General features: G+C 41.4%; 1 protein-coding gene and 12 non-coding genes across 13 annotated transcripts; 10 read left to right on the top strand and 3 right to left on the bottom strand.

Moving 5' to 3' along the window:
* Window positions 1-2,733: 2,733 nt before the first annotated feature.
* LOC114628273 (vomeronasal type-1 receptor 4-like) lies at window positions 2,734-3,696 on the top strand. The gene has a single exon (XM_028776243.1). It carries the CDS (start codon window positions 2,758-2,760, stop codon window positions 3,694-3,696), a length of 939 nt encoding a protein of 312 aa, XP_028632076.1. The 5' UTR covers window positions 2,734-2,757.
* Window positions 3,697-19,118: 15,422 nt separating this feature from the next.
* Trnai-uau lies at window positions 19,119-19,216 on the bottom strand. The gene is made up of 2 exons: window positions 19,179-19,216; window positions 19,119-19,154 (listed from the first exon to the last, which is right to left on the bottom strand). It is a non-coding gene; the product is annotated as a tRNA-Ile (tRNA).
* A 14,844-nt stretch (window positions 19,217-34,060) lies between these two features.
* On the top strand, window positions 34,061-34,133 carry Trnav-aac. The gene has a single exon. It is a non-coding gene; the product is annotated as a tRNA-Val (tRNA).
* A 181-nt stretch (window positions 34,134-34,314) lies between these two features.
* Trnaa-agc lies at window positions 34,315-34,387 on the top strand. The gene has a single exon. It is a non-coding gene; the product is annotated as a tRNA-Ala (tRNA).
* An 877-nt stretch (window positions 34,388-35,264) lies between these two features.
* Trnav-cac lies at window positions 35,265-35,337 on the top strand. The gene has a single exon. It is a non-coding gene; the product is annotated as a tRNA-Val (tRNA).
* A 208-nt stretch (window positions 35,338-35,545) lies between these two features.
* Trnaa-agc lies at window positions 35,546-35,618 on the top strand. Its single transcript has one exon. It is a non-coding gene; the product is annotated as a tRNA-Ala (tRNA).
* A 9,898-nt stretch (window positions 35,619-45,516) lies between these two features.
* Trnav-aac lies at window positions 45,517-45,589 on the top strand. The gene has a single exon. It is a non-coding gene; the product is annotated as a tRNA-Val (tRNA).
* Window positions 45,590-45,801: 212 nt separating this feature from the next.
* Trnaa-agc lies at window positions 45,802-45,874 on the top strand. The gene has a single exon. It is a non-coding gene; the product is annotated as a tRNA-Ala (tRNA).
* Window positions 45,875-50,020: 4,146 nt separating this feature from the next.
* Window positions 50,021-50,093, top strand: Trnav-cac. Its single transcript has one exon. It is a non-coding gene; the product is annotated as a tRNA-Val (tRNA).
* A 231-nt stretch (window positions 50,094-50,324) lies between these two features.
* Window positions 50,325-50,397, top strand: Trnaa-agc. The gene has a single exon. It is a non-coding gene; the product is annotated as a tRNA-Ala (tRNA).
* A 2,348-nt stretch (window positions 50,398-52,745) lies between these two features.
* Trnai-aau lies at window positions 52,746-52,819 on the bottom strand. Its single transcript has one exon. It is a non-coding gene; the product is annotated as a tRNA-Ile (tRNA).
* A 2,230-nt stretch (window positions 52,820-55,049) lies between these two features.
* Window positions 55,050-55,123, bottom strand: Trnai-aau. The gene has a single exon. It is a non-coding gene; the product is annotated as a tRNA-Ile (tRNA).
* Window positions 55,124-60,473: 5,350 nt separating this feature from the next.
* Window positions 60,474-60,546, top strand: Trnam-cau. The gene has a single exon. It is a non-coding gene; the product is annotated as a tRNA-Met (tRNA).
* Window positions 60,547-71,603: the final 11,057 nt, after the last annotated feature.

Genomic DNA, 71,603 nt, shown 5'->3' with positions numbered 1-71,603 from the left:
TACAGTTTCTAGATTCTGTCACCTAATATTATACACACTTATCTCAACTTTAGTTTAGTCATTGTAGGTCTGCAGCATGTGGAGAACTGTAAACCACTAAGTGTAGCAGTCATCACCACCATCTTGAGAATTCCTGCTATAAGGATCCAGGCTGTGAAGTAGTACATCCTGAAACAGCTCGTCTTAACTTTAATCCCAGTGCTAAGAAGCAAAGAGCAACAATCTTTTTTGTTTTGTTTGATTGCTTGCTGGCTTGCTTTTAGAAATTCAGGATGAATGAGGTAAATTATATACCTCAGGCTCTTGGGAGTTAAACTCATGGGAACATCCATCTATCTAAACACAAATCCATCCTGTCTTTTAAATTAATTTCCTTTAACATTTCCCAAATAATATGGGAGATGAGCCACCTCACTCCTCTGGCAGTCCACTTCAGTAGGAATGAATCACTTACTAGAAGTACCAGAACCTGGTCTCAAGTGTGACTTAAAGTTTGGAAACAGGAATAGAGGATTTGAAATGGAGACTCTCCAGGAAAGCTAGCATTAAACAAACAGAAAAAAGTTGTCAATATTTTCCACCAGGACTTGGAGTTATTATTGATTGCAGCAATTTTTACAGACTCCAGTCTTTGAATAAACAGTTAACATTTATTCTAAAGACAATAACAAATGCTGATGAGCTTCTTATAAACATCCGGAGTATACATCATTATACGCAGATATTCAGAATGGTATTGTGATTTCTAAGATTCACTGATATTGGCAGCAATTATCCGTTTGTCAGAAGGGCAGTTGAAAGTCAATAACTGACATTTCTAGAGACATGAAACCACCTGGAATAAATCTGGCAATAAGGCTAGGTTCCTACAGATCACATATGCTATCAGAAGGACAAAGACATTTAAGGCAATCCTGTGAGTTTAGCAGGAAGGAGAACAGGGAACAGAGGCATTCCAAGTACTAAGAACACACAAACCCATGGAGCCACTGAAGCATCCAGATTCCTCTTACTCTAGAAAATATACCCAGAGATTACCATAAGTTCCAGAGAAATAAGAATGGAGCTCCTGAATGTACATAATAACATCCTACCGAGGTCTAAGTCCTCGAATCACCTCAGACTGATGTAGAACAAAGCAGCCTGCCTGACAAACAGGTTGCAAAAGAATCAGGCTGTATACAAACTGACATAACTGCTGCTCACAGGCCCCACAGAGGCAAATGCCACCAAGACCTCTTAGATGGGAGAGTCCCTGCTCATAACTGTATCCCCCAACCTACTGTATGCTTCTGCATGCAGCTATATTGAGAACACATAACTCAAAAACTTCACTCATCTCAGGGCAGCAGCTAACAAGTCGTTAATCCCTTTCTTCTGTCCCCCTCATCAGCAACAATTGGTCCATAGCTAAGTTGTTTCCATGGCTGTTCCATGCTCCCTTAGATGTGATGCTATTGGATGACTCAGAGCATCTATGACCCCTAAGCTACAGATGCTCTGAATCATCCAATAGGATCACAGCCCCCTGCTACCCAATCTCCTAGGAAGCATCCCAGGGTTCTACACAGCACTGTCCCTGGCTGCAACCTTGTGGATACACGAATTTTTCACACAAGAGTCTTTTTCAAAACATCTTTTGGTGATCCAGCTTTAAGTGTGGGACTTTATCTGGAAAGGTTACACAATTTGACTTGGCACTAAGGGCAATCTTAAAAAATATCTAGTAAATATTCATGCAGAGTGAAATCACATAATGATCACTATAAAAATTTAACATATTAACACTTAGGGGGGGATCCAGGGCTTCAGCTGAATATGTAAAAGTGGAGGGCCCTGCTGGGCATAGGTGGAAGAAGAGAACCTTGACCTCATGAAGGCTGGATGCCCCAGGGGGTGGGAATTTTGAGGGTGGGGAGGTGGGAGTGGGGGGGTGTAGATAGAGGTTACATCCACAGAGAAGAAGGAGGAGGGGCGAGGGGATTGGGGGTTCCGAGGGGGTGGTGGGGGATGGGGTAAGGGGACAACATAGGAAATGTAAATAAATCATCCAATTAAAAAAAAAAAGATATAGAAATTGAAGTTCCAACGCTTTGGTGTCAAATGCAATTCTAGAAATTATTGTACTATTCAAGATACAGATAAGAAAGAAACATCAAACAAAGGAGGAGAGATGTGGAGGTAAAGTAACTGAATCTGAGAGACGCTGCAGGTGTTGAGCAGCAGGGTTTCCCAGCGACTGTGTGTGATGTGGGGAAGGCAGACAGGCTCAGCATGAGCCTTGGGCTTTTCGAATTGGGTGGAGAAATATGAAGGAATAAAATAAAAAACAGAGGAAGAATTTTTGGTTATAGGAACTTGGGATTCAATCCAGCTATGGTGAAAGGTAACAAGGATAATGCATGTATGCAGACAGAAGGACAAACACACACATGTACACACACACATACACACAGGAACTTGAGCAACTCAATTCTGCTAGAGTAAAGCTCAAAAATAATTTCCTTTAAATTTTAGCTTTGAATACCAGTTACCAATCTCACCTGTCAGCGCACATAAAATATCCCAGAGGCTACAGGAAACAGAAGTTTCAGGGACCTAATCTCCCACATAACTTGTGTCTATGGCTGCTTCATGAAGTCCAGAAAATGCTATTATGCAAAATATGCTGTTCAGATCTATGTCTAGAATTACTGAGGCTTTCTTCAAAGAGTATTTGCATCCTGGATACATGCTTTTCTACCTAGGAAGGAAGAAATGGTTTTGAAGTATATTAATAAAATAATTTCTCTCTTTATGACTGTGGTTGGCACTCTGGGGAATGTGTCTGTTTCTGGGAATTATATGTTCAGTCAGTGGGGAAGCCCTGAGAGGAAACCCATACACCTTATTCTCATCCACTTGGCTTTTACAAACATCATAATCCTTCTTACAAAAGGATTACCTAAGACAATAGTAGCTTTTGGTTTGAGAAACTTCCTGGATGACATAGGCTGTAAGGTCATTGTTTACCTGGAGAGGGTGGCCCGGGGCCTCTCCATCTGCACCAGCAGTCTCCTCACTGTGTTCCAGGCCATCATCATCAGTCCCAGAGCATCTGGGTGGAGCAAGCTCAGGCCAAAGTCTGCATGGCACATCCTTCCATTCTTCCTATTCTTTTGGATATTTAATGCTTTAATAAGTGTGAACCTAATCCATTCCATCACAAGTACAAATCTAAATATATCACAGCTTAAGAATAGTGACAACTATTGCTATTTTATGCTAGAAAGTCAGGAAATAAAATGGATTGTTCTCCCTCTCATGGTCCTGAGAGATGCAGTGTTCCAGGGTGCCATGGGAGGGGCCAGTGGCTACATGGTATTTCTTCTCCACAAGCATCACCAGCATTTTCTCTACCTTCGGAACTCCAAGCTTCTCTACAGAACTCCCCCTGAGCTGAGAGCTGCTCAGAGTGTCCTCCTTCTGATGCTCTGTTTTGTTTTCTTCTACTGGACAGATTGTGCCTTTTCTCTCATTTTAAGTCTCTCTTCAAGAGACAATGCCTGGATGGTAAATACTCTAGAATTTCTGACCCTTGGTTATGCAACTTTTAGCCCTCTTGTGCTGATTCACAGGGATGGGCTTCTGGATGAATGTTGGCATGCTCAGATGGAGAAACTGAGAAAATGTCTCCCTCATTTATATGTCCAATAAATGTCAAAGAAATCTCAGTTCTGCAATAATCTGTGTAAGACAAAATCCCACAAAGCAGTTTAGGCATGTGGTTATCCTCAGTCACTTGTGACTCAAAGCCTTGAGCTGAGCTGAAAGAGGGAAGAAGACCTTAACAAATTACAGTGATATAGAAATCTCATTCTCCATTTGCTACTCTTGAAGGGACTTTTTTAACTTTTCTATGTTTGTATTAATATTGCATTATATTTGCTGTGTATATCTATTTTGCCTGCATTTATAACTGTGAGACATGTGCATGCCTTCTGTTTGTAGAGTCTGAAAGAGGTCATCAAACATCCAGTGACTGACTGAAGTTACAGGGATTGTTTTGACCCAATGTATGGTTAGTAAAAATTAAACCTGTCTTCTCTGGAAGACCGGACAATGCTCTTAAGCGTTGAGCCATCTCTCTGCCACTGAAAAAAATGTCTTTAATTAGGATTTACTTTAATTAGTTTTTACTACTATAGTGACTGGAAAGTATACAAATGGATTTTGTAAATATTATCAAAATTCATAGTGATTTTATCATATTAGTCCAAGAAATTCCATTTCCTCTACTTGACGATGTGATTTCTAAATATTAGTGCCACAAGAGTATCTTGGACAACTTCAACGTGTCTGTAAGTACTCATCCATAGAAAATATTTTATAGAATTATGAAAGAATGATATGTACTCTGAATTCAGTCAATATAATCCCCGTGCACCAGTCAAAGAATTTAAATCATGTCATGGGTGTTATATTCGTGAAAGTTCTCTGCAGTAATAAACACTGGATATATGGAATAAATTAGGTAAAGAATACACTGTAAAGTTTTATTTTATGCTCATCTGTAGTTCCTATGTTGATGTCTTTTTCGAAATGATACAATGAGTGTGACTGAAGCCGAGCAAGCCTGGTTTGCAGCTGCCCTTTGTTGCTGCCTGGGTGCGCTCCACAGCTCTGTGCAGCTATACCACCAAAATACATATCACCAAAGAGCAGTAAAATAATCTGATTCATTTAAATGAAGGATTCACTTCTTATGGAGTTAAATTGGATCCATACAATAAGATAATGATATGGGTCGAAGAATATGATGGGCACATTCTGAAAATATTACTGATAGAATCATTTTACATGAAATTTTTTGAGTTGTTAGAGGTATGCTTTTTATCTTTTTTTTTTAATTTCTTTGTCATATCTGACTAGAACCCCTGTAAAGACATGGGTGCCACATGGTTCTACTTTACAATGATGAATAAGAGTTTACATTTTCCTTAGTTCCACTGTATTCACAGAACATTTAAGTAACCGATGTCTATAGTATTGTGCTATAATTATTAAAGAGTTTCTTTTTCTAATATAGTTATCTTTACTTATGTGTATTATCTGTGTGAGTGTACACCACATTTGTACAGGTGCCAACACAGGTCTGAAGAGAGTGTTAGGTCCCAAGGAGCTAGAACTACAAGCTGTCATGTGTCCTATGATGTAGATACTGGGTAAGGAATAGGGTTCTCTGAAAGAGAAGCAGGTCTCTCCACCATCCCTTCACTTCCTAGTCTTTCTGCTGTAAATGTGACTTCTCTGTAGGTAACATTCATTGTTCATGTTATTCTCACTGCTCTTATGTTAAAGCCCTTTTCTAAGAGTCTGACATAAAGAACCAGACAAATCAACACCTTCTTAGTCTGTGGAATTTGACTCAAAAGAAAGTGAGTTAAGAGAGAGATGTGAAGACAGACGTGTTTAAGCTGAGTGATGGAGAGGTTATTCAACACTAAGAATAGACAGGGTGCTGGAGAGATGACTCAGTTAGTAAAAGCTCTTGCTGACACCCAGACAGGCTGATCTGAAGAAGAAAATTGAGTCCCACATGCTGTCTTCTGACCTCCCCATGCATGCTGAGATACACACATGGACACACACAGGAACGTACAAATAAACTTCAAAGTAATTTTCAAATGCTTTTTAAAAATAATAGACAGGAGAAATATAGTTGCTGACACAGCATGACAAGGATGACATGGACTCACACAGAGTTGCTCTATTCAATTTCTCCTTAAAAGTCAAACTATATTAGAGTGGCTGGAGAGACAGCTCAGAGGTTAAGAGCACTGACTGCTCTTCCAAAGGTCCTGAGTTCAATTTCCAGCAACACATGGTAGCTCACAATCATCTGTAATGGGATCTGATGCCCTCTTCTGGTGTGTCTGAAGATAGCTACAGTGTACTCACATACGTAAAACAAATCAATAAGAATAATTTTAAAAACTGACAAAATTATAAAAAAGGGAAAAAATAAAAGAGAGCTAGAAGAAAATAAAAAATAAGAAATACGATAGAAACAAAAGTATATTAGAAAAAAACTAAAATAAAATCTTGATCAGAACATGAATTAAAACCTAGAATACATGATGAAAATTCTAAGTAAGTAGAAGATAGTGAAGGTAACCTGGAAATGGGACTTGATTGTGCCATTCAGGAAACGCATAAGAGATTTTACAACTGACATTAGCAAAGACATCACTTCAAACCTTATCATTTTTTTATGCTGAACACACTGCATGTCACTAGGACAGACCTATGGGACATTATACTAAATGAAGTAAGTCAACTGCATGTAGACAAATACCACATGATTCCACTAATAAGTGGAGTTTAAATACAAAAAGAATAGATCCTTCAGTGTGTGGAATGCAGCCTACAGCCTTCAGAAATTACCTGAATGTTTTTTTGTTTTAATTTCTTTTTTGTTTGTTTGGTTTTTTGTTTTTTTGGTTTTCGAGACAGGGTTTCTCTGTGTAGCCCTGGCTGTCCTGGAACTCACTCTGTAGACCAGGCTGGCCTCAAACTCAGAAATCCGTCTGCCTCTGCCTCCCAAGTGCTGGGATTAAAGGCGTGCTCCACCACCACCTGGCAATTTCATTTTTTATTATTTAAAACAATTCTCAAGTTTAAATTTACTTTGATCATATTTTTCCACTCTCCCAAGTTCCTTCAGATCCTCTCCTCCTCCCTATGTTAATCTCCCAGATGTGAGAAGAAAGGCCATTGATCCAAATAATGACTAAATTAAAGCAAGCTTTATTCTTGTACACATCAGAACCAAATTGGCGGCTATCTCCTCCTAAGGTGGAGTTCATGAGTCCAGCCTTCAGCCAATTCTCCATACCTCTTCTTTATGGCAAAATCACAAAGTGGAGATCTTTTCAGGCAAGTGTGGTTGCAGAAGTGAAAACAAGCAGTAAGAATTTTACAAAGCAGTTAAGAAAATCTTCCCTGAACTCCATGGTTGTGGGGTGAGGCACAGTCCAGCTCTGAGAAACAGAAACTCAAGTTTTACAGTCAACAGAAACTGAACGTAGCTACAGTCTTAAAATGGTTCCCAGGAACAAAAAGGAATCAGGTTGGTTCAGCACCTACCCAACCAGCTTCAAGTTATTTCTCAAAAAACAAACTAAAAACCCAGGACAACATCCCCCACCCCCCCCCAAAAAAAACTAAGAAAACAAAGCACAACAATATCCAAAATAAATAAATGAACAAACAGTAGACAAACAAACGCACACAAAGAAACTGTGGAGTCTACCATGCCTTAGTCAATCAGTCATGAACACAAGAGCCACCTTGAAGTGGCTAACATACCCCATGTCACCCCAAAGAAGAAAACAGATCCTCCCTTTCCTGGCAGGTATGAATGATGGTTTCCCTGTTAGCCCTCACCCCTGTGACTAGACTCTCATTCATTCATTCATTCATTCATTCATTCATTCATTCATTCATTTTAAAACATAATAAAAATAAAAAGCAAAAAAACATCACATCAAAGTTGGACAAGACAAAGCAACAGATGAAATGGAGCCCAAGGGAAGACACAAGAGTCAGAGACCCTTGTTCATACACTCAAATCATAAACACACTAAACTGGAAGCTATAAAGTAAACTCAGAAGACCTGGTACAAAATTATGCAGACCCCATTTATCCTGTTTCAGTCTCTGTGAGCTCATGAGAGCTTTGCTCATGCAGATTTGGAAGGCCTTGTATTCTTGGGGTCTTCTGTTCCTCTGTCTCTTCTTTGAGGCTCCTTGAGCTTGGAGGGGAGGGATTTGATGGAGACATCTCATTTAGGGCTGACTGTTCCAGAGTCTTATGGTTCTCTGCATTATGTCTGGCAGTGGGTCTCTTTCCTTGTCCCCATCTATTGTAACTACCACTGTGTGTGAGCTCTGCCTGTGACTGGTTCCTCCATGCAATCAGAAATATGAAGCTGTGGCTACTCAGAGATTGTCAACTTTCACCTTCAAATTTTCCCTGACTTAAAAACATCTGTCCAGCCCAGATGGAATAAAACCTTCAATCAAGATTCTACCTCCTATGTATGTCCCAAAATAATATGCAGCTATGGAAGGAAGAAGTGAAGACTAGAATCTCTGGTGAAGCTATAAAAACAAACTGCCCATACCATGAGACTGTAACTATCTCATTACCAGTACCATAAGGCAAGCTACCACTCTGTGATCTCCTTACTTCATTGCTGTGACTGTAGCCTGTTGGAGAACCCTGCTACTAAGATCCCCTATCACCGAATGGCTCTCTGAGCTTTGTTCACAATGGAGGGCTTCCTTTCTCACTGGAGCTTCCCTTTCTCTGCCTGATTTTGTCTGCAGAGTGTCCCTGAACACAGGTAGTTATCCTTGTCTGAAAAATGAGCTTGTATAGAGTTCTCTGCAAGGCTGCATAACTCAGCACACACATCCTGCTCTGGCTTCCCACCTACATGATAAACAGATGCTGTATTATAACCAATCAGCCCTTCCTACCCACACGATGTTATGAGCAATTAGCATTTCCACATGTACCCCTTAAAAAAAACCTTATATACTCTATCCCTGGAGCAGTAAAGTAGATTTGTCTCTGCAGCAGTCTATGAAAGTTCTTCACATTTGAATACTGTCCCACCCCCAACCCCCAGCACAGAGGCCTCTGGTCCCTTTGTCCTCAAGGGCTAGTGGCCAACCACCCACAGGAAGAAGGGACATATAGTCACTGCTTTATGGTAGTCAATGGACATGTGCAGGCTAGTTCCACTTGACATGAGCTGTAGTTATCTGAAAGAAGGGGACCTGAATTGAGAAAATACCATACAGTCCAGCTGTAAAGCATTTTCTTAAATAGTGATTGATGAGGGAGGGTCCAGTCCATTGTGGTGCCATCATTGAGGAGATGGTCCTGGGTTCTATACAAAACAGGCTGAGCAGCTATGATGAGCAAGCCAATTAAGGAACCCCACTGTTGTCTCAGCTCTGCCTCAGGTTCTTGCTCTATTTGAGTTCCTGTTTTGACTTCCTTTGATGATGTGGAAGTGTAAGTCAAGTAAGCCCTTTCCTCCCCAAGTTGGTTTAGTCGTGGTGTTTCATCGCAGCAATGAAACCCTAACTGTGTAGTAACCCTAACTGAGTAGGCCATGCCACTCCTGAAGGAAATAGATCTATGACAAAACTCCACTACTCCTCTGGCTCATACATTCTCTCCACTCCTTCTTCCAAAATGGTCTCTTAATAACATTAGATGCTGAATCACAAGCCTGTCTCACATTCACTTGGAGGGTATGACAGTAGATTCTCAGAGTTTTTTCTTCTGTGTAAGGCACAAGAGTTTTTAGCTCCTTTTTTTTTTAATTGTAAAGTATATCCATTAGTTAGGAGATTGGTTCACATCTGAAACACAGGAATAAACAGTGAGCATCCACTAAGACCAGGATAGTGACCAGGAACCTCCACCAAGGAAACAACCAGTAACCAGAAACCACCTTTCAAGCCACCCCAGCGCAGCTCTCACTTCTGCATTAGGGGTGCTCCTCACACCTCTACTCTGAGCCCTGTGCCCACAGTTGTCTTTGTTACCTTGCATTAGGAACTAGAAAGGTCCTGCTGACTGGGATGCTGACATCCCTACAATACATGAATTGTACAGGTTTTCTTAATGCTTTATATGAAGCTATTGGCTTTTTGAAGTGGGAGTGGTAAGGCAGTCAAGATTTTGAGTCCCATTTGTAGTTTAGTATACAAGGAATAAACTTTTGTAGTTTAGTATACAAGGAATAAAACTACCAAATATACCAATGACCTTGAACTGCCTGTAGTGAAGAGACAGGGTGACTCTTGTCTGCCCAGATCCCTGAGGGAACTTACTCAGAAAACAGAATCTGGTATCTCCATCATTTTTTCTGTGCCTGTGTTTATAGAAAGACTTGAAAAGGAAAAGGCAGGGACCACCTACACTGAGACTCAGACGAGGGTCCCCAAGCTGATTCACAGCTGGGAATTGGGGCAGAGGACAGGACTGGAGAAACTGAAAACTAGTTACAGAAACTTGGTGGGTTATTTTTTGGGCAGAGGCAGGGGGATGGCTGGGAACTGGATTTGTTGGTTTGCTTTCTGAGTTCACATTTTTCTTCTGAACAGTTAAACCCTAATGGCTGCTAGGATAACTTCTGAGACAAACAAAGGTAATGATTTTGAGGAAGAAGGAAAGCTATGCTCCAGGAACCAAGATTGTGCAGACTTTTCTGACAGGGTAGCACTGACAACTGAAGTCTTTGCCATGCTTCCTTTGAGCTAAGAACCACATGAATCCTGAAGTACAAATACAAACTGGGAAGCCTTACCCTGGCAGGCCTGACCCAACACTCATCTTCACCACAGGCTCTACAGGAAGGAGAATTCACAGCACTTTAGTTCACTGGCCTATGTATACTAAGCAGTTTCTTTAAAATGAAACATTTAATTCTCTTTATTGAGCAATGGAGGATCAGAAGGAGTTTGAGCCTCAGAATCTCAACTCCTCTGATACCAAAAAGACTGGAACTAGTCTACCAGCTGTCCCTTCACAAATGCTGAAGCTTCTCTGTCCCCATGTTCAGCATCAGACAACCCTGGGGTGGGTTTCCTCTGAAGTTTTTGTATTGTGTCTCTAAAAAACTTAGACAGTTGAAAGCACTTTTCAAATTGTTAAGAAAAACTCTGAAAACTAGGCCTGGTATCCTGTGCCTTTAATTCTAGCACTCAGGAGATAGAAGCAGGCAGATTTCTGAGTCCAAAGCCAACCTGATCTACAGAAGGAATTTTCTGACAGCCAGAGATACATAGAAAACCACTGTCTCAAAAAAGTCAGAGGCAGAGAGAGAGAGAGAGAGAGAGAGAGAGAGAGAGAGAGAGAGAGAGGTCTGCATCACCATCAGGAAGATTACTTTCATAAATTTGTTCACAAAATGTCCTATGCCTATATTGTTCTGTATTTTTAATACAGCCATCATTTTCTTTGACTTATTCTGTTAACTCTCTAATAGTTTGCTTTGATAGTGAGGTGTTGTTTTCTACACCTGCCCCTAATGTTTTCCTGTTTCAACTTATAGTATCATGCACACATATAAGTCAACTTCCTTATTTAAGAGGCAATATTAATAATTAGGACAAAACACTTCCTTGAATTTCTCATGCTGGAATCTAATACAAAGTAGCTTTTAGTCTCACTGTAGAAGAATGTAACAAGAAGGAAGAGTCCTGCCATACCTATTGACAAATTAAGCCTAAGGTGACTGTTCCTACTTTACTTTGGCATGAGATTCAGACATTGCACATCAATCCAAATGCAAAGCCCATCTTTGAAAATAGTTTACTATGGTGTTTCTTGGGGAAATCAAGGAAAGTAGTCACCTCCACCCCAACACTCCTTATTTCATTCCATTTGAAAGAAAAAAAGTTAGTGTAGCGGGATATTTATTCTGCTACATTGTATTCTCAGTGGAGCTCAGTGATTAAGCAGTAGAAGAGGAGGAGGAGCTGGGAGAGAAAGAGAGGAAGGGGAGGAGAAGAAGAACGCTATCAGCCATGGAGAACCATGGATAGGTTGAAAACTGTCCTGGGTAGCAACCTCTATCAAAAGTTAGATATTGGGTAAGAACTCTAATTGTGTTAACAACTGATCCTGCCACAGACTTCTTTTTCTTCTTAAAAATCACTCCTAAAAAACCACCTGCTGCTGCTGTATTTGTCCTGTCCGGAGGCAGCCACCTCTAGGCCTACTTGTATCATCTGAGGTAATCTTATTTGTGCTGAAATTTTGGTGTCTAGATATGTTCTGTCCTGACACCAGGCCCCCTTTAATTTGATGGTGACTTCAATCACTACTCATTTGGGTCTACAGGACTTCCCAGCCCAGTTCTTAGACTTTTCTGACAATGGTGCTTGTTTCCTTCATCCAACAGCCAGATAACTGGTGAGTTTTCCCTTATTAGCCATTCTGAACATTCCCCAGGACATCGTGTGATGACATTTAAGAACTGGGCATCCCTGCTCTGTCCTGAAGTCTACGTACAGGTCCTTGGACTATTGTGTCCCTCTCTTGGGCATGTGCTTGGGTGATGACCCCTCCCTCCGAGAGACCTCCTGGAGGGACACCTTTGACTCTAACCTTGGCTCACAGCCACCACTAGCAAAAAGAATCTGTTCTCTCGATCCCTACTGATAAGCCTCTGGGATGTCTCCTAAGGACTCCAACTCATGTCCAACATTACTAGGGCATCTTGCCACTCAAGAATGGTCCTCATGCTCCCTAGATAGTCAAACAAAGTGACAAACTTTATAATTTTGTGGACACATGGAAAGAAGGAAGAAGATGGCCCTCTCCTTCCCTGCCTCCCTGTCAGGAGCCATTTAGGATAGGCTAAGGTGGCCTTCCTAGAGGTGGCCCACTGTTTTTGCATGGTCTGCGATGGGTGAGCTCAATGGCAAGGTTCCAAAGAAACTTCATCTTGGGATTGCTTCTTGCAGCTGATTGGCCTTTCCTGTCATTATTAAATTAATATAATAATCTCTGGCCATTAGCCTATCCTATTGATCAGATTTTCTGCAGATCAACATAAAGATGAACTTTCATGAATTAATGTTGTTTCGATGAATTGATGATTTTATAGAATTCCTGATTTGCTTCAGATAATTTTATGAAGAAAGTTTTTTAGAGATGGTATTAGTTGCTTTGCTAGAAAGTTGTAATAAAGTGAAAATCAAGAATAGAGTGTGGCTGGAGAGATGGCTCAGAGGTTAAGAGCACTGACTGCTCTTCCAGAAGTCCTGAGCTCAATTCCCAGCAACCACATGGTGACAAAACCATCTGTAATGGGATGCACTCTTCTAGTGTGTGTCTGAAGAAAGCTACACTGTACTCATACAAATAAAATAAATAAATGCTTTTAAAAAAAAGAATAGGATGTGCCCACTCCTCATATAGTAAGTAAAGGCTGCATAATAAGAAAATAGTTCATAATCACACTAAAAAGAGAAGTACACTTGGGACAAATTTATGTTCAAGGAAAAACATTTAGGTCCAAAGATAAAGCCACAGGTATGTACACTATAATAAGACAAGGCCATGAAAACTGTTGCTTTGAACTTTTAATGAACATTTTAGAATGAAACACTGCTCTGAATTTAATATCAGCATCCTTCTGTAACTCCCATTTTATGTAACATTTTATCTCTGAGGTAATGCTCTAAAGAACTTTTGGTTTAAGAAAGTATAAAAAGGCCAGAGAAAAGAAATAAAAGTTTTTAATTGGATGGTTCGGCTTGGAGGGCTCTGTGCCACCCTCCCACACACACACACACCCATACACCCATCCATCCATCCATCCATCCATCCATCCATCCAAATCCATATTTTGTCCACATGTGCATGTGTAGGTATATGTGTATGTATGTAAGCATGTATGAATACTTGCAAAGTTGATTGAGACAGTCAGGCTGTCCAGAATGTGGGTTATGAATGTACATAGGTCTGTGCATATTTGCCTGTATAAAACATTGTAATTATTTTCCTTTCCTTCCTCTCCAGTTCACAGTGTTAACCGGCCTAGCCAGAGAGACTTCTGGTTTCCTGGACAGAAAAAAAAAAAAAATGTAGCAATAAATCATTTACCTAATCACCTGCTGTTAGTACCGTGTCAATAAACCCAGAGGCCTGCAGCTTCTAAGCTTAGAGTAACTTAAAGTCAAGATAGGTTTACATTATTTATTATAGAAAGCAACTCTATTCTCTTGCAAAACCAACTCTTGTCCCTGCCTATGCTCCTCCCTCTTTGGCTGCTTCGGAAAGGACGCTGGGGCTAGGCCACCCGCACCTCTCCTCGGAAAATTTCGTGTCCCCATCTGCTTCTCCGCTTGCTTTTATCTCCACTCCAATCTTTCTTTCCCTTGTACTTTCTGTTCTCCACCTCATGCTCTAGTGGCCATCAAAACCTCTGCTGCCACGAACTGACTAGTGGCCCTTGGCTCTGGGCCCACACTCTCCTGACTCAGAGCTATCTACTCGGTCTTTATGCCTTCCACGATCTTGCGAGCTTCCTTGCCTCTTTCCCCTAAGAACTATAGCCCTGACTGCAGTCCCAGTATGCTCTCTTTCTCTCTCAGCCTGCAATCCTTCCTATTGCCTGAGCCTTTCCTTGCTCCTGCCGCTTCTCAACACTTTGTTGCCTTCGATGATACTGTGCAACCGAATTCCCTTATCTCAGCTCCTGCTGACATTCCCATAGCTTCTACTTCCAGCTCCCTCCTAAAGCTCCCTCCTCCGTAGCTGCCCCGTCTTTTCTTCTGTTTAAGCTCCTCCTACAGCTTACATAAACAATCTCAAAATCTCTTCTTTTTTTTTTAAGAATTATTTATTTATTTTATGTATATGAGTACACTGTAGCTGTCTTCAGACACACCAGAAGAGGGCATCAGATCCCATTACAGATGGTTGTGAGCCACCATGTGTTTGCTGGTAATTGAACTCAGGACCTCTGGAAGAGCAGTCATCTCTCCAGCCTTCAAAATCTCTTCTATCTTCATTTGTTCTACACTTCAAAAAATCTCTAATCTCCACTTTCAACTCTTAAAAATCTTTTAAAGGCTAACTTATAAACTTCTTTATAATTCATATATTGACAAGCTTTATTTAGCCTCCTGTATGTGTTTTCAATGGTAAATCTAAAATAAATATACTTAATAGATAAGCAGTCCTCACACTCTTCAGAGACCTGCTGAATATGACATTTAAAATGTTTAAGCTTTCCATTATAGAGACATGCCTCTTCCTAATGAAAATCTGATAGTCTCTAAAGAAGACAGGGTGTGACAACTCCACCTGGATTATAGTAATGCTAACCGCTGGGGAAAGCTGCCCCTTGCTTTGCCTACTACCGAGGCTCTTTTCAAACTGTAGACATTTTGGGTTGATTTCTCCACTCTGACTAGACAAAGTAAGGTCAATTTTCCCAAAGTTCCTCTGCAGGAAAAATCTCTTAGACCTGAATCTGGCAGCCATAAGCCAAAGCTGCTCTGTGTGACAACTGAAGATTAAATCCTGTCCTATATATATATGACAGCTGAAGACCTACCTTCACTGCCCAGCCACGGGGAGCAGGGAAACCTAGGGTAACCCTTGCACTGCATGGGAAAGTCTCTGTCACTTAACTGATGCACAAGCCATTTGGATTTTGCCTCCTGCTATAATTTAGCCTTGTCAGCCCTCTGATGATATTGGCAGGCCTGCCTAAACCCACACTAATCACTCTCTAGGCGCTTATAAGAGAATTCTGGGGTCCCACTCACCCCCTCACCCATTGTCAGAGTATGCAACCAGTCCAGACACCTTCAGGCCCCTTCATTCCCCTTCCTTAATTCGCTCCTTTAAAGGCTTTTTCTCCCCTCCCCTCTCCTTTTCCTCATTCCCCCAGACCCTATTCCCTTACCAAAACCAAACAAAACAATCCTTCCTAAAATTGACATAAAGCTGCCTTCTACCCTAGCAACAACTCCCAAGACCCCATTCTGCACCCTCTTCCTCTCTTTGACATCCATTTGTACACTCTCTCACTATCAAAATTCTCAAAACCTGGCTTGCCCTCTCGCTCTTCCTTAGTCAATCCCACTGTGAGATACTACCTCTCCTTCCTTTGCTCACATCATGAACACTTTTCTATTACACTCAAAGAAACTTTGGCTACATCTCCGAGCCCCAACACCCCCTTATCCTTAACCAGCCTCAGATTCCTCGAACCTGTCATTCACTCTCTTATATCCAACCAGTTTCTCTGCCTCACATGTTCACCATACAATCCCTCTCACCCAGGACAAAAATCACTACCTACATTATATATTTCACTCTAATACCAAATCCCCGCTATCCTTTCTCCAAATCCACCTGACTTTCACCCCAGCAGATAAAACCTACCCCAAATCTGCAATGTACGCCAATGGAATGGCCTCATCTCCACCATACAACCTCCTACTTTAGCCACTTATCAAGTTAAAAAAAGGTCTAAAACGATGAGAGTATAAGAAAGTGTTAATAAGGTGTGAAAATGCAAGTTACAAAGGTCTAAGAAATGTTTAAAGGTCTAAAGAAATAAGGTCTGAAGATATAAAAGCTTAGATAAGTTGTAAGGGTTTTAGAAAATGAAATGATTGAGGGTATATAAAAAGTTGTTTCAGATTCTCTCTCTCTCTCTCTCTCTCTCTCTCTCTCTCTCTCTCTCTCTCCCTCTCTGCTGTTGTTTGCCCCCCCCAAACTTTTGCTATAATTCAAAATATAAGTCTACTGCCCTTCCTACAATGTGGATTTCAGTACAGATTACAAACAGTGCTAAAACCTTTACCTTTGTAAACTTAAAAAATTCTCATACGTTTCAGGAAATCAGCTTAAATCAACCTCTCATAGGTCAAATGGACTCCACATATATATTGCTGCAAACCAACAGCCTACCTTTCTTTGCCTGTCTAACTTTCATGGTGGGATCCCTCCCTCCCACTTTCTTCAACTACTCCTTTTCCCCAACTACTAAGACCATGGACCTAAAAGTTTCAAATGTACACCTACTTTCTGTCTGTCCCTAGTCTATCTGTCCCAGTAGGTTTCATCAACTACATACTTCTCCAGCAGCCCAGCAGCCCAGGTGTTCCCTTGAAATCTATATCCTAGATGGTTCCAAGGCAACTAGCCCCAGATAGTCCAACCTCACAAACCTCCCCAAGGCTGCCTATACTTCCCTAGCCCCACATGGTCTGAAAGCACTGGAACATCAAACTACACAGCCTGATCTTCTAGGCCTTGACCAATATTCCAACTGCCTTGGGTCCCTAACAATGATGCCCCTGTATCAGCAGGAAGCAGCCAGAGGAAAAACAGCACCCACTTATTCAGCATGCAACGACCAAATAATAAAACACAAACAGTAATAATTAAAGTAATTATTACTTATGGGTAGTAGCTTCTAACCATAAGCACTTGGGAGGCTAAGTCAGGAGGATTGCCATGAGTTTAAGGCTAGCCTGGCTTACATAGACAGTTCAAGGACAGCCTGAACTTCAGGGCTGAACTGAAGACCTGAACTAAGACCCTGAACTGAAGTGGGAGAGGGAGCAGAAAAAATACACACATATGGGTGGGAAGGGGAGAGAGAAGGGGATCAGGAGAGGACGAACGTAAAAAGGAAATCCATATGTATCCAGCCACAAAAATGAGCTTTATGTGATTTATAAAATGATGCTGGGTTTAAATATTATTCATGTGCAAGGACACATAGCTATTTTATTCTTTTTTCCTTTAAAGAAACACAAGACACAAAGTCTCACAAGTAGGAACTGACTGGCTTCAAAGTTGCAGTCCTCCCAAGTGCTGGAATACAGAGGTAAACAGTCCTGCTCAGCCCTAAAGTATAATTCTAATAACAGACAAGGAATGCCCGAGTAATGGGGTAAAAGTGAAGGGAAGCATTTCTAACATAATGTTAACAGCCCCTCCCACACCACTGCTCCTCAGACAATGAAGAGTCCTGTGTAGCAGCGCACTGGATCCACTATCACAGGCGCTGCTCTTTTTACCCAGGCCAGGGTGGGAGAGGACACGTGACCTTAAATGACCTTTGGACCACAGTGTCTGTGTGCACTGATTCTCTGCAGTCTCCAACAGTATCTGAGAGTTTTACCTGTTTCCTCAATGTAGACCAGATTGTCACCATCAGTCGCAGGACAACGCCTTGGAGAAAGCTCAAGACACAGACATTATGGGAAGTTCTTTTGTATCTTTAATTTTCTGCCAAGTACCAAATAGCTTTGCTACAAGAGCATGAACAGATATCTCTCTCTCCCTCTATCTCTATTTCTCGCTCTCTCCCTCCTTCTATTTCTCTCTCCCTCCCTCCCTCCTTCCCTCCCTCCCTCCCTCCTTCCCTCCCTCCCTCCCTCCTTCCCTCCCTCCCTCCCTCCCTCTCCTGACTCTCTGAAATGTCATACTTTAGAGTTTCGTGGGTGGAGCAGTGGTCTGACTCTCTGTGTATATAAATGTCACAAGAGCTCCCTCTAATGTCCCAGCTCCATTGTTGTAAGCAATTCCTGTCCAGAAATCAGAGCAACCTGGACAGTCCTCCTTTCTTATAACCTTTGTCCTTTTTATTGGCAGATTTGGGGGAGGGGTAAATTTTATTGTTTTATTGGGTAAATTTTATTCTCTTTTCGAACGCAGGCTCCAAAGTAGTATATGACTCCATGATACCAATCCTACAAGCAATTCTGAGGGTGGTTAGCTGCTCTCTGACTGTTTATTCTCACCTGCAGCAGTGACCTGTTATCAACTGTTAGAGTGCACATTAAGGGAAGGCATTGCATTCTACCCTCATTCTGCCTGGACTAAAGGTATATGCAACGGAAATTGCTTTACTCTAGTTATTAAAAAAAATAAAATAAAATAAACCAGATTTTGCTATATACCTGGAGATGATCTAGAAGTGGTAATTCTGCTAGGAGAACTCTCAAATGCTAGGGAGCACACTTTGTCCTAAAGTTCTAATGTATCACAACATTTAAAAACGTATGAATAGATTTACAGAAGAGAGAAAGCAGCCTGCTATAGGCAATCTAAAACTAGTTCGAAATTTCCAGGAAGCTGAAAACAGATTTTCTCCACCTTCCCATTCCACCACAGCTGTCATGTGACTTTTCGTTTGCGCTGGAAAAAAAAAAGAGAGAGAGAGAGAAGCCGAACTTGCTACCATAATCCTACTGTATTTTTCCCAAACCAAAGCCTGAGAGCAAGACCGGGAAGGCGGCGGTCCATCGAAATCATTAGTCTTTCTGGATTCTAAAAATAACCGAAGCTGCCACCATAATCCTACTATATTTTTCCCCAAGCCAGAGCATGATAGCAAGACAGGGAAGGCTATCACAACCATCAGTCGTTGCTGGATTCTAAATATAAATGTTGATTCTAAAAGTACGGACTGATTGATACTAAACAAGTTAAAGACCTTAAACTAGCTATCATCACGAAAAGTATACAGGGTGGGGAGGGGGGTCTCTTGAAGGTTCTATGAAAACAATGCTCCAGGTGAGGCTCGAACTCACAACCTCGGCATCGCTCTCGCGCACACAAACTGTTCTATAAGTACCGCGCGCTAACCGATTGCGCCACTGGAGCATCCGTCAAGTATTTCCGGTCACTCGTTATACGGCCTACACGGAACATCCACCGTTCGCTAGACCATGGTGTGGGTGTATACCCAACTATCCATCCAGATGTACGTCCTCCGACACCCGCACCAAGCGGCTATTACAACCCTAGCGACCCGGTTTGAGGCAGCAATCTGCGGTCTCAGAGCCATTCCCCTGCCACTACCTTAGCGGGAAAGGATGCTCCCTAGGATGATGCGGAACCCTGACAAACGGGATTCCCCATGGTTGCGTTTCTCCTCCTGCCTTGGTCTGATCTAACAAATGCTGGAGAAACCAAGGAACTTGGTTCCAGAGCAAATAGCGCGCAATAATCACAGCAGCATTGAGTTTCTGGCTGCTGCAGTTCCTCCTATTGGGAAGACTGTTTCAATGATTCTATCTAGTCTCTGGCCTTTGTACTCCCTCTTCTTTCACGCTCCCTGAGCCTATAGGAGAAGGGTGTGATATGGATGTGTTAAGACTTTTTAAATGGGATTCTTTTCGAGTTCTGATAGATCACATTGCTATAGAAACTCAAAGTGTTTCACGTTCATTTTGTATCCTGAACGTTTATTAAGGTTGTTTGTTCTTACGTCTTTGTGGTAGGTAGAACAGGCTTGTTTTTCTTTCCCTCCACACCCAACTTGGACTTCTTTCATTTCTTATTCCTAATTATTCTTGCTAGTGGTAGGTTGAAAAGAACTGGCAAGAATGGACATTCACCTTGTTTCAAGTCTATCAAGAGATATCCTTTAACATTTTCCTATTAGTTATGATATAGCTGTGCCTTTTGATAAATGAGCTATAATGTATTGACATAATTTTCTTCTATACTTTGTTATGAGTTTTTTTAGTCATGAATGGATGGATACTGAACCTTGTTAAATGATTTTTTTTTTCAGCATCTATGGTCAAAGAATTTCTGTTACTATATCACATGAATTTGAGTATATTTTGCTAACTGTGCATCTTAGAGATAAGTGACACCTGGTCAGTGTATATCTTTTTAAATTTAGTTTACTCTTGCCTATTGAGGATTTTGGTATCTACAGGCTAAAAGGGAATACAGATCTGTCGTTATCCTTGTTTGTTCGCTCTAGTTTTCCTTGGAGTGCTGTTGCATGACTTATGAGTCTGAATGATGTGCTCATAAAATAAATTCGGAAGTATTTTCTCTACACTTGCGTTTTGAAAGACTATAAGAAGGATTGGTAGTGATTCGTCTGTAAATGTTTCATGGAATTCAGCTGTTAATAAATGTGGTCCTTAACCTTTTCTTGCTAAAATTCTATTATAACATCAATCTCGTTTGTTCTTGATCTGTTAAGAAGCCATTGTTGAGCAGGGTGTGTAGTATATGCCTTTAATTCCAGCACTCAGGAGGCAGGGACAAATGGTGTTCAAGGTCAGCCTGCTCTCCATAGTGAATTATAGTTCAGCCAAGAGTAAACAGAGAAATGGAGGGGGAGGGGAACCTTGTTGACAGTCAACACTGGCTTGTTAAATGTAACTAGTTTCCATTTATTCCTTTCTGATGTCAAGAATAGTCTATTTGCACATCTTTGTTTTTCTAAGTCAGTTCAAAGCTTGGAAGAAGACGGGTGCTCCTCTCTCTGTGCTCTCTCCTGTCTTTGAGACCTAAAGATGTTTTGCTCCCTATTTTATGAACTTACATATTTGTGGGTTTTTTAACATTTTGTTTATTTTATGTGTATGTGTAGATGCCTGAGTGTTTATATATGTACTACATATATGCTGAGGCCAAAGGGGGCAGCAGACCTCCTGAAACTGGAGTTACAGGAAATAGTGAGTCATTCAACGTATGTTGAATGAGATGCAAATCCAAACAGCAAGTACTCTGAACCTCTGAGCCATCTCTCCAGTTCCAACTAAGGTATTTATTTTCTCACAATTGTGAGAAAATACATGTGCCAAGCAAAGCAAAGCTGTGGCTAGATGGAACAGTATAGAAGGAGAGTTTTAAGTAGATAAAAATGGGGACCATTGTGTTGGGAAGCAAAGTTCACATTCTTAAGATGTCACTAAATGTTCTGCCAGTGGGGAAGCAAGAAGAGATCATAGGTTCTGTTTGTGACAAGAAAGCTAAAATGAGGCATTAGTATTAAGAAGGGTCTATAGAAAACAGAATATAGTAGATAAAGGGTAAATATTCCAGAAGTAAACAAGAAATAAGAAAGAGTTTTTTGTTTGGTTTGTTTGGTTTGGGTTTTTTGTTGTTTTTTTTTCTTTTGTTTTGTTTTTAGACATAGCAGTAAAATAACCTGAGAAAACTAACAAAGTGGAATAGTGATTTAATGATAAAGAAGAAATGCAGAAACTGAAGAGGAAAAAAATGTACCTCTTCTGACATAATCAATGTATTGAATATCTTCTATGATTTCTTTTTAGTTCTATTGTTGTAACCAGGGTAGTGAGAAATTCAGACATCAGTTACTGCCCTAGAGTTGAGTGAGAGATATACACCTACTAAAATCAGGTTAGTAATCCATGGCTGTGCATGACTATAATTCAAACAAGGAGGACCTTTTGCCCCTTGTTGTGCATGTTGAGTCTATGGTCAGAAGAGGACTGAATTAGAAAATAAGGAACATGTATGGAGCATGACAGTGGCTAGTAGTTAGGATTCGGTGCTCTCGCCTCTGCAGCCAGGGTTGGATTCCTGATCAGGGAACTGAGACATGGGCCAATTACTGGGCAGAAGACTTCCGGATCCCTGGAGAGAAAGGGAAAGATGCAGGGGAAGAGAGACAGAGTTTGCCAGGCTTCTGAAAAGTTGACCAGCCACGTGAGATCTCCAGAGTGGCCACACAGGCCACTCTTAAAGACAGACAGTCGAGGATGTAATAAACCAACTAAAGTTTAGGGCAAGTGGAGAGATGCAGAGATAAGAATATTGATAAGGGCCCAATTTTCCAGGCTGGGGATAGTAGTGCCCAGCAATTGTGGCAGGAGGCAAGTTGAAAATGAGCATCCTGTGTGTATGCCCTTTATCTGTAGATTCGAAGCTGGGTGGGGGCTGGTAGTGCAGCCGGTTCCTGGAACTTAGGCGGGGTAGCAACAGCCACAAGTAACAGATGGTGCAAAATGTGGAAGGCCAGAATTCACTATTAATTTAGGAATTCTCTGATAGATCACACAGGGGGAGCCTGAGCTCACAGACACTGGGATCCCCTGCTGTGAGAAGAGACTGGATGGCTACTCTGAGGCAGAGACCCAGACAGTAAAAGCTGCCTGCTTCCTACAAGCAGGTAATCATAGGATAGAATTCTAAAGTTTGTTTCATTTGTTTTTAAAGATAGAAGGGAATACAGATTTTGCCCAAGTGGGGACTCCCTCTATCCCCTGCAGTTCAAAACTAATACGAAGAGTTTAGTGTCAGAGGTGCTAGGAGCCCCTGCTGTGCAGAGACAGGCAGACAGTAGAGGCTATTGGCCTCCAACAAACAAACAATCAAAAGATAGAGATAAATGAAATTTGATTTGTTTAAGGTAGAAGGGCATATAATGGTAATTGTTTAAATGTTTTTTAAGTATACAGAGATATTAAGCTCCACAGAAAGGAGAAGTTAGGAAGGTTGAATGGAAAAAAATGCTTTAGAGAAGATTTTAAAAGGTCTTGCCAGGACAATACCCAAATTCTTTGGACGCGGGCTCCACAGGAATTCTGGAATCATCTATCTTGGTATCACAGATTAGAAGCCTAAGAATGGGCTTATACAGTAAGCAGAAAGGAATTTAATAAGGGTTAATTACAGAGAAATAAAAATATTAAGGCATTCTATCTTTAAAAATTAGACCAAAGCCAAAAGATAGAGTGCCTAGCCTAACTCACAGTAGAAATTTAGGCCTTGAGAATTATAAAGAGAGAGTGTGGAAATTGGCTTGTATAGTAAGTAGACAGATATTAAGTAAATAACTTAGGCCTTGATCTCATGAAGGTTGGGATGAGGGCAGTAGAAACACTGCCTCAACAGATAGTATTTGTTTAGATTGTTTTATTTGCTTTGAATTCTTTTAATTATCAAGGTAAGTGTGATTTTTAGTTTGGTGGTTATATTAAAATTCCTCTAGGAGAGAAGTCAAGCTAAACATTTAATGACTTCTGGTTACTGGACCAAGGACATGCTATTTTGGGAGAAAATCTCTGTAATTGTGTTGACAGGAAAGGAGAATAAGCTCTGGACCCCTTCCAGAGTGACATAGGTCAGACATGACAAGGGAGACGTCCTGAAGAACTATAAAAGTTCAAGAAAAACCAAACAGGACATGAATGGCATGAATAAAGACATATTATAATTAGTTGTTGTCTTAGTCAGGGTTTCTATTCCTGCACAAACATCATGACCAACATGGAAGTTGGGGAGGAAAGGGTTTATTCAGCTTACACTTTCACTTTACTGCTCATCACCAAAGGAAATCAGGACTGGAACTCAAGCAGGTCAGGAAGCAGGAGCTGATGCAGAGGCTGTGGAGGGATGTTGCTTACTGGCTTGCTTCCCCTGCCTTGCTCAGCTTGCTTTCTTATAGAACCCAAGACTATCAGCCCAGAGATGGTACCATCTACAATGGGCCTTCCCATCCTTGATCACTAATTGAGAAAATGCCTTACAGCTGGATCTCACGGAGGCATTTCCTCAAGGGGGTCTCCTTTCTTTGTGATAACTACAGCTCCTGTCAAGTTGACACAAAACCAGCCAGTACAGTTATTAATAAATTTAACTCATAAAAAAGATTGTTGTCTTTCACATGCTCAAACAAGGAGCAAAATTTCAGCCTTTCTTGATCTGTGTACCTTGCACAATCCATACAAATATCTTAATGGTACTAAAATTTTGGTTGTCAGACTCATAATATTACAAAATGTACAGCTTTGTCAAGATTCATCTTCAGAGATGTTGAACTAACCTGCTTAGACCCCTGCTTCCAGTTGCAGCCCAAAACAGCTTCGGGGACTGTCATGGATTCCAGGATCATCTTGCCTCATTCAACCTTTCAGATGAATCTAGTCAGACTTCAGTCAAGCCCTGAGCCTTCTCAGCACATAGAGACTAGATAACAGATCCTAAAGCTCTTTCTTGAGTCTAACCAAATTTTCTGATTTTTCTACCGCTCCCCAGCATTTTAAAGAATTTTTCATCACCCCTATTCAGCAGGAAGAAGCTATGGAGAGTCATCAACCCAATTCTCTGGGTTTGAGAGTCTGGTAATGGTTATTTTACAAATTACAGAAAAGTTGTCATTTTTTGGGAATGGTCATAATTTTGAACATGGAGGAAATAAGTGGGATGGATTGTGTAGCCATAATCTTAATTGGTAGAAATCTTTATAATTGATGCAAAGTTGAAGTTTTAATTTTTTACACTGGTACACAATTTATTTTGATTCAGATTTAAGGTTTTCATTGGTATAAATTTCTTATACTGATATAAAATTTGAGATTAATACTGTTTCTCTTAAATAGTCATCGTGCCTATGCAACTCATCTAATAATACAAAGCTGAGACACAGTCCTTCTAATAACTGCTATTACAAACTGCTTTTAGATGATCAAGCAATAAAATTTAAGGTCTAGACAGCAAACTCATGGTTATGTTAGATTCTGATAAAATTATAAAATGGTGTTTTTGATATATTTCAATTAGAAATAGCTAAGAGTAGACAAAGTTTAACCGTTCAGATTACCTTACAGTCATAGTCTTCAAAAACATCAGAAATCCACTGAATGTGGCATCTAATGTTATTTAATGTAACAATGAGACATGTTACATGTTAAAAAAAGAAATTGAGCATCTTCACCTCCAGTCAAGGTAGCCACTGGGCAGAAATTGCCTGTTTCATGTGCAGACAAAATACTTTCCAGGAAAAGGACACATTGTGCAGAATAGTCAACTGTTGGCTCTGCCATTCAGGGTAAGCAGTCCTTAATAAATCTGCTTTGCAAAGGTCTGTCAGATGATTCTGGGCCAGAAGGCTGAAGACTGATGCTCCAACATTTTGAGGAATAGGGGACTGTCCTGGCAGTCAGTTGTCTCTACAATTGTTTAAATTTGAGAAGCTTTATTTGGTGCTTCCTATATACCCAGGTAAGTCGTTCTCAGACTTCTGATGGGATTCAAGGTCTCATAACCAAACTCAAGTTGTTAAACATTGAGCGAGAGATTATAGAGTGGATGACATGATTTTTCAGATGGCATTACAGGCTAAAATCTAAACATAATCTAGGGACATAATGGTAATTCTTTAAGTTAGGAATGATAGTAGAGTACTTTATCTAGTTGACAAACATAATGGACTGGATGTCATTTGCATATCATACTATGTAATTTACATGATTGTTATGGTTTTGTTCAACTTATGTGTGGGAGAAGAGTTTTTTATTTTTTATTCTATATTAGACAGAAGGGGTGCGATGTAGGGTGGTTCTGATGCTGTCCTGTTCCTCAACTGGTTCTTGATCTGTCAGTAAAGAAACTACGGGCCACCGGGCAGTGGTGGCGCACGCCTTTAATCCCAGCACTTGGGAGGCAGAGGCAGGCGGATTTCTGACTTTGAGGCCAGCCTGGTCTACAGAGTGAGTTCCAGGACAGCCAGGACTACATAGAGAAATCCTGTCTCGAAAAACAAAAAAACAAAAAGAAATAAAGAAATAAAGAAATAAAGAAATAAAGAAATAAAGAAATAAAGAAATAAAGAAATAAAGAAATAAAGAAAGAAAGAAAGAAAGAAAGAAAGAAAGAAAGAAAGAAAGAAACCAATTACTGGGTGGAAGGATAGGGAGGACTTCCAGGTCCCTGGAGGAAGAGAGACAGATGCAAGGGAGGAGAGACAGAGTTTGCCAAATTTCTGTTGGAGAAAAGTTCATCAGCCATATGAGATCTTGAAACAGAGTGGCCACACAGGCTGCCCCTATAGACAGGAAGTCAGGGATGTAGTGAACCAACTAAAGTTTAGGGCAATTGGAGAGGTGCAGAGATAAGAATATTGATAAGGACATGCTTTTCCTGGCTGGAGATAGTAGCACCCAGCAATTATGTCAGAAGACAAGTTGAAAATGAGCATCCTGTGTGTGTCTTTTACCGGTGGATTCAAGGGAAGCTGGGTAGGAGCTGGCAGCGTGGCCTGTTCCTGAAGCTTAGGCAGGGTAGTGAAAGCAACATGATAGGCCAAGTACAAAGAAAAGTGGGGCGGATGAGTTTGGATGGACTGAGAAATCCCAGCAGAACCGAGAAAGCCCAACTCTTAACTTCTTTCTTTATTGTTTGTCCAGACTATTCTTTTGTATGAAATGTAAGAAAGTTAAATTTTATCACATTCTTATCCTCATCTCTCTCAGTATTCCTGGGGTGGACCTTCAGCCTCTCCACCTGGATGAGAGCAAAAATCCCCAGGCAGTGCCTGAAGTACATTATAGCTAGGGTTCCACCAGCCAAGGTAGAATAGTAGCAGTGTCCTTCTTCCTCCATCACTAAGCCTCCTGCCAGCTGCAGTGATTTCTGTCTCATATCCTATGCCAATCCTGTTGGCACTCTGCATACTCAGATTCATCAGACTCAGCAAGGAGGCCATGGAGAGCTGTTGGGCTTTTATTATCTCTCTCCTCAATGCCAACTACTCCATCTTTTGTAAAATGTTCATGATCACTGCCATGTGTACATTGGCCTCCTGGCCCTTCCTTGCTCCTTTCAGACACCAGGAAACAGACATTCAGAAACAGGAAACAAACAGCACTTTGTTTTCAGGATGATCTGAATATCACTGGGAAGGGGATAGGAGGAAGGGGATTCCTTCAACTGTCCTGGTTTTAGACTCAAGTGGCATTATACTGGGCATAGCTTTTCAAATGTCAATCCCACTGAATGAGAGCAAAGACCATCACCCAAACTTAATTATATGTGCACAATATATAAAAAGAGTAGCAACTGCTTGTCCCTAATCGTGAGATTTGAGAGGTCAACCCCAAACTCAGGAAAAGTGGGGTATTTATCGTTCCAAAATTAAAAGGCTAGGGGATTTTCAAGTGTTCAGGGATTTTAAGAGTAATTATTTTGGTTACATAGAAACTTGGCAGAAAATCTCAAAATTATTTGGCAGAATACCTTATCAGGGTGGAGGTTAGGATACTGTCAGGGATTGCGGTGGTTTGAAAAGAAATGGCCCCCATTGACTCATGTGTCTGAATGCTTGACCCATAGGGAATGGCACTATTAGAAGGTGTGGCCTTGTTAGAGTAGGTATCTCCTTGCTGAAGGATGTGTGTCACTGTGGGGGAAGACTTTGAAGTCTCAGAACCTCAAGTCAATTGTCTTCCTGATGCCTGTGGATCAAGATGTAGAACTCTCAGCTCCTTCTCCAGCACCACATCTGCCTGCATACTGCCATGTTTCCTGCCATGATGATAATGGACTAAACCTCTGTATGGTAAGTCAGCTCTAATTAAATATTTTCTTTTATAAGAGTTGCCATGGTCATGGTATCTTTTCACAGCAATAGAAATCCTAACACAGGGAGTGAGTCAAATTCCATAGAGTGTAGAACATGTCATATTTCAGAAAATGGGTCAAGACATGGGTGAAACCTAAGTTTTATAGGAAACAGGAATGAGCTTATTTTGACCTTGTAACAATCTGGCTTCTATTCTTAAGATGGAGTTAGTCTTATCTATCAGAAAGCTTTTCAGGAGAAGGAAAAGGAGGATTCAGAAAAAAAAATTAAAGTGCAAGGAACCTAAATAACAACAACCAAAGCTTTTGGAATTCCATCTGTGTGCAATAGGCCAGGATAGCTGATGAATTATCGTCTCCTTTTCTCTCAGAGTGACAAGTGTCTAATTGTTACTTGCATTGCTGCTGTACTTTCTGAATTTTTTGACACTAAATAAACCACCAGGAATCTGACAATTGCCTGCCTTCACTCCACTCTCATTCTGGCATGCAGCACCATATGGTCCTCATCCAGCAAGTGACCCTGGCACTTTTTTCTGTTGAAGTTGGGACAGGTTCTGAGTCCACTGACTGTCTGAGCATTGATAATTTTTAAGCACAAGTAATGTAATCAAAAAAGCCTCAGCCAGGGGTAGTAGTACATACCTTTAACCCCAACACTTGGGAGGCAGCAGCAGGAGCATCTCTGTGAGTTCAAGGCCAGCCTGGTCTACATAGTGAGTTCCAGGTCAGACAGAGCTACATAGTGAGACCCTGTCTTCAGAAAACAAAAAAGAAAACAAGATAATCCCACAGAGACAAGCCTACAGGCTCACCTGGTCTGCATAATCCCTCAATGACACTCTTCCCCAAGTAATTGTAGCTTATGCCAGACTGACAGAATCAACCATCATAGGAAGGATCAAGTATTTGTTTTTAATACCATCATTCTTTCCTCAAAGAACTTCTGTTTCTCCCTTCAGCTCTCACCACTGTCTTTGAGGTGCTTCATGGCAATCAAGACAAGTCAAATCCAAAAGAATATTGGTGATCAAAGTGAAGTCACTCACAAAAAGGGAGAGGAACTGGAGAGAGATGATATCCATCAGATGACAAGACTAATTTCAGTACAATGCCATGTCTTACTTATGGTTAAGAGTTCACAGCCACATACTTGCTCTTGTTAACTACTGCGTAAGACTAGGGAGAGTAACTAATCAGATATTGGTTAGGAACAAGAACTTAGGTTTTCATAAGAAGAGAAAGCACCATTAACTTTGAGGAGGAAACAGGTGAATGTATTCTGGCTCTTGAAGACTTCAATGAAATGCATTCTCCTCTTCTGGAAGACTCTATAAGCCTACTCCTCCCTATACCAGCATCTCTGAGACCCTTAGCCTCTGTTTCTAATATTGATAATGCTCTCTCTCTACCTGTGAAGTCTGAGTTCTAATTAAGAAGTCTCTGCCTCTGTAAATTTTACAAATAAAACATTTCCATCACTATATTAATCCTATTCTTTCCAGTATGGATAGTAAAGCCTTCTACAATAGAAGAGATGTGAAGTAGCTAACAGACTCTAAAGAAGCTGGGTGAGACCAAGGCTACTCAAGAGACTTTTTGAATAGTTCCTGGAACTCATTCTGTTAGGACACCTTGCCCTTCTCACCTTATTTCTCTCACAGTTTTGCTGCTGTCAGAGAATATAGCATCTGGTGTGTCCCTGGCAGCTCTGGAAATAGGAAATGGTGGATTTCTCCTGGATACAGTATATGAATTTAAGGGGCTCTGATTGGCCACACTTGAAAGAAGGCCAGTTTTATGACCCAAAGTCTGTTTGCAATATTAAAATTAGATAGATACAGATAGATAGATAGATAGATAGATAGATAGATAGATAGATAGATAGATAGATAACGTGCCATAATCCCTCTGAGACAAATGTTGATCAGGAGATGGGAATGACCATAAGTACAATGCTTTGGTGGAATTCTCTTCCTTCTGATGTCAGAATGCAAAAGATGTTTATGAAGACATTAAGACAGTTATGCTCACTGGCATCCAGTATAGTATAGAGGTCCCAATAAGTTGTAGTCAATTAATTTACTGTAGGAAACAAGCCAGAATTACTAACATGAGATCTCCAGTTTCTAACTAGTTTGAAGCAAAGATTTGAGGGTATATCTTTCTAACTATAAAACTGGAAATGGGAGGAGGACAATTAATTGTAAGCTTTCTGAGGATTAAAGAAGATGATGTTTTGATTAAATCACAAATATTCATAGAAAATCATGACGCTACAGAAGTAAGCCAAAAATTATACAAATGACATGAAAAATGGACTAATGACTATATTTTAAACAGGACAAAGAGGCCACTAGAAGATTTGTATTTACATTTATAGTTGACACAGCCAATGAAAGTTACAATTAGGAGCAAAATCAATCCAAAAGAAAAGTCTATTTTGGGGGTGCAGTGGTTTGAATATGTTTATCCCAGGAAGTGACACTATTTGGAGGTGTGGCCTTGTTTGAGGAAACGTGTCACCGTGGACATGGGCTTTAAGACTCCAGTCGGGACTGCTTGGAAACCAGTCTTCCCATAGTGACCTTCATATGAAGATCTAGAACTCTCAGCTTCTTCTGCTCTGCCTGAATGCTGCCACACTTCCACCTTGATAATGGACTGAGCCTCTGACCACGTAAGCCAGCCCCAATTAAATGCGGTGCTTATAAGAGTTGCCTTGGTCATGGCAAGTTCACAACAGTAAAAACCCTAACTAAGACGAGGTGGGGGGAGGGCAATGTGATAATTTCCTGATAGTACAGTGGATACTTCCATATTATATAATCAGGGGATGGAGGAGAAGCCAGTAAAAATTGTGTAAAATGTTGTATACATGTGAGAGAAAAAACAGGAGAGATTGAAGTATGTTAAAAATCAGTACCAATTTTGACAGTGCCTGAAGTTTCATATTAGTAACGTTACTTTCCAAATCATCTTTGCCTTCAATGAAGATTTATAAAATTTCCTGATCCTTAAATACTAGAAGTATCCTAAATTCTCTATATGTAGCATTTTAATAAATTATTCAGTCCTGTCTCTCCTGCCACTGCCTGAGTTTTGCTCCTCTTCGGGCCCTGCTCTCACCTTTGGGTCAGTACAGTACTTAGCCATTTCCATCCAGACTGTCAGCATACCTGGAATGTCTTTCCCACGCTGGTGTTTACCTCTGGCAGCACTGCTACCCTCAAATCTAAAATGCCAAGCTGTGAAGGCTATGTTACCTTCTCATCTGTGAGATAAATCTTTTAACTTAATAAACAAGAACAATGATGATGAATTAGCATTAACATAATTATTTTAATGTTTTACATTTTATTAGCACATGGCATGCATACAAGAAAGTGGATATGTATACATATATACACAGTTTGAAAAACAAGAAATCCAAAACCATACCTAGAAAACAAACACTGACCAGTGTATGAGCCCTTCATGGATCCATCCCATCTGCCTTTCCAGCCACTTTTCCTGTCTCTATTCTCCTTCATCAATCCAAACGACACCATGGTTCTGTCACTTGGACTGCCTTCCTCAGCACCTTCTGAAACTTCTCTTCCAACAGCCTGAACTCCTGGCCCCTTGTTCCCTTCCTCACAAGCTCAAGTGCATTTCTCCTTCAAGATTAAGTCACATAGAATGTCAGGCTGGCTTCCCCTGACTTCCCCTCCTAAGGTGAGCATCCTGCTTCTGTGGGGCCGAAGCACTGTCTTATCTCTGGAGTAGCTCCTCCTGTTTTACAGTAATTGTTGATGTTTTTACCCTGGTGTTATTAGTGTGAAGATCTAACGTTATCCTTGACTCGTTAGTCTTTCAGTTTGGTAAACAAATATTCACTAATTCTTTGAGTTCTGTGAGGAGAGGTTTTATAAGAATCCTAAATAGTACACTTTCTGCACTCTACTACCTGTAATGTTTGCTTTGACAACCAGGTTAGGAAATGTCATCTGCTTATGACAATGATAAGGAGTGTCAGGAAGTTCTTGGTCTAAACAGTCACATAGCTAATAAAAGCAGAATTACATCTTCTCCTGGGTCTCTGTGAGCCTACTCTGTCCACGTCAAGCCTCTTCTACAGGAACAATGGTAAGAACAGAGTGAAAGTTAAGGGGAAAGATACTAATCTGTGGTTGGTCTGTGTGACTAGAGCCCAATAATGAAACATTGACAAAAGCAAGTGTTGGCTGGACTTTGTACAAACCTCTAATCTCAGTACTTGGGAGGCAGGCATATCTCTGTGAATTCAAGACCAACCTGGTCTACATAGTTAGTTCCAGGACAGACAGAGCTACACGCTGAGTCCCTGTCTCAAAAACAAAAACAACAATAAGGAAAAAAAGAGAAAGAGGAGGAAGATGAGAAGGAGGAAGAAGAAGAAGAGGAAGAGGAGGAAGAAGAGGAGGAGGAGGAAGAGGAGGAAAAGGAGGAAGAGGAGGAAGAAGAGGAGGAGGAAGAGAAGAGGAAGAAGAAGAGAAATGTTATTGAATTCATTTTGTAGATAAATTACCAGTTTCCAAAGTTGGGTGTTTAAGGCTAGTGCCCTGTCCTGTGGAGCAAGTGGAGCCTGCTACTTCAACTGGCTTAAGAACTCTGTACTTTGCATTCTTAGGATATTTCCAGTTCAGAAAGTGCATTATGACTTCATAACTAGCTGTGGGATCTGTGGTGTGGAGTCACAGCCAAAGCTAGCGGACTCCTACTTGTAATGCAGAGTGGAGTCGTGTGCAGTTAAGGTCATTGTGCCCATACTTGCTGCATCTCAGTTGGCGATATGGACCATGGATTAGTTTGTTTATGTGAAGGCTATCCCTGGAAATTAGTTACAGACTGATGAGGTTAAATATGAGGAAGAGTGCTCTCATTTTTTAAAAGTGATCTTTAAATGACCCTCATGTATGTCTGTGCACAGTGGACAATATATCCCCTGATGCTGACATGAACTGCCATGTGAGTGTTAGGAGCCCAGGTCATCAGGAGGAGCATAGATCCCAATGACATCAGAAGACACTACAGTAGCCACTGTTATTTCTGTCCCCAGGTTTGTGGGTGTGATAATAAAACCACCTCATTTAAGCTGCTTACTGCTGAAAGATTCCTAGGCTAGCTCTCTCATAACTCAGTATTGGAACCTTATGTCCCAATCCTCTGTTCTACCTCATGAAAACTTTGAGTCAATGACAGTCTGTCAATGTGCAGGTCAGTGAGACACACCCAGACACAAGCAGATACACACACATACACACACACAAAGTATTGTTCTGGACATTCTTTTGAGGAGTGCATTTTTATTGACTGGAACCAGCCTTGCTTGGCTGTTAATATCCTTAATTGACATTTGCCGAGCACCAACTCTACCCTCAAAGATAAACAGCCACTTAAAATGGAAAGAAAATTCTGAAGGTAAAGTGTCAAAATGCAAATTGTGTACCAGGCAGTAGGACAGCCAGAGCCTTCCTTGAGAAATGAAAATATGATTGTATTCTGTGGACGTCTGTGCACTACCCAGACCATGAGTGAATCTTTTGCCCGATGCTAACATTGCTTCAGCCCTTCCCTCATGCAAGCAGACGTTAATCTAATGTCAATTACTGTAGACACTGAGGGTGCTGCTCCAAATGAACCAGGAAGAAGGGAGCCAGCTGAGCGAGCAGGCGGGAGCGTCACACTTCAGGCATTTGCTATCCATCCTCAAAAACGGAAAAGAGCTGCTGTTGCTGATGTATGGAGAAAAGAAGATGTTTGCATAATTTTAATAGGATATAAATGATTACAGACACTAAAGACACAAGCATGACAATTCCTCTAGAAATTTAGCAATGGGGAACATTACCAAAGTCCTGAGCTCATACTTGCTTTGTCCATGGTAATGAATCCTTATCTTCTGGGACACTCGTGCCTTCACATTCACAGCAGGATTACTCCTAATAAACAAAATACAAAACCAAACCACTGTCTATCAACGGACAGATGAAAATACAGCAGACACACACGGAACGTTAGCTACTCCGCCCTTCCTAAAGAGGCTCTGTCACTTGCAGTCACTGGAATGAAGAAGCTGAGGACAAGGTGTTAAGTGAGTTAAGCCAGCCACAGAGGAACAGCTTCTACAGGACTTCACTTACAGCGTGAAATCTGAGTATTCGATTGGCAATAGCAGAGAATAGTGGGGTCACCAAGGGCTAGAGATAGAGGGGCACAGCCACCATACTTACATTGACTTAGCTACCCCGTAATACATACATATACAAAGAATGCCATCATCAAACCATTTGCTAAGAAACCTTAGAATCTACGTGTAGAAAGTAGGGAGAAACAACTTTCTAAGACGTTTCCGTAGTGTAGTGGTCATCACGCTCGCCTAACACGCGAGAGGTCCCCGGTTCGAAACCGGGCGGAAACACAAGTGTTTTTCTCACTTTCACCTGTTTTCAGACTCTCAGTTCACTCCCTACACTTTTGAGCAGTTAGAAGATATTAGACTCACGGTTTTCTTATAGCAGGTAACTTGTGTGGAAAAAAAAAAAAACAGTGGAAGTTCTTGGCATAAAAGAAAGTACAAGAAAAAAATGTTTCTGTGTCTTGGGGGATTAGCTCAAATGGTAGAGCGCTCGCTTAGCATGCGAGAGGTAGCGGGATCGATGCCCGTATCCTCCAACTACTATTATGTTAACTAGATTGAGGACTGAAAATTACACTTTCCTCTAATACTTTAAACAAAAGTTTCAGTACACACTCACTTCCCATTTTCTCACATGGTGCACTCTCTAGTTTGTGTATTTAACAATTGTTTCTTAGCGTCCCCATTTGTTCTTTCACTCTGTGCATTTAAAGAACGCTTCTAAGCGTTTACAAACGTTGAGTCCGAACTTTTTCTGTGAGACCATATTAGGGCCCCCTCTCCCCCTTAAACTGAGCTGTTCTGCCCACCGTTCTGGAATTTTCCCCATCCTCGTTCATCTTTTGCCCATTCTACCGCCATGGTAGGAGGTTTTTCTTCGCCTCACCCCCAGGGAACTACCCTGCACCACTGCAGCCAGCATCGTGAGGACAAAAACTCCATTCGGCCTGAGTGGAACCTGCCCACCTCCCTACTAGTCTCAATTTTCCATTTCTAAGCTCTGTGACAAACTGAGCATCTTCCCTTAACATGATGCTGTGACTATTTGAGCCACCTGCGGAGCGTCGCTCAAAAGCTCTTTGGTGTCTACGACGTTCTCCTCCATGTGTCTCCAGTTGCTCAGGCAGGCCCTTCCATCCTCCTTCCTTCTCTGTGTGTGACACGTTAGAGATTTCCCTGAGATGCACTGATGAGTCTCCACTCCTACAAGCCCCTCCCTCTGCTGAGCTTTTTCCCTTACTCATGGAAGTCACAACTTTCGATCCTTCCGTGTACAGGATGTCGCCTCTCTACTGTGGCTTTTTATCTTTGGTTTGGTTGCATTGCAGTTCTCACTGTAAAGGCGTCCAGATAACTTTGTAGCAAATTTACGGTATTTTGGATGGTAAAGTGAGAGAATAGGGTCTGTAAGGGGTTTCCGTAGTGTAGTGGTTATCACACTCGCCTCACACGCGAGAGGTCCTCGGTTCGAAACCGAGCGGAAACAGCACTCCTTTTCTCCCTTTCTCTCGTGTTCTCAGAGTCTCAGCTCATTCCCTATTCTTTTACGGAGTTAGGACAAGCTCAGCTCCACGGTTTCTGCCTTCACTATCATGCTTTCCTGAGCTCTAGCTACACCAGGTACCTGTGTGATGACCAGTGGAGACTCTTAGCATCAAAGAAAGGACAAAAGAAAAAAAGCACCTTTGTGTGTCGGGGGATTAGCTCAAATGGTAGAGCGCTCGCTTAGCATGCGAGAGGTAGTGGGATCGATGCCCACATCCTCCACTTGTTTTCAGCACCTCTCCAGCCTGACAATCTGCCTTTCCAAGTTTCGAAATTACAGACTTTAAAAAACCCTTACGCTCTTGCTCCCTTCAGCACACACTCACTTGCCAGTCTCTCATACACATATCATATGCTTCTTATTTTATGTATGCATTTGATAAAAGTTTGTGAGTGTCTCTATTTGGTCTTTCACTCTCCAGACACTGGGGCAGAACCTCTTCTGTGCCACCGGGTTTAGGACTCCTTCCTTAATTCTCTATATCGTGCTGCGCTGTGACCACTTGAGTGCTTCTCTGCAGTCTTCCTTTTCTTCCTCCACCTTTTGCTCACAGGCTCCGCATTAGTCGAGTTCTGCACCTCGCAGGCAGGGGGCGTCCCACACCCCTCCATTCCACCATCATCATCAATGTGGACAAACCTCCACTTGGCCAGAGGACTGTGGCCCCTCCCCGATAGTCTAAGTTTCTCATTTCTAAGCTCTGAGAGAAACTGAGAATCACTTTGCTATGACCATTTGAGCCACTTGCCTGGGTTCTCTCAAAAGCTCTCCAGCATCTACCACATTCTCCTCCAGGTGTCTCCAGGTGTCTCAGCTCTTCCATCCCCTTTCCTCCCGGAGTTTTACACAGACGCCACTCCCCTGCAATAACCCCTTTTGTCTTTACCTTCAGAAGGCAGTGTGGAATGTCCTGCAGTCTGCTCTGCCTCCTGACAGAGACTCTAACTAAGAATGCTCCCTGCTGACATTCCTAGTGTGAAAAACAACCATTAAACCCACAAAGGACACCTCCACCAGAGCAGCTGAAAAAACCTGAGTGGAAACTCTTGGTTCCATAGCGCCTGAATGGACAATCTGACCCAGGACATCCTCCGTGAACCATCAAGATCCTGAACAGATTTTTCTTCTGTTCTGGAATTTAAAGTAAGATTATGGACAGTTGTTTTTTGCTTTTGTTTTGTTTTTTCTAGAAGAATGAAGTAGCATGCATGCTTTCCTAGCCATCAGAAACAAGAGACCAAGGACAATAACCATTAGGGTACAGCTAGGGGAAGAAGAGGAAGAGAAGCTCTAGGTTGGAGTTTAGAGGCACAATCTGCAGACTTACCTCTGCACCTCAGGTGAGGAATCTTCCAACCTAAACAAGTAAGGAAACGGCCGTGTCTGGACACACAGCTCATTTGCAGGCTTCTCTGCTTGCTGAAGTGCTGGAACACACATAGCCTAGTCCAGAGACGGACACTGGGTCTGGAGATGAACAATTTGCTCTCTTCCCTCTAGAAGCTGTAATGGCAAGAACACACTCAGTTGTTCTTTTTGGCAGGAGAATGTCCTCCTGCAGCCTGGGCCTAAACGCCAACTTGGTCTGGAAACACCCTGGTAGAGTACCAGAGGGATGAGCCCAGCTCTGGAGCAGGAGTCTATAACCAGGAGCCCAGTCTAAACTCAAGGCTGTGGAGGTCAGGGGATGTTAACAGATGAGTTACTGTGTAGACCTGGCAGGGACAGGGGAGTTAGGGCAGAGAAGAGCTCATTATTTGATACTCAACCTCTGCTTCCATATTCAGGCCTTGTCACTTCCCAACTCTGAGACCCTGTGAAAAACACTCTACCTGAGCCTACGTTGCATCTGGAAAGAGCAGATGTGCACAAGACCTTTTGCTGCCAAGGTTCAACTGGAGTACAAGGAATAAACTCAACAAATCTTTTAGAGTACTTAAGAGCATATGTAACTAGAAATCACAGGATATTTTGTGAATTATAAGGGGAATGTCTCCACTTGTGCAGAGTATTAGTCCTGGTTTTCTGGAGTAACAGAACTTATAGAATGAAGCTGTAGAGAGAGAAAGCAGATTTATTAGGGTGACTTACAGGTTGTGTGTGGTCCAAAGAATCCAGTAGTTGAATCCACAAGGCTGGATGTCTCAGCTGGATTTCAGTGTATATGAGAACCCTGATAAGTAGTCTCTCGCACCAGTGAAGGAATGGACTTGCTAGCAAAGCAAGAGCAAGCAGGCAAAGACCAAAATCCTCTTCTTCCATATCCTTTTTGTAGGCCACAGCAGAAGGTGGATGTGAATTAAACTTGTATCTTCCCGATTCAAAGATCCAGATCAGAAGTCCACTTCAAATAATATAGCTAAGCAAAAACTTCCCAGGTTTCCCTAGCCATTTGGGGGTTTTAGTTAATTTCAGATACAATCAACTTGACAACTAAGGATAAACATCACATACAGACACAGATGGAAGCAAGGGATACAACAGAATGGTGTGGACGGAGAATGAGCTTGAGGATTATTCGCTTGCTCATTCAGTCAATGAACAGAGAACCTCCTGTGTTATTTTGAACAGAGAAGAGCAAGAAGAAAAGACTCACAAGGGAAGAGTGCCAGAGGAGTGAAACATGAGGTCAAGGAGGGCACAGGGCAGTTGCAAGTGAACCTGCTCCCTCAGCTCAGAGGGTCTTGCTTAGATGAATCCCAGAGGGATGTAGATGCCATCCTTCTGGATGTGAAATGCTTCAGATGCAGCACTAGCTGCTAGGGTGCAAAATCCAAGTGAGGCTTTGTTCTTTAAAAGCTGCAAGTGGGTACAGGGTGCTTGGAGACGAAGACATTTCTAATGTGAAGCTGTGGATGGGAGAGGCAGTCTCAGTACAGCTGCAGGTCTGTCAAACTCCTGACCTAAGGTCCTAAGGTCCAACCTCAGAGAGGGCAAGGAGGCTTCCTTTTCCACCCAGGGTTGATTAGTTGCTTGTGTAGCAGACTGATAGTGGGTGAAAAGAAATGACTAAAGAGAATTCCAAGACACATTTGAAACAACAACAAGAAAATCATGGCCACCGATGGTTAGTGATCACATTGAAATCAACTCCCAGTGTTTTGACCACATGGGTAATGAGAAGATTTAGGCCACACAAGACACTGCAAGTAAATGTCTGCTCTTACTCCCTATCATGTGACGGAAGAAGCAGGACCAGTCCCTTCTCAGTTTGGTATTCTGAATGTGCCTGGCTGCAATTAAAGCACAAAAGGGCGTATTAATTCATTGGCATATTTATTCCTCTAACAAATCAATCCTAGCAATTTCCATTGTGCAATGACTGTGATTGTTGTAGTGTTTCCAAAGTAAACGAAATTCAGAAATGTTGAGAGCTGAGTTGATCAACTGAGGCTTTCCCTTCTACCATAATGTATGGAGGAGAAACCTATCTCCTCAAAACCACCTCAGCGCCTCCATGTTCAATGACAAAAGTGTTCTCTTCAGCAATCTGCCTTAACCATCAGATTACCAGGAGTAACGAATGGCCTTGGGAATAGCCTGTGATGTTTGAAGGTTTCCATGGAGCCCCTTAGGCCAATGTTTCAACAAGATGTGGCCCATTCCTGGCCCTGGAGGTTTTACTTGGTGTCATTAGATATCTACTTATAGCATTCTCTCTTATTCTTGGTGACTCCATTTAGATTCCTTTCATATATATTTTAGGAAGCTTCTAACAATACGGTTTCCCTGTGGTTATTCCAATGGCTCTTGCTGTTAGTTGTCTCTCCCTATACTCCCTCCTTTACCTTGTCTTCCACCCAGCTACCTAGTTAATCCTATTTAATCCTCCTATTCTAGTTTCCTCTTTGTTCCTCCATAACTACATTCTGTTTTTTTTGTTTTGTTTTGTTTTTGTTTTTTCGAGACAGGGTTTCTCTGTGTAGCCCTGGCTGTCCTGGAACTCACTCTGTAGACCAGGCTAGCCTCGAACTCTTGAACTCAGAAATCCGCCTGCCTCTGCCTCCCAAGTGCTGGGATTAAAGGCGTGCGCCACCACCGCCCGGCCATAACTACATTCTGTTTCCCCTTCCTAGAGAGATCATCTCTTTTACCTCTGTCCTTTACTTAATACCTAAACTCGGTGGGTTTTTTTCAGATTATAATTCACGTATCAACAGCTTAAAAGCAACACCCACAAATAAGAGAGAGATAACATACAATATTACTCATTTGCATCTGAGTTACCTCACTCGGGATAATTTTTTCTACCTCCATCCATTTAGCTGCAAATTTCAGAATATCATTTCTCTTAACAGCTGGATAATATTCCACTGTGTAAATGGACTACATTTCCATTATTCATTCATCAGTTTGTAGATATCTAGGCTGTTTCTAATTTCTGAATATTATGAATAAAACAGCAGTGAACATGAATGAGCTAGTATCTCGATAGGAAAATGTAGAGTCTTTTGGATGTATGCCTCAGAGTGTTACAGATGGATCTTATTAACCTGTTTCTTTGTTTCTTTGTTTCTTTGTTTGTTTCTTTGAGACAAGCTCTCTCCATACAGCCCTGGCTATCCTGGAACTCACAATGTAGACCAGCAGACTTCCCTCAAACTCACAGAGGTCTGCCTGCATCTGCCTCCCAAATTCTGGGACTAAAGGTGTGCACCATCATGCCAGTTTTAGCTGGATTTTGAGGTAAATCTATTTCCAGCTTCCTGAGGAACCACCACACTAATTTCCAGGGTGGCTGCACGTTTGTACTCCTGCTAACCACAAGTGTTCTCCTTTCCCCACATCCTCGTCCCATGTGTCCCTTGACTTCTTGCTCCATTGTATCTGGAAGGCTACTGATTTTCATATGTTAAGCTTATATCATGAAACTTTGCTGAAGATTTTATCAGCTCTAGAAGTTTGCTTTATTGATCTTGACCATTCTTACTCAAGTAAGATGAAATCTCAAAGTAGTTTTGACTTGTACTTCCCTGATGGCTAACAATGTTAATCATTCTTAGTTTCTTGCCATTTATATTTCATCTTTTGAGGGCTCTCTGCTTAGTACTGTAGCTATTTTTAATTTTGCTGTTCTCTTAATGTTCAGTTGTTAAGTGCTTTATGTGCCTATGAGATGTATAATTTGTAAATAATTTTCCTCATCCTGTAGCCTACTGTTTTGCCAAAGGACGGTGTCCTTTGCTGTACAGAGGTATTTAGCTTCATGAGGTTCCATTATACAAATCCTACTGCCTGTGCTGTCGATATCCTGTTCTGAAAGACCTTTCCCAAGCCAATGAATTCAAACTTATCCCCTACTCTGTCTTCTATCAGATCCTGGGTATCTGATCTTGTGCTGACATTTTTTATCCATTGGAAGTTTTTTGTTTGGTTGGTTTTTTGTTGTTTTTTTGTTTGTTTGTTTGTTTGTTTGTTTTATGCAGGATGACAGATGTGGATCTATTTTTAATCTTGTATATGCAGCTGTCCAGTTTGCAAGCAATTGGGATGCAGATGCAGTCAGACTTCTGTCTCTTTTCCAGTTTGTGTTTTGCTTCTTTGTCAACAATCAGTTGTCCATAGGTATGTGAACTTATGCATGAGTCTTCAGTATGAATCCATTGATCAACAAGTCTGGTTTTATGTAGACAGCATGCTATTTTTATTACCATGGGGCCATAATACAACTTGAAATCTAAGGTAGTGATATCTTCAACCATTCTTTTTATCATTCAGGATTGTTTTAATATCCTGAGGTTGGTTGTTTTCTTTTTTTTATTTCCATATGAACTTCAATTTTTTACAATTCCTATGAAGAACTGTGTTGGAATTTTGATGGGGATTGTATTGAATTTGTAAATTGCTTTTGGCAAGATGCCCATTTTCACAATATTAATTCTACCAATCCACGAGCATGGGGGATCTTTCCATCCTCTAGTGTCTTCGTCAATTTCTTTCTTCGGTGGCTTAAAGATTTTATTTCTACATCCCAGGATGTTTTCTGAGGATACTGTGAAAGGAGCTGTTTCCCTGACTTCTTACTCCATTGTATGTGGAAGGCTACTGATTTTCATATGTTAAGCTTGTATCATGAAACTTTGCTGAAAATTTTATTAGCTCTAGAAGTTTGCTGGTGCAGTCTTTAGGAGCTTTTATGAATAAAATGTCATCTGAAAATAAAGATACTTTGACTCCTTCCTTTCCTGTTTGTATCCCCTTCGTTTTTTTTAATGCTCTTATAAGACTTTAAATACTATATTCTATAGATTGGAAAAAAAATAAGCATCCTTGCTTTGTTCCTGATATTAGTGTAAATGCTTTGAATTTCTCTCTGGCTTATGTTGGCTATGTACTGGCTGTAAATTGCTCCTGTGATATTGAGACATGTCCTTTGCATTCTTACTCTCCAGGATTTTTGTGATAAAGGGGTGTTGAATGTTGTCAAAGGCCCTTTCTACATCTAATGAGATGATTGATTGTATTTCTTGTCTTTCAAACTGTTTATGGGGTGGATTGTGTTTATTGATTTACATATTTGAACCACCCCTGAAACTCTGGGATGAAGCCAATTTGATCATGGTAGAAAACCTTTTTGATATGTTCTTAGATTTAGTTTGAAAGTATTTTTTTAGAATCTTTGTGTCTATGTCCATAAATGATAGTTATCTATAAATTTTTATTGGGTCTTTGCATAGTTTTGGTAGGAGATAATAGCTTTGTAAAAAAAAATTAGGAAGTGTTCCTTCAGTTACCATTTTGTGAAATAATTTGAGTTAGTATTATTCATTCTTCTTTAAAGGTTTGGTGGAATTCTGGGCTGAATTCATCTGGCTCAGGCCTTTTATGGGGGGTGGGGGGAAATGGGACTTCTATTTTAAGAGAGGTTATGGGATGGATATGGTTAAATTGTTTATTTGATCTTAACTTTGATAGGTAGGTCTTACATAAAAGGTATGCATCCATTTCTTGTACATTTTTCAATTTGGTGTAATATAGATTTTCAAATTATGTTCTTATGATTCTCAGTTTCCTCACCGTCTGCTGGAATGTTCCCTTCTTGTTTCTACTTTGGTTAACATGGATCTTCTCTTTGTATTTTATTTAACTTGGCTAAAACTTTGTGAACCAGGTTAATTTTCTCAAAGAACCAATTCATTTCATTGATCTTTGAATTTTTTATACATTTGTGTGTATGTTTGTTTGTTTCTATATCATTAATGTCCTGAGTTTTATTACTTTATTTCTTACTGTCTATTCTTATTTGGACGTTATTTCTTCTTGTTGTTCTAGAGCTTTCAGGTGTATCACTAAGTTAGTGCTGTGAGATCACTCCGTGTGTGTGTGTGTGTGTGTGTGTGTGTGTGTGTGTGTGTAAGAAATGCTTAGTGCTATGAATTTGCCTTTTAGAACCACCTTCCTTGTGTCCAATATGTGAGTGTATGTTGTATTTTTATTTTCATTCAATTGTAAAAAGAGATTTTTTCTTGGTTTCTGTCTTGACCCATTGTTCATTTAGTGGTGCGCTATTCCGTTTCCATGAGTCCATATACTTTCTTGTTCTCTTGACATTCAGCTTTAACCCACAGTGCCAGAAAAGACACCAACTGTTATTTCAATTTTCTTATATCTGTTGAGACTTTCTTTCTGTCCTTGTATGTGGCCAGTTTTGGAGCAAGTCCCATGAGAGGCTGAAAATAAAATATGTTCTTTAGTATTTAGTTGGAATGATCTGTAGATGTCTGCTACATGGGTCTCCAATTGACCCATGATATTATTTAACTGCAGTATTTCTGTGTTTAGTTTTTGTCTAGTGACCTATCTATTGAGGAAAGTGGGGAATGGAAGCCACCCATTATCACTGTGTGTTATGTGTGATTTTAGCTGTAATAGTATTTCAAATATGAACTTGGGTGCCCTTATGTTTGGTGTATAACTGTTTACAATTGCAATATTCTCTTGATTGATTTTTCCTTTAAAGACTATGTAGTGTCCTTCCCTATTTCTTCTGGTCAGTTTTGATTAGAAGTCTATTTTGTATGATATTAAAATAAGTTCACCTACTTGCTTCTTGGGACCATTTACTCAGAATACCTTTTTCCATCCTTTTGCTATGAGATGCTGCCTATTGTGATGATGAGATTTATTTCTTACATTCAGTAGAAAGATGGATTCGGCTTTCTAATCTGTTATTCTGTTATCAATGATTTCTGATAATTCTTGTGGTGTGAGGTTTTTTCCCCCCTCTCCTTTGATTTACTGTTCTGGGATTATTTGTTTCCTATGTCTATTTGAATGTGGCTAATCTCATCAGAGAGAAGTTTTCCCTCTAATTTTTCTGTAGAGCTGGATTGGTAGATAGGAATTATTTACATTTGTTTTGTTGTGAAATGTTGTTCTTTCCTTGCTAGTTGTGATTGACAGTTTTGCTCGGTATAGTAGTCTGGGCTGTTGGAGATTAAAGAGTTCTAGGATACCTGCCTAGGAAAGCTGTTAACAGGAAATGAAACCAGCCTATGAGAAAGAAGTATGTTGCAGTCAACAAGGCTGAAAGGAATTACAGATCTGAAGAGCACATTGACATCAGACATGGAGTTGCAGAGTTTGGAACTTGCCCAGTCGGTTTTTCATCTTGCTTTGGTCCAATGTTTCTTCACAGGGCTCCCTTTTAGAACAGTAATGTATATCCTGGGTCACTGTATGTTGAAGTTATGTGATCTGCTTTTTCATTCTAATTTTATAGGGAATTACAATTAAGAGATTTCATGAATCTCAGAAGAGACTTTGAACTTTGGACTTTAAAGGAAGTTTGAGACTGTTATAGAGTATAGGGACTTTTGAAGTTGAGCTGAGTGAATTTCAGCATTATGGCATGGCTACTAGCCTATGGTGGTGAGGGAGTGGGATGTGGTGGTTTGAATAGCAATGGCTCCCATAGACTATGGGTTTGAATGCTTGGTTCATAGGAAACGACACTATCAGGAGAAGTGGCCTTGTTGGGGAAAGTGCATCTCCATCGGGATGGATTTGTATGCTCAAGCTATGCCCAATAAGACACATCATCTTCCTCCTATTGCCTGTGAATCAAGATACAGAATTCTGCCTGCACAGCCATGCTGCTTGCCATGAAGATAATGGATTAAACCTCTGAAACTGTAAGTCAGCCTCAATTAGATGTTTTCCTTAATAAGAATTGCCATAATCATGGTGTCTCTTTACACCAATAAAACCTAAGACATTGAAAAAAAGTGTGGGGTGGGGGTGGGGTTTCTGTGTATCATTGGCTAACACAGAGAAAGGAATCATTAAGATATTTGCATGCAGTTCCGAAAGTGACCATAAGGAGGCAGCAGATGTCCTGAGATATTAGTAAATTAATTACATAAAATTGTCAAAGTTAAATTATAGACTTACATCTATATATCTTACATGGCTTACTTACCCTTTTCAATAAGACTTACAAGATGCCACATCACCCATTATAGAATAACTAATAAGTTTTCATGACCGTACACTAATAATTTTATTTCTTATTAGCTCTCTAGTACTCTACATTATGATCTGTGGGGATCAAAGTCAGGTCCTCTGGAAGATCAGCTAGTGATCTAGCAGAACAATTTCTTTAGAAAATGAGAAGAGAGCCACAGAGCCTGCCCCTCACATGTCCAGAGTAGTGGAATCAAGGTGTTCTGAAACATTGTCTTTTTGAGACACTCGTGCCTTCACATTCACAGCAGGATTACTCCTAATAACCAAGATACAAAACCAAGCTACTGTCCATCAATTGACAGATGAAAACACAGCAGACGCACATAGCTACTCCGCCCTTTCTAAAGAGGCTCTATCACTTGCAGTCACTGGAATGAAGAAGCTGAGGACATGGTGTTAAGTGAGGTAAGCCAGCCACAGAGGAACAAATTCCACAGGACTTCACTTGCAGTATGCAATCTGAGTGTTCACTAGGCAGTAACAAAATAGAGTGTGGTCACCAACGGCTAAGGAGGGACAGCCACCTTAGTTATTTTGACTTTTAGCTACCCCATGATAACACACATATACAAAGAATATCGTCCTCCTGTCATTTACTAAGCAAGTTTTGAATGCATGTGGAGAAACTAGGAAAATTTACAAATTTGGGGTGTTTCCGTAGTGTAGTGGTCATCACACTCGCCTAACACGCGAGAGGTCCTCGGTTCGAAACCGGGCGGAAACAGCGCTCTTTTTCTCCCTTTCTCTTGTGTTCTCAGATTCTCAGCTCATTCCCTACCCTTTTATGGAGTTAGGACAAGCTCAGCTCCACGGTTTCCGCCTTCACTATTATGCTTTCCTGAGCTCTAGCTACACCAGGTACCTGTGTGATGACCAGTGGAGACTCTTAGCATCAAAGAAAGGACAAAAGAAAAAAAAAAAACACCTTGGTGTGTCGGGGGATTAGCTCAAATGGTAGAGCGCTCGCTTAGCATGCGAGAGGTAGTGGGATCAATGCCCACATCTTCCATCTATTATGTTATAGAGAGCCTCATAATCTAGATTCGCTTACCCTCCTTAGTCTTAGGCTTTCCTCAGACACTCTAAGCATAAACTAGAGTTTTTTACATCCACATCATGTATTGGACAAGTGTTTCTGATTTGTCCTTTCACTCGCCAGACATTAAGTCAGAACCTTTTCTGTGTAACTAGGTTTAGGCTTTTCCTCTGAAACCATTCCGTGCTGTTTGTTCTCTTTCCTGCCTCTCTGGACTCTTTCTTTTTCTCCATCTCTTTGCTCACTCAACCGTGTTATCGGAGGGTTGTTTTGCACCTCACGGGAGCTACCCACAGTACAGCACTGCCTAGAGTTTAGTATTTCATGGACAAAACTCCACTTGGCCTGAGTAGGATGTGGCTTCCTCCCAACTAGTCTCAGTTTTCCATTTCTAAACTCTGTGTGTGTGTGTGGGGGGGGGGGCGCGGCGGGGGGAATCTTTCCTTAACAAGTTGCTGTGACTATTTGAGCTACCTGTCCAGTTTCTCTCAAAAGCTCTCCAGAGGCTACAAGGTTCTCCTTGAGGTGTCTCTGGGTGATCAGGCTCTTCCAACCACATTCCCTGACTGAGTTTTACACGGCCCGGATTCCCCTGAGGTGCACCGCTGCGTCTCAACGCAAGAATTCCTACTCTTCTTCCTCCCAAGAGCTCTCTCCTTTCTGCGCGCCGCCCAAGTCACATTTATTAATCTAATCCTTCTTTGTAGCAGAATCTCACCTCTCCACTATGATTTTTATCTTTGCTTTGATTGCATTCCTTGCGTTTGTTTCCGTTAGTGTGGATCTGTAACTTCTGGATCACATTTGGGCAAGGATAGAGTGCACGTCTTGAATACCAAAGTGACAGAAACCAAATTTATGTGTGTTTTCGTAGTGTAGTGGTTATTGTGCTCGCCTCACGCGCGTAGAGATTCCCGGTTCGAAACTGGGCTTGAACAGCACTTCCCATTTCTTTTGTAGTTTTCTGAAGATCTCAGATTTTCAACAGAGCAAACTGAAAGGAACTGCAGGTACTGTGGGGTGCTCCCCTCTGGGACCCAGATTAGGCATAAGATCACATCCAAATACCAATTTCCAAGCACAGAGCAAATACAAAGAAATCCATTAGTAAACAAGGCAAAGAAACAAAGTGGCTAAATCTGAAACCCGCAGAAACCCCAGCAAATAGCTTTGCAAGCATTGATTTTAAGATGGATTCTGTTTTCTAATCTGTTAATCTGTTATCAATGACTTCTGGTAATTCATGTGTTGTGAGATTTTTCCCCTCTCCTTTAGTTTACTGTTTGTCCTTTATTATTTGTTTCCTGTGTCTATTTGGATGTGGCTAATCTCATCAGAGTGAAGTTTGCCTTCTAATGTTTTCTGTAGAGTTGGATTGGTAGATAGGAATTATTTAATTTTTTTTTTTATGTGTGTGTGGAATGTTGTTCTTTCCTTGTTGGTTGTGATTGACAGTTTTGCTGGGTATAGTAGTCTGGGCTGGCATCTGTAGTCTCTCTAGCATTATAGATCATCTGTCCAGGCCCTACTGGCTTTGAGAGTGTTCATTGAGAAGTCAGGTGATATTCTAGGGAGCATGCCTTTATAAAATTATTTTTTTCTCTTTCAACTTTAAACATTGTTTCTTTGTTCAACATATTTAAAGTTTTGAATAATATTATGAGTCTGGGAGATTTCTTTTCTGGCCCTGACTATTTGGTATTCTGTGAGCTTCTTCTACTTGGACAGGCATCTCTTTTTTAGATTTGGAAATTTTTCTTCTATAATTTTGTTCTAAAAAAATACTCTGTCAGGCTTTGATCAGATGTCCTGAATTTTTTTACTAGATGTTTTTAGTATTAACATTTTCTTTGATTGAGCTATTTATTCTACCTTGTTTTAAAATTCTTTCTTGATTGTCTTGTAATCTGTTAATGAGGTTTATCTCTGAAGTTTTGTTTGACATCCTAACTGTGCCCTTCCCCCAGCCTTGAGCAAGCCTAAGAGATGAGACCTTGTTTACCACAATAGACCAAACAATAGGACTCCGGAGGTATGGCCTGGAGGTATTGCCTGCCCTTGGCAAAGGCAGTGCTTGCTTTGGCCTTGGCGCCTTTCTGGCTGCCTGTAGCCTGGTACACAAGCTGAGAAGAATAGACTTCCTGCTGAGCTTGCTTTGAGACGTCTCTGGCCCGGGATTGAGTATGGATTCCCCTCACCTCCAGCAGGATGGTTTCTGCTCACCCCCAGCGCTCACCCCCAGCCGGCTGAAGCTAGAAGGAACTCTGGGGGTGGGGGTGGGTTATCCCCTTTAAATTAAAAGTTGAACATTAAAGCATTGAGCCTCGATCAGAAACCTTTGTCCTGGCTTCATCTCTTCCCGCCCTCCTCCCATTCCCAGCCTCTCTTTCAGGTGAACCTGGTCGACTGTGGCCGCTGGCGGCAACACTAACTTTTTTATTTCAAGTTTTAGTTCAGTTTAGGTTTTTTGTACTGATTCTATTTCTACTTTCCTGTCTTAAATTGTTGTTCTTATCTCATTGTCTTAGGGTTTCTATTGCTGTAAAGAGACACCATGGCCATGACAACTCTTATAAAGGAAAGCATGTAGTTGGAGATGGGTTGCAGTGCAAAGGTTTAGTTCATTATCGGGATGGGGAAAGCATGGCAGCACTCAGGCAGACATGGTCCTGGAGGAGCTGAGAGTTCTACCTTTGGATCAGCAAGCAGCAGAAAGAAGAGTATGGGCCATTCGGCCTGGCTTGTGCTTCTGAAACCTCAAAGCTCACTTTCGGTGACACATTTCCTCCAATAAGACCACACCTATTCCAACAAGGACACATTTCCTAATCCTTTCAAATAATGCCACTACTTATGAGCTTTTAGAGGTCACTTCCATTAAAATTACCACATTCATTCAACTGTGTTTTCACACTTTTCAGTTAGGCATTTTTCTTATCTTTTTAAATGTGAAGGTCATTAAACTCATTCATAATTACTATTTTAAAGTCCTTGTCTTATGCTTTTTTGCATATATTGTATTTCTCAAGGTCTATTGCAATAGGGTTACTGGCTTTCTCGAGAAGGCATACTGTCTTGCCTGTCCATTTGAGCTCCCCTGTGGTGCTAGAATTCAAAGTTGGGTCCTCTGAAAGAGCAGCTAGTGCTCTAGCATGACGATTTCTTTAGAAATTGAAAACAGAGCCACAGAGGCTTCCCTCCACTGGGCACGTGGCCACAGTAACGGAATTAAGGTGTTCTGAGACATTTGCTTTGTTCACCATAACGGATCACTCTCAGACACACTCTCTCCTTCGCGTTCACTGAAGGATAGATAAAACATTCACGGAAGGATAATTCCCAGAAGGTTTATTCCCAGTCTCTTGAGAATTCCTTCATCTACATCATGCATACATTGCTCTGTGCATTTAAAGAACGCTTCTAAGCGTTTACAAACGTTGAGTCCGAACTTTTTCTGTGAGACCATATTAGGGCCCCCTCTCCCCCTTAAACTGAGCTGTTCTGCCCACCGTTCTGGAATTTTCCCCATCCTCGTTCATCTTTTGCCCATTCTACCGCCATGGTAGGAGGTTTTTCTTCGCCTCACCCCCAGGGAACTACCCTGCACCACTGCAGCCAGCATCGTGAGGACAAAAACTCCATTCGGCCTGAGTGGAACCTGCTCCCCTCCCTACTAGTCTCAATTTTCCATTTCTAAGCTCTGTGACAAACTGAGCATCTTCCCTTAACATGATGCTGTGACTATTTGAGCCACCTGCGGAGCGTCGCTCAAAAGCTCTTTGGTGTCTACGACGTTCTCCTCCTCCATGTGTCTCCAGTTGCTCAGGCAGGCCCTTCCATCCTCCTTCCTTCTCTGTGTGTGACACGTTAGAGATTTCCCTGAGATGCACTGATGAGTCTCCACTCCTACAACAAGCCCCTTCCTCCGCTGAGCACTTTCCCTTACTCATGGAAGTCACAACTTTCGATCCTTCCGTGTACAGGATGTCGCCTCTCCACTGTGGCTTTTTATCTTTGGTTTGGTTGCATTGCAGTTCTCACTGTAAAGGCTTCCAGATAACTTTGTAGCAAATTTACGGTATCTTGGATGGTAAAGTGAGAGAGTGGGGCCTGTCAGGGGTTTCCGTAGTGTAGTGATTATCACGCTCGCCTCACACGCGAGAGGTCCTCGGTTCGAAACCGGGCGGAAACAGCATTCTTTTTCTCCCTTTCTCTTGTGTTCTCAGATTCTCAGCTCTATCCTATACCGAGCTTTATCTCAGCTCTATCCTTTTACGGAGTTAGGACAAGCTCAGCTCCACGGTTTCTGCCTTCACTATCATGCTTTCCTGATCTCTAGCTACACCAGGTACCTGTGTAATGACCAGTGGAGACTCTTAGCATCAAAAAAGGGACAAAAGAAAAAAAAGGACCTTTGTGTGTCGGGGGATTAGCTCAAATGGTAGAGCGCTTGCTTAGCATGCGAGAGGTAGTGGGATCGATGCCCACATCCTCCACTTGTTTTCAGCACCTCTCCAGCCTGACAATCTGCCTTTCCAAGTTTCGAAATTACAGACTTTAAAAAACCCTTACGCTCTTGCTCCCTTCAGCACACACTCACTTGCCAGTCTCTCATACACATATCATATGCTTCTTATTTTATGTATGCATTTGATAAAAGTTTGTGAGTGTCTCTATTTGGTCTTTCACTCTCCAGACACTGGGGCAGAACCTCTTCTGTGCCACCGGGTTTAGGACTCCTTCCTTAATTCTCTATATCGTGCTGCGCTGTGACCACTTGAGTGCTTCTCTGCAGTCTTCCTTTTCTTCCTCCACCTTTTGCTCACAGGCTCCGCGTTAGTCGAGTTTTGCACCTCGCAGGCAGGGGGCGTCCCACACCCCTCCATTCCACCATCATCATCAATGTGGACAAACCTCCACTTGGCCAGAGGACTGTGGCCCCTCCCCGATAGTCTAAGTTTCTCATTTCTAAGCTCTGAGAGAAACTGAGAATCACTTTGCTATGACCATTTGAGCCACTTGCCTGGGTTCCCTCAAAAGCTCTCCAGTATCTACAACATTCTCCTCTAGAAGCTGTAATGGAAAGAACACACTCAGTTGTTCTTTTCGGCAGGAGAATGTCCTCCTGCAGCCTGGGCCTAAGTGCCAACTTGGTCTGGAAACACCCTGGCAGAGTACCAGAGGGATGAGCCCAGCTCTGGAGCAGGAGTCTATAACCAGGAGCCCAGTCTAAACTCAAGGCTGTGGGTTAGATACCTGGGGTGTTAACAGATGAGTTACTGTGTAGACCCGGCAGGGACAGGGAAGTTAGGGCAGAGAAGAGCTCATTATTTGATACTCAACCTCTGCTTCCATATTCAGGCCTTGTCACTTCCCAACTCTGAGACCCTGTGAAAAACACTCTACCTGAGCCTATGTTGCATCTGGAAAGTGTCAGACATGACCAAGTCCCTTTAAACTGGATATGTGGAATAAGCTCAACAGATCTTTGAGAGTAGTTAAGAGCTAGTGAAACTGGACGCCACAGGTTATTTGTGGATCGCAGGGGAATGTCTCTAGTCATGGAGACACAAATGAAACAGATACAACAAAACAGTATGGACAGAGAGCTATTTGCTTATTCACTCATTCAGTAGATGAACAGAGAACCTGTTATGTTGCTTTTCAACACAAAAGAGCAGGAAGGAGAATGCTGGAGGTGTGAAAAGTAGGAAGAGAGGGGCAAAGGGTGTTAGCATTTTGTCTAGGCTCTGCTCCACAGTTACCTGGCGACAACCAGGTGTGCCTGACTCACTATAAAAAGGGCTGCTTGCCTCCTCCTCACTCTCTTCTCTTACTCCCCTCGCCCCAACTACTGTCCCCATGCCCTAAATAAACTCTATTACTATATGTCCTGTGGCTGGTACCTCAGGGGAAGGGATGCCTCAGCATGGGCCCTCAGAGGCACTCCCTTCCCCCACACCATACCGAGCCTCCACCAAACATATTCCTGGATTTTTTTTCCCTTTTTATAAAACACAACAAAGGGCAGTTCTTATAAGTGAGCCAGCTCACTCAGCTCAGAGGGGCTTGTTTAGATCAATCCCGGAATTTAAAGTATGTAAGAGCTGGAATGTAGCTTAGTGGCATTTTGCTTGCCTAGCATATAGAGCCCTTTGGAGAAATATCTGAAAACATCTGACTTATTGCATTATATTGTCTGAATATTTGCCTTCTATAATGTGACGGGGAAGCTCACTAAAAGGATCGTTGTAAATGCCACAATACAGAACTCTGCTGGGCTCCCTGGGAATGCTGGGAGGGACAAAGTTCAGGTTCACAAAACTGTCAGGAAAGATCTCGGCTGGAAGATGCCTTGGACCTCACTAAGCAGTTGGACACTGAGGAAGGGCTTGGGGTTCTGAACACGACATTCCTCAATTCAGTGTCTCTAGAATAACAGAAGGCAGAGACGAAGGGTCAGCCAGAGGCCAGGATTGCGTTTTTCTGGGAGTGTTACCTAGTCTTCTAATCCACACAGCTTTGCAGGAAGTCAACTGGTGAAGTCAGTGTGACTGGAGAGGAGGCACACTGCGGGAACCTGACAAGGAGAAAGACCCAGGTAAATCACTGCTGTTGTCCACGGCTTCCAGATTGATTCTTTCTAGTTCTCTACAAAGTGTGCTTCCAGGATGCTAACCCACAAAGTAAGAACGCAGCTAGATGGTATAGAGCAATAAAAAGGAAAGACTTTTAAAATGGTACGCCTTACACAGCTATACAGAGTAGATAGATCTCTCTATTCTGCCACATTCATCTTTCAGTTTGAAGGCAAAGTATAGTAGCTAAAAACGTAGCACACACATGGCCCGTACGGGGATCGAACCCGCGACCTTGGCGTTATTAGCACCACGCTCTAACCAACTGAGCTAACCGGCCATACATAACAAGGCTGGCCCTCTATGGTCTCTACAGATATTTAATGATGATAAAGTTGCCAAATGAAAGGGTTTTGTTTTTCAAAATTTTAAGATTTTTGTTAAGATGTAAAAAATTTACAAACCTCCCCTTATTCTAAGTAGAAAGTTTTTGTGAACAGAAAGAAAATTCTGTACCACAGCTACAAATGTCACCTTGCGCTCACTCATTCCTCAACTCGGTCTGTGGGACCCACAGAGACTGCAAGCCATCCTCTGGCCTACACGGAGTTCTGCAGCCCACTTCTCCCTCTTACCCACAAGTGACTATTTGAAGTCTTCCCAATTTTAAACAATTTCAGAATACATTCGCCAAAAAGCATTTAGATAACGCAGTGGGTGCCAGGTCTCCCCCAGATCGTGTCTCTCTACTGAGCTGCTAGGGCATCTCCCTAAGTCTTGTAGAGGCGATGATTCTGCACCGGCGGCTCCAGAGAGACCCGATGTTTCTGCCCAGACGGGCTGCGATGTTCCGGGCTGGTGGGACGTGGTCTCTCAGGACACTGTCACCGTCCGTGGAGTCGCTGCGTGTTGAGAAGAGTGCAGGACCAGCGCGTCCTAGTCCGTCGCAGGGACGAGTCCTCTTGGCGCATCCACGCTTGTCCTGGGTCGCGGTAATGCCAAGCTCTGCTCAGCTTGAACTAGGATTTACCATCGTCACTAGACCTGTAGCTAGCTGCTCCAGAAGTTTTGGGGACGCCAGCGCTTCGTGGCGTTTTTTATTGGCCTCAGCAGGAACCGGAAGAGGCGACAGGAATACCCTCTCGTGACACTCGGTCTTTCTTTAGTGAAGTCGCGAAGGAGTTAAGAGCTTTAGATTCTGAAATGAGTATTTTCGAGTCACCCAGAAGATATTTACCTAGATGACAACGAATATCTGTGACTCCAAAGTCGCCCTCAATCTCTGAGTGTGTAGCTGAGGAGGCCAACGCAGCGCATCAGCCTCCACCTCCCAGTCTTTGTTCTTCGGGGACCTTTTGGTGAAAAGATACCGTTGGTCCTGTTCTCTAAGGACTCTCAGAGCTCCAGTCCCCTAACTGGTGGCTTTATTGCGGCAACAACCACAAAAGTAGACAGGAACAAAGGAGGATTTTTAAAAGCGCGACGCGTGAGGTATGAGGCACAGCTCCGAGAAAGGTCCAAGCCACTGCACCACTCTAATCTCAAAGTGCTTTTACTGCCAGGTTGTCAGGACCCTAGGTTCTCCAACTGGCAGTCCAAGAGCTCTGCTGGGTCTTCATTTCACCAACGCCCTGTGTCCGCTATTGATCCAGTAATTCTCCAAGGTTAGAAAACCTGGGCGTGCGCAAGGGAAGTTGTTTCAGGAAATCCTTGTCCCACAAGCACCTTAAATTTGAGTACAGGACTCGATTATCAAAACTACTTAGCCTCAGCGTAGCTCTTGGGCAAAGCGAACGTAATTACTACATTTTAGCACGATAGTTAATTTCTTCGCGAGAAGGAGAGTTTGATCCCCGGAATTAAAATTAAAACAAAAATTTTTAAAAGACCAAGTATGCTAGGCTGTGCTTGTAATCCTTACTCTTTTTTTTTTTTTTTTTTTTTTTTGTTTTTTTTTGTTTTTCGAGACAGGGTTTCTCTGTATAGCCCTGGCTGTCCTGGAACTCACTCTGTAGACCAGGCTGGCCTCGAACTCAGAAATCCGCCTGCCTCTGCCTCCCAAGTGCTGGGATTAAATGCGTGCGCCACCACCGCCCGGCGTAATCCTTACTCTTGAGAGGTACAGACTGAAGCTATTCAGAAAGTAACAGGCCAAAGAGATACTACTATCCCAAAACAAAAACAAAAGTAACCCAAACCACCAACTGGATGGTTTAGTAGAGACCAGTTATCTTCTTAAATGTCCACACATGTATACAATATAATGAAAATATATTTATATCGTTTTATCTTGGGTTTAAAATTGTGTGTGTTCATCCACATGAACCATTCCACTATCTTAGACAAAGCTTCTCCCTGAAAAAGGTTACAAACCCTAGCACTGTAAGAGTTATTCTTGACGTTGTTTTGTGGAACTCTAAAGAAGTCTGATATACTAGGTCAGATTGAAAGAGGGTGGTGATTCCTGTGGTATTCTTTAAATGCCTCTGAGTAGATGTAAACTGTTTTTTGTTGTGCAGCAAATTTAGTTCTGTTTTGGGTTTATAGCAGACTAAAAACCAGGTACTATATGGCCCGTACGGGGATCGAACCCGCGACCTTGGCGTTATTAGCACCACGCTCTAACCAACTGAGCTAACCGGCCAACTTAGGGAAGTCTTACTATCTAACCCTATAGATGTGTAACATATACTTGTCAGTTGATAAAAATTTTTATTTTTCTTTAATTTTTTACTTCGACTTTCAAGATTTTCTTGAAGCTGGAAAAAATTACGAACCTCGCGTTGTTCTAAGTAGAAAGTCTCTCTGAACATAAAGAAAATTCTGTAAGAGAGCACAAATATCTCGTTGCAATGATTCCTGAACAGTTTGTGGAACCCAGAGAGATACTGGTCACAGCAGTCTACTTGCTCAGTAGTCACACAGACGGCAAGCCGCTCTCTAGCCACGACGGAGTTCGTCTGCCGCACAGTTCTCCTAGTTTCCCCTAAGTGACAATTTGATAGATATCCTTTCCCAATTTTACTGAATTTCGGAATCCATTCGCCAAAAACATTTGAATAACGCAGTGGGGTTATCCGTGCTCATTCCGTCCTCCTTTAATGAAGAACTTGAGATTCTGAAATGAGTATTTTCAGGTGACCCAGGAAATACTTAATTCGGTCACTTACTGTCTGAGTCTCTCCAGAGCCTCGGCGACAAAAGGGACAAACCCAAGGTGACTCACACGGGGTCGGACGGAGCCAGAGCTGACCACTTACTCCAGGACCCGATGCCTGTTTTCCCTTCTACCAGGATAGAATGATCCAGCTTGAAGTCTCCTCATCCTGGCGTCTACAGCAGAAGACCCTCGTCGCTAAGACAAAGAGCTTTGGTGACAACGAATATCTGTGACTCCGAAGTCCCCTGCAACCTACAAATCTGTAACTGAGGAGGCCAACGGAGTGCATCAGCCTCCACTCCCCCAACCCCCAGACGTTTATTCTTCGTTGAAAAGACGCTGTTCTTGAGTTGTTCTTTGGTAAAAAGACACCGTTGGTCCTATTCTCCAGGGGCCTTCAGAGCTCCAGTCCCCTAACTGGTGACCTTGCTGTGGCAACAACCACAAAAGTAGACACCAATAAAGGAGGATTCGAAAAAAAGCACGTCGCGTGAAGCGTAAGGTACAGTTCCTAGAAACGTCACAAGCCACTGGACCACTCTAAACACAAAACTGCTTTTACCGCCAGCCTGTCGCCGATGGGCTGTTCACAAGCTCTGCCGGGTCATTTCACCAAGGACCTGTCAGGGATATTGATCTAGTAACTGTCCATGGTTAGAAAACCCGTGAGCGCGCAGCTGAAGGAGACTGTATAAAACCTTCTCTGAAGTTAACCCAGGAAATCCTCTTAACTACATGCCCGACTCGATTATCAAAACTACTGAGCCTCTGCCGAGTGTGCACAGCGGACTTCAGCACAGCGAGCTTGATTACATTTCAGCAGGATAGTTAATTTCTTTGGGAGATATGGGGAAATGGACATTTCACTCACTGACCTCGAATGTGAGGGAAGAGATCCTGCTCTTTATGTCCTTCCCTCTCCAGCCTATGTCGTGGGGTATTCACCAGAGACGATTTCTCAGACATGAATTTCAACCAGCAGAAAGTTTTCATTAGCCGGCAGGGACTACAGCGAGCTTCAGGATCCAAGTGTAGCACCAAACCTTTCACGTGGTGAGCTTTTAAGCACAAAAACCATGTCCTTGGTTGACATACTTCAGTTAACAAAACCAGCCAGAAGCAGAGCTACAGAAGCTCAAAAGCAAAATTTTAGAGACTTTCCCAGAAATATGGACTTTGATTGATTAGGTCTTTGTTTTTGTTTTAGAAGGTGGTGCTGTCTACATGTTGAGTTTTGAGCCTGAATGGTACTTCCATCATGGTGTCTGTTGTGCTGGGGACCTGCTAAGGTCTGGAGCCCTGTTATAGCCCTGGGCTTCCATTGGCAATGTTTTCTGCTAAGTATCTTTAAGTGCCCTGGGGCGTATTTGCTGGTTAAAAAAGAAAATAAGTGTCATACATACATACATACATACATACATACATACATACATTTTATATTAAAATATAAATAAAAGATGGGGGGTGCATGCTGTTAATCCCAGCACTTGGTAGGAAGAGGCAAGCAAATTTCTGTGAGATTGAGATCAGCCCGGTCTAGAGAAGGAACTCCAGGACAGCCATGGCTATAAAAAGAAACCCTGTCTCAAAAAAATAAAAAAAATAAAAAAAATTTAAAAATGTCTTTTATATGTACATATGTGTGCATGTCTGCTGGTGTGTAAAGACCAGAGAACAACATGCCCTTCTTAAGTCACTCATTGGGTGTTTTGGTTTTGGTTGGGGATAGTATTTGACCTGTAACATGCTGAGTAGGCTAGACTAGTCCAGGGGCTCCAAGCATCCTCTTGTCTCTGCCTCTCTACAGTAACAACTACAAACACAGGCCACCACACCAGATTTTTTCTTTAAATTTTTTCCTTTTGTTTTAATTTTGAAGAACAAACTTGCATTTAAAGAACGGCCTGCACCTTCCTAAGTGAGAATATGTCTGAGGGGCAGAGTCACAGGTCTGGCTCTCTGATCCACCCTCTTCCCAGATGATTTCCTGCTTGTCGTCCTTCTGAATGCCGGGCCTACACTCAGGAAATCTGAAAGAATACTTTCCCTAAATTCCCTGGGCAGAGCTTGTGAATATGAATAAAGCAAAAGGTTGTCACAGGCACATTTCATCAGTGACACCTCTTCACTCAATTCCCAAGTCATTTCCCACCTTATAGTCACAGGCTGAAGTCTGGCTTTCTGACAAAATACTAATTTTTTACTGAGTCCCTAAAGAATTCTAAACCTGAGTATGTAAATGTCATTTAGGCAATTACTATCTTTTGTATACACACACACATACACGCACACACACACACACACACGCGCGCACACACACACATACACACATATACACAAATTTTGTTTGCTTTTTTATATGTATCTTGTATATCTATATGTACATAAGCAATATAATTTAATATGTGTATATATTATTTTGCTCATTTACATTTTTGTAGATGTTATGTGTATTGATTTCATGTGAGTACAAATGCCTAAGGAGATAAGATATTGGATTGCCCTGACTAGGTGCTGGGAACCAAACTCTGTTCCTTTACAAGTATATATTCTTAACCACCTCTACAATGTAGTTCAATTATAACATCATTCCCTGTTCAAAGAAACTGAATGAGATTCTGAATTAAGCACTAGCCATGTGACTTAGCTTACTTATCTGGAGCACAGCCAGCAGGTGCAGAAGGTCTTGGATTCCTAAGGGCTGGCTGCCTTCAGATCCCTGCCCCTGCCCTTACCATCTGTGTCTTTCCCCATCCCATCTCATGCAATTGACTCAACTCCTCTCAACTGTGGGATGTGACTCATAAAAGAAGACACACTCTGTTAATTCCATGAGTCCATACAATCATTCTTTCCCATTCTTAGCAGACAGCCTCATAAACCAAGGTCCTCAAGCCTTGCCCCCCAGGTACTGCCAGTTCCATGGAAGGCACTTGCTAATGTCTGTTTCCATCAGACACTTGGAGGACAATGCTCTTCTACTCTGCCATGGTGACATTTCTTTCTTAGGTAAAGGTTTTTCAGACCCTGTCTCTGTCCACTCTTTTTCTGAAACTGCACTATTATTAAAGATTTCTAAATTACCTGGCTAGCATTTTTTATTCTGCAAATCTTTTTTATTTGTTCTATTTTATTTTGTTTTGTTTGAGTCAGCTCTCTCTCAGTCTTGGCTGTCTGGGAGCTCACTATATAGATTAGTCTGGCCTTGTCATTGCATAGATCTTAAACATAGTCCCTACCCTGTTGCTAGCTATGCTCAGAGAATATGACCATGTTCCAGTATTAAACCAGAGTCCTGCTTGGGTGAGAAACAGGTGTGAAACTCCTCTGAGCTCTGCACCTCCTCTACTCCCTTGGCACTTGAATACTGAGACAGTCTGTGAGGAGGATGAAGCAGAGTATGAGGCTCAGTAAACACAAGAGAAGTGGAGGCAGGGTAGGGTGAAGGTAAGGCAACTTAGAGATAAATGCCTCTAGATCAGACAGTGTGGAGCTGCCGGTTTTCTTTGCTGTGGGTGATCTTTCAGATCTATGCTAATGCAGGAACAGAAATTTCAAGAGAAAGAAGACTATAAAGTGTTCCCTGCATGAACTCACGAAACTCAGAATGAGATGTGTGCAGGGGCAGGTGAGCAGGAAAGAAGGAGTGAGAGGGGAATATGATGAAGATACATTATATGTCTGTATGCTACCTGGTTTGTGTCAATTTAACACAAGCTAGAGTCCTTGGAGTAGAAGGAGCCTCAGTTGAGAAATGTCTACATAAGATCTGATGTAGGCAAGCCTCTAAGGCATTTTCTTAATTAGTAATCAATAGGAGAAGCCCCAGCCCACAGAGTGTGTATTAGGAGAGGGGAGGTGATCCCAGTGCAGATGGTTTTGGGTTCTTTAAGAAAGCAGACTGAGCAAACCACGTGGAAGCAAGCTAGTAAGCAACACTCCTCCCTGGCCTCTGCATCAGCTCCTGCCTCCAGGTTTCTGCCCTACTTGAGTTCCTGTCCTGACTTCCTTTGGTGACGAACAGTGCTGTGGAAGTGTAAGCCAAACTAACATTTTCCTCCAAAGTTGCTTTGGTCATGGTGTTTCATCACAACAATGATAACCCTAACTAGGACAACATGCATGAAATTCTCAAAGAAAAAAATTGAAAGCTGAGTCCTGATTTGTTTGTTGTCTGGGTTTGTTAATAATCACTGTGTGATTAGTTCTACTGAGCCTTGGCTTTATCAGTAAGATAGGAATAATGATATATAGGCTTATGAAAAAATAGATTGAGAGAAATAATGTCAATAAGATCCTTAATAGGTTTGGGGGTCATAGAGATGGAAAAGAAGAAACAAAGCAAACAAAACCCACAATATCAATATAATGTGCTAATATCAATATAATGTGCTAATATCAATATAATGTGCTAATATCATTTGTGGCATTTTGAGGATAATATCCAAAGGAACATGATTGGACCTGCAAATTTGCATCAGCTGTCTCAGGACTGGTGTGAGCTGTTTATACTTTTAAGGCACTGTAATAGGCACTGTTCCAACAGGGTAGGGTTGACTCAGGAGAGAAAAAAAAGACAACAATGGAGTAACAAAGTAAGACCGCAAGTAGTAGCAGAGACTAGGTACTCTTGTTCAGACCTACATCTTGGTTTTGAGACTTGTGAGGCTCTTCAAAAGTACCTGTGTTGACTATTTTGGAAATATCCCCGCCCCAAAACAAACACCTCAAAATGCAAGAATTCGCGGTCAGGAAGCAGGGCGAGGACAAACAGAAGATTGTGAATGCTTCCTATAAGGCCTCTGTAAGGTAGAGGCAGGAACTGGCCTTCGCAGCCTTCTTAGCGCAGTAGGCAGCGCGTCAGTCTCATAATCTGAAGGTCCTGAGTTCGAACCTCAGAGAAGGCAGTTTTTTGGTCAACACGTTCTTGTTTCAGGACTCTTACTGACCGAAAACTACCTTCCCCAATATATATATATTCCCTTTTTCTTCCTTCCTTCCTTCCTTCCTTCCTTCCTTCCTTCCTTCCTTCCTTTCTCTCTTTCTTTCTTTTTTTTTTTGTTTTTTCGTTTTTTTTTGTTTTTTTTGTTTTTCGAGACTGGGTTTCTCTGCGTAGCCCTAGCTGTCCTGGAACTCACTCTGTAGACCAACCCAAATATCTTTCAATGCTCATCTTTATTGAGCTCAGAGCCAGTCTTTATGGAGCTCAGAGCCATAGAGGACAGAGGTGTTTTGGAGGTTAGTGAATGAAATTGTCCCCTAATGGATCCACAGACCTGCTAGTGAAGCAAGATACGAATGCTCTGCAGGGCGGTGAGAATAGGGATAATTCAGACTGTGAGATCATTGGCCCCGGGGGTCAGGTGGATCTATCTGGGGGAAGAACTGCAAAGCTTCTGTGTTCCTAAGGAGGACATGACACCCAAGGAACCTGTAGGAGTAGTCCAAGAGAGATCTGACCCCGAGAAGCACTGTCTTCAGTAAAGTTAGTTGCACGCCTTCCATTGCACTTCTAGCTATTTCAACTGTAGCCTCGGAATTCCTCAAACTTCCGAGAAAAACAAAATGAGTAGCCATTCTTCCACAACGACATCAGGGCAATCTGCTATGAAAAAAACCTCTGATGCCCAAAAATGATAAAGGATAAAAAAACATCTGTGCCTTGAGGGGCGGGAGCGCGGCGGGGGAGGGGGGAGGAGAGAGGCGTGGCAGCAACCAGGTGTGGTAATGCTGAGCCAGTACCCCTCCTGCCCTTAGTCCACCCGCAGGAAAAAAGTGTTTCTCTTAAGAATAGCTCCAATAAGCAGACAAAACAGGAGTTCTGCTAAATCCCTAACCTTTAACTATAATTCCTGTCTTCCAGGTCTCTCTGCTTTGAGGCCTATGTTAGATTTTCTTATAATGCAGTCGTCTGACCTGAAATTGGACACTTTCCAGGCTGCACTGTAATATATATTACTTGACCTTCTTGGAATTTCTTGCAAAACAGAGTTTTCAAATTCTAACAAGACATCAATCTAGGAAGAAGGAAAATGAGAAAAACATAGTTTCCTCTTTTACACATTATAAAGCTCCTTCCAAAGATCCTCTAGCTATTTCAACTGTAGCCTCGGATTTCCTCAAACTTCCGAGAAAAACAAAATGAGTAGCCATTCTTCCACAACGACATCAGGGTAATCTGCTATGAAAAAAACCTCTGATGCCCAAAAATGATAAAGGATAAAAAACATCTATGCCTTGAGGGGCGGGAGCGCGGCGGGGTAGGAGGGAGGAGAGAGGCGTGGCAGCAACCAGATGTGGTGCTGCTGAGCCAGTACCCCTCCTGCTCCTGAATTTTTGAAACCTGTGAGGAGTTGCCATGCATGACTTTATAGGTATGTTAAGGTCACAGAAGAGGAGAATTTAATTTAGCTTTGGGTTCCACAGGGCTAAGGGGGCAAGATGGTGGGAAGCTGGAAGGCAAGCCTTGGCCATGGCTGCAAGAGCAGGACGCTGAGGAATCCCACCTCAACTGCAAGCAGCAAGCAAAGAACTGCAACTAGAGTGAGTCATGAAGTCTCAAAGCTGACCCTCTGACACTTCTTGCAAAGAAGGGCCACCTCTGCAAACAGCTCTGCCAACTGGAAACCAAGTCTTCAAAGTACCAGAGACTAAGGTGGAACATTCCTCTCAAATCACCACAGAGACATTGCCTGGGTTTACCTAGGTCAGCCCAATAAAATCACATGAGTCAATAAGAATGGAGACCCTCTCCCTCATATTATCCAAAGTAATTCACTGGTAGATGATTTAGAGAGATGTGAGAAGGAACTGGTCTTTCATTGCTGGATTTGTAAATGGTGAAAGAGGGCTACACTGAAGGAAGAGATGAAACTTGAATGCTGGGAAGAGAAGAAAAAGGATTCTCCTGATGGAACATGTACAGACAACACTCAATTGTAACTGAGAGACTTAGGCTAGAGTCTTGATCTATAGAACTGTGGGATGATAAAACCATCAACATCATTATAGTCATCACATTGTTTAGCTCAGCATCTTTGAAGATATACATGTTAGCAACAATAATCCATTGTCCTTGGGGTGTACCAAAGAGATCAGTTGGGTCTGTTTTGAGAACTGCTACTCCTCTCTTGTAAGGAAATGTTAGGACACAACTTCTTCCACAGGCATGCTTCACACCAAGAGTCTGTTACATACTTACGAGATGAGTAAATGTGCTGTCACTGTATCCAAGAGTATGAACATAATTGTTCACCTGACACTGTCCAGCTAGAGCGGCAGCTGAATGATGAGTTTCTATTCAGTTGTTTTCCAAAAACAAGAGCCACCAACTGTTTTATACAAAGTGGCTCCCTGCTTTTCTCTTTGTTTTCTGTTCTTTCCATCCACTTCTTAAAGTTTATAAGATTTTGAGGGCTTATTTTGGCTCAGATGAAGAAAGCAGGGTTGACTGATTGGCTGGAAATCTGAATTATTTTTTAATTGAAAGGTAGTGTTCTTCAGCTGTAGGAGAGGAAGGATTCCAGTTACAATGAATTTTTTAAATCACCACAATAATAGCTCTCTACAAAAGTCAGCATTGTTCTATGAGAAACTTTTGCAGTAAGACTAGGAGACTCTATGTTCCTGTCTCTTGACAAAAAATCCTTGAAAACAAGCAGAAAGTATGAAAAAAAAAAACCCGACTTTGCCTGTGGATAGTATCAGGTGACCTGACAATTTTTATGAGAGACTCTGAAGGAGAAATTAGATGAGGCAAGGATGGAACTTGAAGAACTAATGCTGAAAACTTCTCAGATTTGACAATACTCATGAATATTCACATCCAAGAATTTCAACAAATTTCAAATAGGATTACCTTAAAGAGCTACAAAGACTCACTACAATCAAACCCCAAATGGCAAGTACAGAGAGAGAAATTTAAAAGCAGCAAAGAGAAGCAATTACTTTTTTAGAAAAACAATGAGAAATTTCAATGATAATCTCAGAAATAATAAATTTCTTCTCAGAAATAATAAAGCAAGAAGCCAGCAAGAGAACTTATTTAAGTCTTAAAGGAGGGAAAATGTCAACCAAGAATAAATTCATCAAATGGGTCAGTGAGATGGCTTAGCAAGACACTTGCTGTTAATGGTAACAACCTGAGTTTGATCCCTAGGACCCATAAGGTGGAAGGAATTAAAAAAAAAATCTTCTACAAATTGTCTTCTGATCCATACATGCAATGTGACATGCTTGTGTACACACACACACACACACACCATGTTAAAACCATTTAAAAAGAATATGTCTAGCAAAGTTTTCAGAGGAGCTTGGAGCTCATGGGGTACTAAGCGGTTTAGCTTCATATCCTTTCCTATTGTACTGGGGATCAGGGAGGAGTACAAGGGCCGAGATTAATTAGTGTGAAAACCACACTGAAGAGGTGAAAGGGAAAAGAGGAGCAGAAGTCCTTCAGGACCTTGTAATACACCTTTCAGGCAACAACCTTAATAAACACTATCTATTGTTCTCACTGCAGTATAGCAATCTCAGAAGACAGTGTCTTTTAGGAAGTCCAAGGGGAGCCAACAGAAGAGCTTTTAAAACAGATTTACATTTTCTCTATTTAGGATAAACCAATTTTATATGTCAACAAGCAGAAGTATGAAACTAGATTTCTATCTGTCACCAGATACAAAGAGTCATGATACAGATCTGAGAGTTAAATGGAAGACCTGGAACTATGGAAGTATTAGAAGAAAACAGTGGAAACACTTCAAAATATAGGTATTATCAACAAATTTTATACGACCTCACAAGCAGAGGCAACAAAAGCAAAGAGAGACAAATGGTATTATGTCAAAATAAGAGTATTTTTAACGATACAGGAAATTTTTGAAGAGAAAGCCTGAAGAATGGAAGAAAAACATGAATTATTCATTTGGTAACTACCCTCAACATATAAAGAAATCAGAGTACTCAACAGCAAATTAAACAACCCCAAATTCCCATTTTAAAATGAGTAAATTGGGAGGTGGAGAAATTGCCAGAAGACCCCACTGAGTGAAGCAGAACCATTATAAGGTTTCTTCATATTTATTTATTTATTTATTTATCCATTCATCTATCTATCTTTTATTTATTGTGTTGTTGCTTCAAGATAAGTTTTCTCTGAGTAACCCTGATGTCCTGGAACTCCCTCTGTAGACTAAACTGGCCTGAAACTCAGGATATCTGCATGCCTCTGATATGCCCCCCGAATGCTGGGATTAAAGGCCTGTGCCACCACACTCAGAGTTTTTGCTTTTTTTTTTTTCTCCCATACATGGTCATTTATAATTTTATTGGTTAGTTTAAACCCATAGAATAAGATTCTGAAAATGATTTATATATTGAGGATAGAAGGACTTCTAGAAGAGTGTAGCAAAGCCACATAAGCATTTTGGCAGAGATGAAACAATGTGGTGGTCTCCTTGTCTTTCCCTCAAGGCTTTTGGTAAGGCTTCCTAAAACAGAGTCCTAAAACAGGGAGGACTCAGTGCAAATCACATAAATTCAAGGTTGTTGCTCAGTCTATGTGGCCATTTTCTGTTTTCTTCTCCCTGGCTCTCAGAGGCCCCTACCATACATATATCATGGCACAAGAAGACACTTGTAGGTATAATAATGATCATTGTGGAATAGAAGCTGGAATGAATGTTAAAAAAAAAAATGTCAGTGAATAACAACAAGAAAGCATCTTCTAGTAGGACATCTGAACATATGGTTGGGATAGCATGTACAAAACCCAAGCAAGCCCAAGACAGTTTGTCTTAGTTAAGGTTTCATTTCTGTGAAGAGATACCTTATATTAACAACTCTTATATTGGGACAGCATTCAACTGGTGCTTACAGGTTCAGTCCATTATCATCATGGCGGGAAGCATGGCAGCATCCAGGCAGTTGTGGCGCTGGAGGAACTGAGAGTTCTAATCTTGCTCTGGAAGGCAAACAGGAGGAGACTGCTGTCTTCCAGGCAGCTAGTAGGAAGGTCTCAAAGCCCATCCCTACAGTGACACTCTTCCCCCAACAAGACCACACCTCCTAACAGTGCTACTCCTTGGGCCAAGCATATTCAAACCACCACATAGACTAAATCGCAGCATGGAGAGGGGAGTGGAGAACACAATCCCTTTTCTAGCTATGGAACTATTGGTAATTGTTAGCTGTTTTGAGAGACAGAGTCAGTTTTAGAGTAAAGCTATGATAAATCATCTATACTCTAGTGAAATACCGTGTATCCAAGGATATATAGGTAGCACGAATTTGTTTTGAAGAAGTTAAAAAAAATAGGACATAAAGTTGGGTGTTTGTTTTAGGAAACATATTTTTTAAGGTAATGTGGTGGTTTGAATGACAACTGTTTCCCCTTGGCTCCAATACTCCACTTGGTCTTCAGTTGATGTCACAGGTGGGAAGATTAGGAGGCGCAATCTTACTGCAGGAAGAACAGGAAGTGGGTCACTAGGAGTGTGCTTTCAGGTTAAAAAATGTCATATACTGCCAGTGTGCTCTATCTGCTTTGTGCTCACAGTTCAAGATGTGAGCTTTAAGTGTTTGGTTCTTCCCACCATGCTTGAGCTTGTTTCCATGTCGTTTCTGTGTCATCACAGATTCTTATCCTTCTTGAACTGTAAGCCAAAATCAATCCTCTCTTCCTTAAATTGTCTTTGGCTATAGTCAACAACAGCAACAGAAAAGTACCTAATGTAGAAGTTGGTATCAGAGCATTGGCTGTTGCTGTGCAGAACCTGATGTGGTGGTGGTGGTGGTGGTGGTGGTGGTGGTGGTGGTGGTGGTTGTAGTTTTAAAGAATGTGGAAGACTTTAATACTGTGGAGTAGAAAAGCAGCTGAGGGACGTGAGTTCTGAGCTTCCTGGTGCTGCTTTCCATGCACACTGTCTGCTGGCATGCTATGTCAGACATTATGGACTCTAATCATCTATAACAATAAGCCAAGTGTAGTTTGAATGAGAAGGCCCCCCATGGGCTCATATATTTGAATTCTTAGTCACCAGGGAATGGAACTGTCTGAGAATTAGGAGGTGTGGCATTGGAGTAGGTGTGGCCTTATTGGGAGAAGTGTGTCACTAGGGGTAGCATTTGAGGTTTCAAAAGCCCATGCCTCCCCCCTGCCCCTGTCTCTTTCTACTTGTGGATCAGAATATAAGTTCTCCGCTTCTTCTCCAGCACCATGTGTTCCACCATGCTCTCTGCCATGATAATGGACTAATGGTGCTTGGAACCTGTAAGCAAGCCCCCAATTAAATGTGTCCCTTTGTAAGAACTACCTTGGTCATGATGTCTCTTCACAGCACTAGAACACAAGACACTAAGCTAAACCCTTTCTCCTATAAGTTGCCTTAGTCATGGTGTTTTATCATAGCAACAGGAAAACCCATATCACAAAATGGGTTTTTTACATGCTATGAATTCATATGTGCAGTTATCCTAATGTATCCAGAAGACAATAATTCTTTGTTGTCATTCTCTGGCTCTGGGAGGTTTCGTTTTGTTTCTTCTTCTTCTTCTTCTTCTTCTTCTTCTTCTTCTTCTTCTTCTTCTTCTTCTTCTTCTTCTTCTTCTTCTCTTTTCTGCCCATTTCACAATGATTCGTGAACCATGGGAGTGGGGTTTTTCTCTTTAGGGCTGAGCATTCTGAACTCTCTTATTTTCTGTACCTGTGCTTATTATACCATAAGAAGTATCTCAGAGCTGTGGTTCTTAGGTAGAGCAAGATCTTGAGTTCACCTCTCAGCATTCAACAACACAGTACAACACTAATATTGCTGATTCCTCTATATACTTACTGTTCACACTCACCCTGAAGAAAAATTCTACAGTATTTTTTAAAAAGTGTTTTTTACTTACTATGAAGATTTATAATAGAAATAAGCTATTGTTTCCTTTGAGATTTATTTATTTATTTATTTATTTAATTTATTTATTTTTTGTTTTTTCAAGACAGGGTTTCTCTGTGTAGCCCTGGCTGTCCTGAAACTCACTCTGTAGACCAGGCTAGCCTCGAACTCAGAAATCCACCTGCCTCTGCCTCCCAAGTGCTGGGATTAAAGGCGTGCACCACCACTGCCCGGCTCCTTTGAGATTTAAAAACAAATGCAATTGGAACTGAAGTGGAGACTCAAAAGTTAAGAGTGCTTATTGCTCTTGCAGAGGACTCCAGTTTGGTTTCCAACACCTACATCAGGTAGCTCATGTTCACCTGTAACTCCCGGAGATCTGACAGCTTCTTCTAGAGTCTAGAGGTATTGCACTCACACATGCACATATCACCATACAGACATGCACATACATGGATACATAATTAGAAATTAAAAACTTTTTAAAGAAAATAAAAGATAAATTTAGTTTATAAAAACTCATTTTTAAAAAGGCTGGGCATGGAGGTGCACTTGGGAGGCCTAGGCAAGTAGATTTCTGTGAGTTCAAGACCAGTCTGGTCTACAAAGCAAATTCCAGACAGTCAGTGTTGTTATGGTTACAGAGACATTTCTTTTTCTTTGTTTTTGGTGCTGGGGAGCAAAGCTATGCTCTTGAACATTGTGGAATCCTTCAGATTCTCATTTATTTCTTACAAATAATATTCTTCATGTTCAATGTATTTCAAAATAATACTTCCTTAGCCTATACTTATCAATTTCCATAATTTTTCCAAATACTTTTTCCCAGGATATACTCCAGTTAGGGCTAGTCCAATAGAAATGTTAGCATCCTCCTACTCAGATGTGGCAGGAGCTTTTGGAAAACTAAGGTTTTATCCAATGAAATGATTTTAATCTCTACACTTTGTCTTTGTTTAGCTGTTTAACTGATGACAGCCTCTTCCTTTATGACCATCTTCATTTAGAAAAGCTTTTTATCTTTTTTTAAAATGTAATTATCTGAAACTATACTCATAATATGATATAGTTTCAGATAATTACACTTTAATTATATATACAATTAATTATAATCTCCTATGTAATTTCCTAGTGGGACACAAACACACACATGCACACACATATACACACACAACCATACACACACACAAGCATACACACATACACCCTTCACATTCTGAAAGTGAACTTGGCATTTCTGTAAATCCTGCTTGTATTGTTGTCTTTTATCAAAAAAAAATACATTAAAATCACTCAAATATGTGCACACTTCCTATGTGTGCATCTGTGGGCAAATGAAGGTGAGGAAAAGATTGAATTTTGGAAAAGAGCAGTAACTAATCAGTACTTATGCTCAGATAGTCAATAGTGTGTATTTTCCTATAATGCATACAATATGCTTTTATATAATTCTTGCAAGTACTTTTACTTTGGGAGCCTTTTAAACGCTGACTGGTTTATTCTCCATATCAGACCCACTTCAAGATACATTATTTCTAATTTTTCTTGTGCTAATTTAGTGACTTTGAAGCCTAGCTCTAGATTGCATGGTACTGAATTCTTAAGCTTCAGTTTGGACATCTTACATCAGTTATATACAACTCCTTAAGTACCTCAAAGGACATTTTTTTCTTAGAATTTTTCACACATACACAAAAACTAATGGCTAACAAAAGGTCATAAAGACCATTCTATCCACAAGAATTTATGAAGGATGTGGTTTCTGTGTGCAAGTTGATAATCCCAAGATGGAGAGTAACCTTTACAATAAACAGAAAACAATTTTAGTTGCTTGGAGATCAGCTTATGACTTAGCGGCTGTGCCACTGACCTCGTTGGGTTTGCTTGTGGTGACTACAGATGAAAAACAGCACAGATTTAAGAATTAGACTGAAATTAGAATGAATTTGAAAGAAGGCAATGAAATTTCATATAAGCAATGGAAAGTACATAAACTTTGCTGACTCTCTGGCTACTGAGACTAGCATTAAGGAATTTTCTGAGAGAAAATGGAGGGGAAAGTAAATCCCTTTTAGAATGATTGATTTTATAAATACATAAGCTTTATAAATACTTTAGCACTGTAATGTTCCTCACTATCTCATTACTCAGAACTCAACGTTACTAGCATGAACTTCAACCTCTGTACACATAGATTGACAGCTGCTTTCTCTATTATGCCACATAAAAGGGTTGTGTTTCATTTATGTTTGGGTTGTTGGTTAGTTGCTAATGTTCATTATTAATAGTTTATTTCTAAAAACTGCTGTACTATCTTTCAACAGCTATATCCCCTTAGCTTTTGTATAGGTCTTGTTCATTAAACGCCCTAAAATATTGACATGATACCAATATGAGGGAATACTTATGAAATGCCTAGCTTGAGGAAGACCCCGGGTTTGAACATCTGCATTGCAGTAATAACAGCATATTATTTAATAATTCACATTATTGACATTTTGCAGTGTGGGGCAAGCACTTTATCCCAGCTCTCTTGGCTATATTTTTAATTGCTTCCATTTAGAGTTGTGCTGCTTAGTCCATTCATTCTGCTAGAACAAAATATCGTGTGCCAGGCTGTTTATAAACAAAGTGAATTTATTTCCCATTTCTTCAAACTGGGAAGTCCAAATGAAGGCACCATCAGATCTTCAGATTCATTGTCTGAAGGTCTGCTTTCTGCTGTGGCAATGGCATCTAATTCCTATATCCTCACATGATGGAAGAAAGAAGCTAGGTCTCTGGGCTCTCAGTTCTACGTGTACTGATCCCACTCATGAAGACAGAGCAGCCACAGTCTGACTACCTCTCATAGATACCTGGTTAGGGATTTACCTTGGTAAGAATTTCAAGCAATGAATTTCTTATAGTTACAACCAGTCTATAGTTAAAGGCCAGAGCCGGAGCAGTGGCTTATGGCTGTAATGCCAGCACTGGCTGAAGCAGAATGGTGCCCTAGATGACTACTACATGGAAGCAATGAATGAAGAACACCTCTGGAAGTGGAGCACTCCGGAAAAGTGAAAGTGTTGGCAGCAGTGAGTAACTTTCAGGAATAAATGACATAGGAAAACGTAGATACGGGAGCTCAGAAAAAGTAAGGAAGCTCAGAAAAAGTAAAGGATCTAGAAAAAACAAAAACTATAGAAAAATTTAAAAAAATAGAGAAGAGACAAGAAAAATAGGATAGGGGTCACTAACAAATGCAGTGGGATAGACTGGATGCTCTGAGTCAAATGACTTAGCTAAGTCAAACCAAGGTAAGTCATTTCTCATGTCATGCATATCCATTTCACAGAAAAAAGCCCTGCATCTTCTGTGCTTGGAAGCCAAACTGACTTCGCCCAAGAGATTATGGAGACCATAGGAACTGTTGGCTAGTGGACTCTGTCATTTTTTAAAAAATAATATATAACTGGTAGGTTATTGTTTACTCTTTCTCAGACTTCTGACTACATTGACAGCTAAGCTTTCACAGATATTATCTGTTACCTCATTACCTAAACTGAGTTGCCATCAATTAAATGCTTCATATTTTCTCTTCTTGCTATGCCACTGTCCTAATATTATCTGAGTTCCTATAAACTTGCCTAACTCTAATAAAACATTCCACTATACGATCCAGCAAAGGCTCATCTTAAAAACTGTTTGTGTTGTTAACTCATGCTGTTATCTCTTTTGTAAACTTATAAGGTACAGGAAACCCACTCAGATCTACCTCTCATGGACCAAATAGATGCCATCCAGATCTTGTCAAGTCCAGGCACATCCAAAACAGCTCCAGAGAAGCAAACTCCAGATGCTCCATCTCTTGCCACACACACAGCTGTTTCTACTGGACCTGTTCCTTCTGACCTATCCTCAGATGGCTCACTCCATAGACCCTGGATAGCAGGAAACAGCCAACTCTCCTAAGACTGGACAAACATCCTCCATACCCATTCTTCTAGGTTCCCCCTAAAAACACGTCACCCTCAATGCCAGCAGGAAGTAGTCAGATATCACGACAACCCTATTCCTGCTTCACCGTCACCTCTTTCTAA

Source organism: Grammomys surdaster, unplaced genomic scaffold (assembly GCF_004785775.1).
Source record: "Grammomys surdaster isolate TR1022 unplaced genomic scaffold, NIH_TR_1.0 267, whole genome shotgun sequence".
In the NCBI taxonomy this organism is placed as follows: domain Eukaryota; kingdom Metazoa; phylum Chordata; class Mammalia; order Rodentia; family Muridae; genus Grammomys; species Grammomys surdaster.
The sequence above is the reverse complement of the archived record's forward strand: the minus strand, read 5'-3'. Positions and strand labels throughout refer to the sequence as shown.

What these genes read in the sequence shown, in the direction of transcription:
- LOC114628273 (XM_028776243.1), top strand. Translation starts at nt 2,758, where the DNA reads ATGGTTTTGAAGTATATTAATAAAATAATTTCTCTCTTTATGACTGTG.